Genomic DNA, 63376 nt, shown 5'->3' on the forward strand with positions numbered 1-63376 from the left:
ACAGTAACCTCCCTAATCAGAGAACTCAACACATTTGCAATGGTGTCGGGCCTACAGGTAAATTTTACAAAGTCAGAAGCTATGTGCTTCAACACCCCTCCTCACACCCAAAAAGAACTCACGAAGGTCACCAAAATAAAACTTTGCCACACCAAGTTCAGATACCTAGGGGTACAAATAACCAGAAACCTCAATAAATTGTACCTCCACAACTACAAGCCCCTGTGGCGACAAATTAACAAAGACCTAAAGAGATGGAACAACATGAACTTCACTCTCTCAGACAAAATAGCCATGATCAAAATGATCACACTCCCAAAACTAACCTACCTATTCCAAACCCTCCCAATCTGGATCCCCTCAACCCAACTTCGCAGTTGGCAGAGAAAACTACACTCTTTCATCTTCTCACATAAAAAACCAAGAATAAGCCCCAAATATCTGCACCTCCCCACCTCAGAAGGAGGATGGGGAATCCCCAACATAGAAACATATTACAATGCCAACCAAATACGCCATATAATCCCATATATACTAGAAGATGAGACAAAACAATGGGTACACCTAGAGAGGGACACAATTGAAAACACCTGCACCACAACATACCCACTCCTCCCAAACAAACTAAAGAAAATTCCCACAACACTTAACAGGTACACACAGACCATGCTCAAAGTATGGAAAACACAAATAGACAAACTATCCCCAACCCCATCCCCACTAATCCCCCTGGCGTACCACCCATTATTCCACCATGCAGCACAAAACCTCAAGATAAAAACCTGGCGAACCAAAGGCTTATATCGCCTAATAGACTTTTATAAAAATAACAAACCCTTGTCAACACAAGAAATACAAGACAAACTAGAAGACACCCAAATGCCCTGGTTAACACAACACCAACTACATGCCCTCTTAAACAACCCAACAGTAAAATCAGCAGCAACTAGGCCCCTGACAACCTTCGAAAACCTCCTCCTAACAACAAAGGGAAACGGTAAAGGGATGGTATCCGCAATATACAAAATACTACTCCAAAATCCCGCAAATCCCCGAGACGCAATCAAAAAACAATGGGAGAATGACATAGGCTATGAGATTAACCCCACTCAATGGACCAGAATGTGGTCTAAACCCCCCTTTAAATCCATATCAACGAAAAGAAAAGAACTCACACTGAAACTCACCTACAGGTGGTACCTAACACCAAGGAAACTAGCGCTAATACACCCAGGAACCTCACCAAAATGCTGGAGAGGGTGCACCTCCACAGGCACATACATCCACATGTGGTGGGAGTGTCCCAAAATCCAACTATTCTGGACAACAGCCATACAAGAAATATGTAAAATAACTATGCAAGTAATAGACATCACCCCAGAATTGGCCCTACTAAACATCTTCCAAGACAACAATGCCCATTTACACCACAAAGAACTCATAACCCACCTGCTCTCAGCAGCCAGAAACACCATAACCAGACACTGGAGAGACCTGTCAGGAGTAAGCATGGACCAATGGTACCAAATAGTATGGGAAACAGCCCTACTAGAAAAATTAACTAACAAACTGAAAATGACACGGGGACAAACAGAAGAAGACGCCTTCACCCCGGTATGGCTCCCCTTTATCACATACACAGCCCAACAGGACAGTGACAATAATCCACCAACAGCATACAAATCAATATGGCTAACCTGATCCAAAACACCCACCCACCTCACCCACACACGAAAACAAAGATCACCACAGCCAATCACAAGCAAACAATCACACCCTAGGCCAACCCCAACCTCTCTCACCACCAAAGGAACACAAGTGAACAACACAAGCAACGCTGACACCAAACTCTACATACATTAAACATAATAGAAACACCGCCACCCAACCCCACCCCTATCCATCCTCCCTCTCTCCACCCCTCTCTCTTTTTTCTTTTTTCTTTTCTTCTCCCCCTAATGCCTCAACAAATGAGACGGATTTGTAAAAATGTTACATGGGAAAAAAAATACGAGGCACTACACTTCTGTAAAACAAGCAAATCCTGAATAAAATATATATTAAAAAAAAAATAAGTAGGGTGTGAGCGCTACAGAACTCTCCTCACTTATATTCCTAAACAAAGTTGGTGGCCATTACTAAAACTCATGGTAGCAAATTCTATCATTTTAGTGTGGGTTGCCAAATTAAGCATGACACTATATTGCATTAATGTGATTAATGTGTCTAGGTTTTGAGCCTTTGGGAAGCCTAACCCTTTCCTCACATGTTTAAATCCCAATGAAGATCATCCCTCATCCCATCCTTTCCAGTGAAGTGGCTATTATTCATTGGAGGGAAATGCAATGCTATTGCCAATTCAGTGTAGCAAATAGCATTCTTCAGTCCCTATAGAACAAACTAGATATTACACAGGAGATGCACAAATAGTTTCCCAACACTGGTGATTGCCAGCAGTAACAACCAGTGGCTTCGATTTAGAACAAATGGCCTTCCAAATGGTATTGGACTACTGTTCCCATGACCCTGACCGTTGGAATGCTGGCTGGGGCTAATGGGAATTGTGGTGTGACAACAGCTGGTGGGTCCCTGGCTTAGACAGAGATCATATATATTCATGTCAGATAGATTTTTTCAAGAGCTTTTAGCCATGATAGCTAAATGGAACTTCTGTGTTCAAAGGCAATGTGTTTCTTAATATTAGGGGTTCCCCCCCACACAAGCAAGGCGCTCACCCACCACTTGTCCCCCCCCCATTTCTGAACTCTTGTCATGAATATATGCTGTTCTTCTTCACCCACCTAGAAAGATACTTTGCCCCTCTGTTCCCCACCACACCGCCCAAATTTCCCCGTTATGCCACTGATTATTTCCCATGCTCTGTGATGCTGTAAAATAAGAGGAAATCCAAATATACCAGAGATGTGGCAATCCCATGCACAGGGAAATTTCTGAGCTTCACGGAACTGCAAAACCATTCATCACTTGACAGTGAGAAAAAATAATGAGAACCACAGCAGTTAACTAGCTCTTAGCCAACACCCAGCTTTCCGAGTTGTCACATCTGAGTTCCTCCATGGCTTGTGATTGTGGTTTCCTTCTTAATTGTGTGATTGGCTGAACCTCCTTGCAAGTGGGTAAAGGAGGGGGGAGTCGTAAGTGGTGAAAGCCTAGTGTGACAGTGAATGGCTTTGAAAAAAAATATACTTTGCAAGGGTCTAGTCTGAAGGAGAGAGTGAGGCTGGTCATGTGTCATGGAACTCCATCATAGTTTTACTTCGTAAATTCTGCAAGGACGAGATCTAGTAAAGAGGAGCAAGTCACCTCTTTTTTCCAGCCCAATCTGCTACCAGAGGTATGTGGTTAATGCTTGATTATGATTAATGAACATTAGGCAGAATGGGTAAGACCTGCAATAAAGGGCTGCAATACACTGTGATCCTGCTGAGTGCTCTAGCCAGTGGGAATGGGGGAGAGATTCAAAATAGTTAGCATAACCTATATAATTCACACTTTCCAAAATAATACGTGGACCAAAACATCCTTAAAAATTTGCACTTTTCTGAATTTTGCACTGCTGTTCTGCAGTCAAGCAACAGGTACAAAATGCATATACTAGGGAAAATTGCATACAAATGCGTAAGTTAGGCTACATTCATGTTAAAATGCTGGTGAATTTTCATGCAGTCTTAAAAAAAAATACAGACTGATGTGGAAATGTGGAGAATTGAACTTAAGATTGGACAAATGAGAAACCGCTAGATATTGAAATTGACAGATTTGTCCATCTCTACTAGCCAGCCATGTTTTATTTCAGGATATTCCATTCCATTCTGCCTCTCCCACCAAAGTTTTCTATTTCTTTCTCCCCCACCCCCTGCATTCCCTGGGTGCTGAACATGCTCAGTCTTCACTGGGATGGTTTTTGGGGGGAGGGGGGTCCCCCTGGGTTTACATTTCCAAACAATTCCTGCCCCCACTTCTGCAAACCTTGGGGTTTGCATGTTGATAGCTGCCTGTTGTGTCCATTTTGGCAACATTCCTGTCATAATTCCACATCTGAGCGCACTGTTAGGGTCGAAGCAGATGTGATACTTGTCACATAGCTTACCGCTGCAAAGTTAGCTTTTATTTAACAAATAGCTGGTCTTAGGACAGGGTGAGGTTTGTTTGTGTGTGTTTGTGTGTGCACCATGACCCAGACCAGGACTATGAGTTGAGAGATGGGGGGGTGTAACTCTTTGCCGCTTCCACAGTGGTAATCAGAATCCTCCCCCCACCCCCCAGCAGCTGCTATGCTGCAAATGAGAGCTTCCACTTGTTGCAGATGACAGGTGCAATGGCTCCTGATTCAGAGTGAGACTATGGTGGCACAAGGGTTAAAACCCTACTCCCCGCACAGTCTCAATCTGACACCCACCACTACTGCCAGCTGAACCTAAAAGCTAAGCCAGCAGCTTGTCCTTGTGCTGCAGTTTTGTTAAATAAAATAAAGCGAGACAGCAGCACAAGGACAAGCTACTGGTTCAGCCCTTAGGGTATAGGCAGGAAAATACATAGAAGAAAGTTAGGCAATGTAGAAGAGAATCCAGCTTCAAACCAGCACAAAGTAGCCTTAACCCTGGAAAGCTTTTCAGCTGTACATGTGGGGATAGTTTGGTCTGGGTCATAAATTGACCAAATGACTTTGTATTTGCAGTTAGGGCAAAGGGAAGAGAAATAGGCTGTTGAGACTTGGTCCCCAAACAAACATAATCAGTTCTTTGAAAGTCATTCTTATGAGTCTTCTCAAATTTCAAAGGACATTATACCTAAGGGAGGCAACTGCACCAGGATGTGGCATGGTGTGAAAGTAGGTCAGGGGTGGCTCACCTGTGGCTCTCCAGGTGTTGTTGAACCCCAGTTCCCATCAGATCCAGCCAACATAGCCAATGGTCAGGGGTGACGGGGTGTGTGGTGTAGTTCAGCGATATCTGGAAGGCACAGGTTAGCCACTGCTGTAGCAGAGTATCTGCCGTGCAGAAACTTCATTCTAACCCCCCCCGCCTCGCCACCCTGCTGTATTCTGCTGGTTTTGCACAGTATGAGAAGTTGGTTGGGTTCTTTTTTTATCTCCCCTTGCACAACAAACTGTTGCTCTTTCAATGGGAGAGCTATTCAAAGCAGATGAGGGGATCACTGTTATGTTTATAGTTCATCCCTTCTTCTTGTTGTACTTTGAACGGCTTTTTTCAACTTGTTGAATTGTCTGGAATGATTCCTGCATTGCAGGGGGTTGGACTAGATTCCCCTTGGGGTACCTTCCTTTTCTATGATCCTAAGTGAGATGAAAGATGCCGCACATACAATGTCATTTTTACACTAGTGTGATATTCCCAATATTATGCATTATTGGAGTGGAAATAACAGTTTGTGTTGGATTAGAGCTCCTTCAAATGGCCCACCTTCCTGCCTACATTCTCTTCACTCTTTATTTTTTAAAAAAGAAAAAAAATTGGGGGAGTGTGATTTTATTTTCCTGTGTATTTTTTATTTTTGCTGCTCTTCTAATTTAACTTCTTGACTCACCGGGTGGATCACTCTGTTACTTGTGTTCCATCTCTCCCCCCCAATCTCCATTATCTCCAATTGGTTCAATTTACAGTTCTGGGTTATTACTATTTTTTGACAGAGTAAATTTAATCCTCTCCCATTCAGACCATTTTCTCCTTGTGGCAATGGGGCCATCCTAGAAATTAGCTAGCTGACTTAAGAGGCAGCAGAGTGCCATCAAACACAGGAAGCTGTAGCCAAAGCCCCATGATCCACCTGGAACAAAAAGGTCTGACGCAGTGTCAACTGCATGAGATTCCCATTCAGGCATTAATTTTCTCTTACTACCTTCAAAAATGCAATTTCTGGTGTAGGTAATTGCTGAAAGATGGCCTCGGTAATGCCAAGGGCTTTGGCTGTTCACTATTATTAGCTCCCATCAAATCTGCAGGGCACTAAGTTGTTACACCTGTTGTGATTATTGCTACTTCTCACCTTCCCCCTTCTGGGCTTCCTTTCAGTTTAAAATGCCGCCCCCCTTGTAGTAACCCAACTTTGACTGTCAATGCAGGTCATTGTCTGTCAATTCACCTGACTAGATGCCAACAAATGAGCTCACAGATGGCTTAAAGTCAGGAGTCCCCCAGCCTTTTGGGGCCTGCCAGGCACATTTGGAAATTGGTTGAGGGAATCGTGAAATACAGTGGTACTTCGGGTTACATACGCTTCAGGTTACAGACTCCGCTAACCCAGAAATAGTACCTCGGGTTAAGAACTTTGCTTCAGGATGAGAACAGAAATCATGCTCTGGCAGCGCAGCAGCAGCAGGAGGCCCCATTAGCTAAAGTGGTGTTTCAGGTTAAGAACAGTTTCAGGTTAAGTACAGACCTCCGGAACGAATTAAGTACTTAACCCGAGGTACCACTGTACCTTTTTTGCAGAAGAAAATCAAGCAATACTCAGAACACACACACACACCCAAAGAAACAGACAAAACAACTATTGGCCCCAACAATTAAAACACAGACAAAAGCAGACAGCATCCCCCCCCCCCAAATAACAAAAAAAACACCTATTTGATTTTAAAAATGGGATGGCAGGTGCTAAGTGGGGGGGTGCTTAAGGGCACTGTTGTTGTTGTTTGAATTTATATACTGCCCTCTACCTGAAGGTTCACAGCACAAAATCAAAATATAAAACCACAAAATAAATAATGCACACAGGTGCCACATTGGGGACCCCAACCTTAAATGCCTGCCTCTTCCAGTCACTCAACAACACACACACTTTTATTTAGCATTTTTTCAAAGCCATTTAGAATTTAAATTACTTTTAAAAATGATACAAAATCAGAACAATAAAGGAAGACTTTTAAAAACATTCCTTGTGATTTGGTGTATTTTTCAGGATCACCCTTGCTTGGTCTTCTCTTCCCTAGTAATAGTTCACATAATTCCATCAAAGGGAAGAAGGAAGCCTTTATTACTTCTGCTTTAATTGCCCATGAGTCCTGTAAACTTGCATTCTCATTATCATGATCCATTAGCCTGGGTGGATTAGAATGAATAAATAAGATGAATGTTGTTATTCTTAAGATGCGCATGTTGAGGCATTATTAAGAAGTGATATGACAGAGTCGTACAGCAGTGGTTCTCAAACGTTTTTCTCTGAGCCACACTTCCAAAATAAAAATTTCCTCCCTCAACACCCAATTTTTTATTGATAAATACATCGGAAAACAAAAAGAAACAACTCCTAGCAATGCTTGATTTATAACATAGAACACAACTACTTTATAATATGATCAGGGGACAGCCAGAAAGTATAAAACAATGCAGCTACATAAGTACATGAATCATTTCCAAAATATAATTATAAACAAGCCTTTTACATACTATGTGTGCTTTAAGTATTATACAAACTCAGTGAGAGGTGTGAGCTTGCTTTGCTGGGTAATCTCATTTATATTAGGTCTAATTTGAGAAAAAATTCATCTCCTCAATAACACAAAGAAGCCTTTCTCTTTTCTGATCTTGAAAATCCCTGCTCACAAGAATATGTCATTAAGAAATGTAGAAGTAGCCAGTACTCTTGAAAAGAGGCATGGATACTGTTTCTGCTTGTATATCCAAAATGAGTTTCATCACTAGGGCAGGCTTCCTCAAACTCGGCCCTCCAGATGTTTTTGGCCTACAACTCCCATGATTGCTAGCTAGCAGGACCAGTGTTCAGGGATGATGGGAATTGTAGTCTCAAAACATCTGGAGGGCTGAGGCTGAGGAAGCCTGCACTAGAGGCTTAAACTGGGCTGCAATTGACTTCTAGCTGTTGTGGCCATTGGTTGATGAAGATCAGCTATTATTCCATATTCTGCAAATAAAATAAAAAAATATTATACTATACTATACTAAAGTGAAATGTTTAAATATTTCTTTGGTTGTCCTTGAATCTTCCTGTCACGCTTGTCATCCTCTCCTGCCACACCCTTTGAGAACCAGTGTCGTTCAGCAAAAAGGCTTGAGCATAAATTTCAGTCGATTTCAATCTGCCAGATAGTGCTGCTGTTGCTGTTTATGCACGTGCTACATATGTTGGCATCTTTCAAAACCAATCTGATATTATATGACCTTCTGACTTGACGAAGGATGGGGAAACTTTGGCCTCTTGAATGAGGTCGTTGGGGGAGTGGTGCTGCCCAGAAGACTTGCAATCTGCTCCCAGCCTCGTTTGTGGCTTCTTCCCCCTGGGATCCTGCTCTCACTTAGCATGCCCTCAAAATAAATTTAATTTTTTTAAAAAAAATGTCCAGTAGCACCTTAGAGACCAACTAAGTTTGTTCTGGGTATAAGCTTTTGTGTGCATGCACACTTCTTCACAGAAGCTTATACCCAGAACTAACTTAGTTGGTCCCTAAAGTGCTACTGGACAATTTTTTATTTTTAAAATTAGTTTTATTTATTTATTTCGACTGCGTCAGACGAACATGGCTACCTACCTGAATCTTTGCACGCCCTGCCCTTTTAATCTGCTCTCCCATCTTCCACACCGTAGCCATGACTGGGTCCTCTGATAACAAGGAGGCGTTTTGCCCCTCCACGCCCATCAGATCTGATGGGACTCTTGCTAGTTTGAAATAAAAGCATACAAACATAGGAAACTCTCTTATACTGAGTCTGGCAACTAGTCCATATAGCTCAGTATCATCCATGCTGACATGCAGTGGCTCACCAGGACTTCAGGCAAGGGATTCCTCATCCTTCCTGGAGATGCAGCAGATTGGATCTGGGATCTTCTGTACGCAAGACAGTTTCTCTACCTCTGAGCTACATCCCTTCCCCAAACTGTACAGTGAAGTACAGTACAACACTGGTTGAAACTAGATAATAAAATAGCTGCAGTGGTTAATGGCTTTCAGCCTTCAGGATATTATCCCTGCAGTATAGGAAAGGACGTTATAGTGACTGTGTGGCCTTATTCAAATTCTTCCAGCATTGACTTCTGGCTAGATGAGCTACATGGAGCCTGCTAATTAAAGCAGCCATGGTTTTGTCCTTGTCATGGGAAAATGATCATTATCATCAAAGCTAGAGTCAGTGGAATACTGTTCTCCTGCAAAAAAAAAAGTCAAACCTCTAAAGAAGCGATTGCCTTTGCATTTGAGCTCTCTTTGAAAATGTAATTGTTATCATCAGATTAGGCAGGCCTTTTCAGAACCATTTAAATATAGCAGCAGAAGAGATTAACTTCAGAGGCTTGTTGAGAAATATACATTATTACGCCTCTGAGATCACAGGTCAGCTATGCAGAAATAAGAAAACAGAGAGTATGTTAGCAGCCTGCCTCAATTCCAAAGCTAGCATTGGTGGTGTGAACAGGGAAACACCATTTATTCTCTTAGTGGCAAGCACACATTATTTGCAAATAACCTTTAACCTTTAACATTGCAGAAATGCTAACACCTAATAGTAAGACTAATAGCTGGATGCCACCTATTTCCCCACCTTTCCTGCTCTTGTTTCACAGTTGTCTAAATGTATTTACCGCCACAGTTTCATTTAAAATAAGACACAAGCAACTTGTCTTTGTTTTCAAATATACTTTGAATTCATTACCATTGTAGCAAAGTGTTCTTCCCGTAATTGTCAAACAGAAAAAGCAGAAGTTTAACAAGTGCAGCAGGAGACAAATTTGTTAATGCTGCCTGTATAAATCCTAACATACTTTGAGCAAATTGCTCATTGGGGGAATCCAATGGTTTTATACTTGTAAACACATTTTTCCTTGGAAGCATGTGCATGGTGTCTTCCAAAAGCAGTATGTAATTGTTTTCCTGTGGAACTATCAACTGGTATTAGGCTTCAAGAAAAGAAAAGAAAAGAAAAGCTAAATGTCAAAACAGAACTCACAAATACCCTCTAGCTATTCAAAATTATATCTGTAAACAGCATAGGTGTCTATCTTGGTATTAAGCAGTATATAGAATTATTATTACTATTAGTAGTAGTGTTGGTAGTAGTATCTTAAATTACCTGCCACAAAAAGTGTCACTATGCTACTTACTCCTACTGTGGTAAGTACCCTTGATATTAACAAATGTGTCCTTTGTGCTTGAATTTCTGTGTTTTGGGTTTCCCTCGTACTTTGGTGCTGCTGCTCTTATGGTGTGCTTTGTTGCATTTTTATTAAGGCCAGCATGAGCACTTGGCATTCTAGCGCAGCTGCCAGGTCTATGGCACAGTCTAGCACTAATACTTTCCCTGAGATCACCTTTAAAACAACATTTCCAGCTCCCACCCACTATTTTGATTTTCCTAAATGCCCTGAAATGGCCCTAGTGGAGGCTAGACTTGGCTGATTTGCACTGCCTTTCCTTCCTAGCACTTCCTGCCAATGTAATAATAATAATAATAATAATAATAATAATTATTATTATTATTATTATTATTTATTTGTACCCCGCCCATCTGGCTGGGTTTCCCCAGCCACTCTGGGCGGCTTCCATAGAAACCAAAAATACAGTAAAATATCACAGATTAAAAACTTCCCTGAACAGGGCTGCCTTAAGATGTCTTCTAAATGTCAGGTAGTTATTTATCGCTTTGACATCTGATGGGAGGGTGTTCCACAGGGCGGGCGCCACTACCGAGAAGGCTCTCTGCCTGGTTCCCTGTAGCTTTGCTTCTCGCAATGAGGGAACAGCCAGAAGGCCCTCGGCACTGGACCTCAGCGTCCGGGCAGAAGGATGGGGGTGGAGACGCTCCTTCAGGTATACTGGGCCGAGGCCGTTTAGGGCTTTAAAGGTCAACACCAGCACTTTGAATTGTGCTCGGAAACGTACTGGGAGCCAATGTAGGTCTTTCAAGACCGGTGTTATGTGGTCTCGGCGGCCGCCCCCGGTCACCAGTCTAGCTGCCGCATTCTGGATTAGTTGTAGTTTCCGAGTCACCTTCAAAGGTAGCCCCACGTAGAGCGCATTGCAGTAGTCCAAGCGGGAGATAACTAGAGCATGCACCACTCTGGCGAGACAGTCCGCGGGCAGGTAGGGTCTCAGCCTGCGTACCAGGTGGAGTTGGTAGACAGCTGCCCTGGATACAGAATTGACCTGCTCCTCCATGGACAGCTGTGAGTCCAAAATGACTCCCAGGCTGCGCACCTGGTCCTTCAGGGGCACAGTTACCCTATTCAGGACCAATGAGTCCTCCACACCAGCCCGCCCCCTGTCCCCCAAAAACAGTACTTCTGTTTTGTCAGGATTCAACTTCAATCCATTAGCCGCCATCCATCCTCCAACCGCCTCCAGGCACTCACACAGGACCTTCACCGCCTTCACTGGTTCTGATTTGAAAGAGAGGTAGAGCTGGGTATCATCTGCATATTGATGGACACCCAGTCCAAACCCCCTGATGATCTCTCCCAGCGGCTTCATATAGATGTTAAATAGCATGGGGGAGAGGACGGAACCCTGAGGCACCCCACAAGTGAGTGCCCAGGGGTCTGAACACTCATCCCCCACCACCACTTTCTGAACACGGCTCAGGAGGAAGGAGCGAAACCACTGTATAACAGTGCCCCCAGCTCCCAGCCCCTCTAGACGGTCCAGAAGGATGTTATGGTCGATTGTATCAAAGGCCGCTGAGAGATCCAGGAAACACCTCTCACCTTTGTCCCTAGCTCGCCGGAGATCATCAACCAGCGCGACCAAGGCAGTTTCAGTCCCATGGTGAGGCCTGAATCCCGATTGGAAGGGATCCAAATGGTCCGCATCCTCCAGGCGTGCCTGGAGTTGTTCAGCAACCACCCGCTCAATCACCTTGCCCAAGAATGGAAGATTTGAGACTGGGCAATAGTTGGCCATACTGGCCGGGTCTAAAGATGCTTTTTTAAGAAGCGGTTTAATGACCGCCTCTTTCAGCGGATCTGGGAATGTTCCCTCACAGAGGGAAGCATTCACCACCCCGCAGAGCCCATCGCCCAGCCCTTCCCGGCTTGCTTTTATTAGCCAGGATGGGCAAGGATCAAGGAGATAGGTGGTTGGTTTCACGCGTCCAAGCAGCCTATCCACATCCTCGGGGGTAACAGATTGAAATTGATTCCATGCAACTTGACCAGACAGAGCTCTAGCACTCTCCCGCCCCGGCCCTGCTCCCACGGTGGTGTCTAGCTCCTTCCGAATATGAGTGATTTTATCTGCAAAAAACTTAGCAAAATCATTGCAGGAGATCTTGGGGTCTTTACAAGGCCCCAGTGGTAAAGGTGGTTCCGTTAAATTGTGAACCACCTGAAAGAGTCTCCTGCTACTATTTTCTGCAGATGCAATAGAGGCGGTGAAGAAAGTCTTCTTCGCCGTCGCTATCGCCACTTGGTAGGCTCGACGTTGAGCTCTAACCTGTGTCCAGTCAGATTCGGAGTGAGTTTTCTGCCACCGACGCTCTAGCCGTCTCAGCGATTGTTTCAGCACCCTCAGCTCCAAAGAAAACCACGGGGCTGTCCGGGCTCCATGCAATCGGAGAGGGCGCTTCGGAGCCAGACAGTCGATAGCCCTGGTTAACTCCGCATTCCTGCGGGCCACCAGGGAATCAGCTGAAAGGCCATCAACATGGGCTAAAGCATCCCCTACCACTCTCTGGAAACCATTTGGATCCATTAAGTGGCGGGGGCGGACCATCCGAATTGGTCCCACCTCCCTCCCTTCCTGGGAAGGACAATGGTTGCTGATACCTTGTCTAGGATGTACCAATCTGTTAAGTGAAGTATTGATATGTATTTTGCCTGAATCCTCAGCTGGAAGGGTGCCAAGGTAAGGAAGGGTGTGGCAAGGTATCTTGCTTTATCCTTCTCTATGTCAGCTCCGATACCTTTGTATCATCACTTTACAGGTAACCAGCCAATGGCTTGTGAGGCAGTTCTCTGGAGGGTTGCCAGCATCCCCAGCTGAATGCCACTGTGTGGTGGAGGGTACCTAGCACTCCACCACACTGCAAAGCGCCGTTTGAAGCACTATTGAATGTGTTCATCTTTCAAAGGATTAAATATGCCCATGCAAAACTTTGGGCGTTGTAATTGTTTAACTTTTCCCCAAGACTGAATAACAGGGGGGGGCATGGGGGGAGCTGCAGCCCTGCCAGCTGCTGAAGCTCAGGAGGGAACAATATTCCCACCAATATTCTCTGCACCAACTTCAGGCTTGTGCAGTTCAGGGGTTCACATTGGGCCCCTTTCTGGGAAAGGAGCAAGCTTTGGATTCAAAGTCTGCATCATCAACCCCCCTCTTCCCTTGTGACACCTCATTTTGGGGTCTTATAATTGTTCATTAGCACCAGTAGTGTGCCCCCCATTGCACTTTCAGCAGGCAGAGTAGGGATTACTTCAGAGCGTGGCCAAGCATGGCAGAAGGAGCAGCAGCAGCATTGATCTGAGGTTGCAATTGTTCTGCTGTTTATTATACTGCTGTTTGGCATGAAGGGTTGATTGGATACTTACAAGGTGTTTATTTTGCAATGTTGTCCAGTTTCATTTTATATTTGCTTTTCTTTAGTATAGTGAGATTTTTCTACTATCCCCCCCCCACACACACACCTTTTCAAAATGAATTCAGTACCCAGGCACTTTCTATACCTTATTATGGTTGCACATTATGTGAGCATGGAGGTTTTATATATTGGTGACATCATTACATGAAGTAATTTTAAGGATTCATTAATTTATTGGCCCGGATGAAGAGCACGTTGTTTAATGTTTTGCAGCGGCACCTGCAGCTTTCACGTTCCTCTGTCAAATATGGCTAATGCATAAATTACCTTAGAAATTAGCGCTTGTTTTGATTACAACTTAGAAAGTTACTGTGGTGTGTGTGTGTGTGTGTGTGTGTGTGTGTGTGGTGGTCCTTTTGAAAGCTTGGCCCACTTTTGTATCATAAAAAGGCTGCCTTCCCAAAAATATCTCAGCTGGCAAAGAAAGTCAGAAGGGATTCATCTCTTCCCCAAAGTACAAGAGAAACAGAATGATAAAGGCTTGAAAAAATGACAGTGGGTTGAGAATAGCTAGGAGACCAATGAAGCAGCTACACCTTATTAGATGAAGCTTGTAGGTAATAATATAAAATATTTCAGAATGTTGAGGAGAAGGCAAAGTTCATCCAGGTTATTAGTTCCTGAGAGGGCAAGTCGCTCCCTAATTGGATGTGGAAAATGACTTGCATTTTAGATACTGGACTTCCAAGTCAGCCAAAAGGAAGGACAGCAGAAGTCCCCCAATTTTTCCATTTTCTGATATGAAAAGCCTGAAGAAAGAGATGCCATCAGATGGAAACTGAATCTGAACCTTGTCCATTTCAGTGCCTAATCTTCTGTATCATTATTCTCTCTGTGTCCTATTAAGGACTATACTTTTCCAGGAAGCATAATTATTCTGCAGAATAGAAGCCCGGGCTGACATTATAGCCTTTTGTATTGCATAAGGCAGCACATTCCTCATAAGCTTTTATTGCACACACCTATACGAAAATCTAGCTTCTTCATTCAGTGCACGGGGGTTATGAAATCCATCATGTATTGGACCCTTTCAGAAAACCAGATCACCCTTGATTCCATTCACCCAATGACTGGGAATGCCAACATACAGAAAGGAAATTGTTGTCTTCCAGGCAAAGAATGAAAAGTGCTGGTGGAAAGCTTGGTTCCACTCCAGCAGTTTATTCTGGAATTGGCATTCCTTCCCGCCCCCCTCAGTTTTAGCAGAAAATCTAGATGACGTGCAGTCGCAGCACTAGCCTTACAGTGTCGACTGGCAAGGTGCTAATGAGACTTTCCTGGACAGAAAGTGTTTGTAGGATGTTGTACCTACCTGTTGTAAGATACTGTCCTCGTGGTTTTAAAAAATAATTGGCCCTCTGCTGCTGCTGAATATGGGCCACTGTTGGTCTCACAATAAATTATCTCAGCCTGGAAATGGCTGCCAGACCAAGTCAGATGTTAGCCCAGCCTTTGCCAGTTTGGCTCCTTCCAGATATTTTAGACAACTTCGCTGACTGGGGCTGATGGGAGTTGAAGCCCAAAACCTCTGGAGGGTGCCAGGTTGCCAATGACTCTGTTAGTCCTTCAGTGGGCAGGGCTTCCTCGCCAGGACTGATGTCCCCTGCAGCTCCTGGCTCCCGGGCGCAGACATAAGAAGCGCTGAGGGCAAAGGTACTTACTTTATACTGATCTCAGTTGTTTCATTGTCCCCCCTGGTGTAAATACAGGGACAAATCATGCACATCCACCCACCACCATTTCCTTAAAGAGTCCTGCTTTCTTATTACTGCTGACCAAGAAGCTGTTTTACATTATGCTGCATCTGAAAATAGTAAATGGTCGTCTGTTTTAAAATGATTTTGATGTAGTTAAGCTTTTACCTATTATTCCAAAGCATTTCATATTGCATTAATAAAAGTAATTTTCATGGTAAGCCACACAGCTGCATCCTTTCTAATTAGTACTAGCTATGTAGCAAAGCAGAAAATGTACCTGGTGTGTGTGTGTGTGCGTGTGTGTGTGTGCGCGCGCGCGCGCGCGCGCTCTCTCCAAGATTCTGTATTGGGACTGCCATTATTTAATGCGTTGATGAGCAATGTGAGCAGGAAGGTGAACTGCAAGCCAGTAACACTTGTAGGGTTTGCAAAATTAATGAAATAGTCAAGTCAGAAGCAGAGTATCATGAATTACTAGAGGGTTTTGCAAAACTAGGTGAGTGGGCAATAAAATGATGAAATTCAGTGTTGATGAGTGTAAAGTAATTTACATTAGGAAAAAGTAACTATACATATAAAATGCTGAGTCCTCAGTTTGCTGTTACCATCAAGCAAGAAACTGTAGGCCTCATTATAAATTGTTCACTGAAAATGTCAGCTCAGTGCACAGAGACATTAATGAAATAAGAGCAGGGAATGAACAGTATTAGGGAGTACTACAAAGTTGGCTGGAAAATATTACAACAAAAAATAACAGTGCTAATGCATCCACTCACCATGTACACATATTTGTAATACAATTCAGAATTCAACATTTTAACTTAGGATTTTGCCATTCAGATTTCCACATGAATGGTTTAATTTGGGAACAATGTCCAAGTGTCATCCATAGTGTGTGTAAAAATATATATAATTCCTCAAGCCTACGCCTTGTTCTTATCTTTTTATATGTCACGATGGTTCCCTGGTGTGTGTTCACTTTCATGACACCATTCATGATCTTATTTTACTTCTTTTTCTCCAAGGACATCCCAACCACCATATTAAGGCAGACTGAGAGACAGTAATCTGACCATAGACACCTAGTGGCCTTCATAGCTGTGATAGGATCTGAAGCCTGGCTTCTCATGTGCAAACCCCTAATAATCCAGCCAATGCATGGTAATTAGTCCCTTATATGTTCTAGCAAGTTCAGCAAGGGCACGTGTCAGGTGTTCCATATGAAATCTGTAAAAGAGGGATCTGTCTATTCTCAGCCAAAACAATTAGGGCCATCTAAAGATGTTCTGCCATCCTATGTGGGATGCAGAAGCACAAAGACATCCTTATGCAAACTGACACTGCAATGCTATGCGCACTTATTGAGAGTAAATCCAGTTGAACTAAGTAGACGTGGATAGGCTTGCATTGTGAATGTGTCTGGTAACCATTGTGAATGCCTTAGGCACACCTACCCCGTACTGCATTTGTGTACACTCCCACAAATTACAAAAATGGCAGGAAATTAACTGGTATATGGCTATGTTCATATACTATGTTTGCAACCTGGTGCCCTCATAAGCTTTGGGTTACATCTCCCAGCATTCCCAGCAGCACAGCTATGCTGGCTGGGGTTTATGGGAGTTGTAATCCAAACTCATGCTGGCTGGAGATGATGGGAGTTGTAGTCCAAAACATCTGAAAGCCACCAGGTTGGCAAAGGTTGTCATAGGCAACATGAAGCCAGTGTGGCATAGTGGTTAGGGTGCTGGAGTCAAATCCTACTCCAGGGTTCAAATCCCTGCTCAGCCATGAAGCTAAGTCACTGCCTCTCAGCCTAACATACCTCACAGGGTTGTTGTTGTGTGGATAATAGGGAGAGCAGGAGAGCCATGGGCACTACCTTGAGTTCCTTGGAGGAAAAGTGGGATGTAAAAGCAAATAAATGAATGAATAGGGCCAAGTATCTGTATGCTCATTCTTACTGCTGCAGAGAAATGACCTGGTTAATTTTGACACCCTCACTCAAAATACATGCATGCAGGGCTGGCCCACACATTGAACAAACTGAGCATCTGTCCTTGGTATCAGCCATGGAGGGGACGCTTTAGGTTGTGCTTCACATGCTTCTTAGCAATCTATTATAACTCTGCGGTGGCACTTGAAAGCTAGCTGCGTAAAATTCTGCTTCTTATACCTTTGTGCTACTACTACTACTACTACTACTCCTAACATCTATGTAACTAGTAACATATGAAGAGGAGGGTTGCTACTTATCCCTCCCCTTCTTTGGTCCTGGGGCTGAAGTGACAGCAGCTGGTCTAAGGTGGGATAGTGAGACAATAGGAGGGGCACAGAGTCACAGGGGAGGAAAGGAAGGGAAGATATGTAGAGACAAATCCTCATCCAGACCAGTTCAAGGTCTAGAGCTTGTCCTTTATGCTTGTAAGCACTTGCTCCCACATGTGCATAGCATCATGCTTTAACTAGCATCTCCTTGAATTTTTGCATCTATGCAGCAGGCAGAATAATTTCTTCCTACCGGCTGAAGGTATAAGCGTGGATAGTGTATTGAGATTAGAATTAAAGGTAACCACTGTCTCCAGTCAAGCTGAAAATGTCAGATGACTCATCATGCACTTTGCACAAAGTTCCAATTTTTGCCACACACATTCTAACAAAGAGGCTTGAAGACCTTGTGGTTCCCTGCTGCAGATCCTCATCAGATAAGATCGCAGAGAAGTGGTAGATTGCTGATTACTTTTGCAACGTGTGCCTCGGCTGCACAGTGAGGCTGCAGCTAACCTAAGCTGGTGAACAGGCTGCAACATCATTGTCTTCACTGTTGTCATGGGAATGAAAAACATGCCATGAATACTAAGAAAAGGGCATTTATGCTTATCTTCTTGGCTAACAAGAAACTGGGTAATTCATTGATTTTGTGGTTATGGCCACAACCTGTCATAAGCTAGTGGGTAGGGCTGCCATACATCCGGATTTCCCAGACATTACTGGGATTTCAAAGGCAGAAAGGGGAATTTCTGGAAGGCAGCAGTTTGCCCTGGATCTTCAGCAAGTAAACCAAAAAATTGCACTGCGCTTTTGCTCTCATTCACCTTTCTGCGACTAGAAGCTGCTCTGAGAAACCTAACTGGGATTATCATGCAGAATTACAGGCTTTTAGGCACCAGTTACACCAAAAAAAGTCATGGGGGTTTTGGCATTATTGGGGTCTTCTTTTAAAAAAGCTCAACAGTTTTCAGGGTGTCCTCATTTTTACTTTTTGAAACAAGGCAACCCTACTAGTGGGTGACCTGGAGAGGAGCCCACTGCTGTTCATACCACTGGTCCATTACCTAGCTATAGATTAAAAGCCGTGGTGCAGTTAAAGGAAAAGGAAAGAAGATACTCTCAATGGCAGGTTAGGCTGGCCTCAACTAGAGCCAGGGCCTTTTCGGCTGCGGCTCCAAACTGGTGGAATGCTCTGTCACAAGAGACTAGGGCCCTGCGGGACCTGACATCTTTCCGCAGGGCCTGCAAGACAGAGTTGTTCTGCCAGGCTTTTGGTCAGGGCGCAGCCTGACTCCCTCCTCTGGCAACCTGCTCAGAATTTTGCTTAATTGGTTGCCATCAATTTGATTTAATTAATTTTTATAATGAAATATTTTTAGATTGTGTGATTATTTGACTGATTATTTGATTGTTGTTAGTCGCCCTGAGCCTGGCTTCGGCTGGGGAGGGCGGGATATAAATAAAATTTATTATTATTATTATTATTATAAGAAACAGAAGTAGCAAACCAGATGACTGGATGTCTTTCTGAACAGAGTCAGTTGGAATCTAAGAGCATAGCAACAAGACTTCATGAGATGAAACCAAACAATGAAGCTAAACTCCTGCAAAGCCTGTTTTCGTCCTGTATCACTGGATAGCTTTTGCAGTTCCTATACTTACCGTACTTCCCTGCTTTGTTCATCTGGATTTAAGGCCCAGAAACCATTACTCTTGCTCCAGAAACAATTAATTTAATATTGATAAAATTGCTTAGTCAGTAGATATTAAATCTCAGTGCATCTCCTCTGCCCAGAAGCTACTTTCACTAAGCTAGTTTAATTTGTTTTGGCACTAGAGTTCATTTAGGAAAAGAAAAAGTCCCCAAAGAGGGTCAAGTTGTAGGCTTTCTATGATAACTGAAACAGCTACCCTACTTCCCTTTCCCCCCACCCACTCCCCCATCCTGCTAGCCACTCAAGGCTCACCCAACGCCACTGCCGGCTGCAATCTGCACCGCTGCCCTGTTAAGCCTATGCACACACCCTCTGCTTCTGACTCCCAGCAGTGCCCTGGCAAATGACATCATCAAGCTGTGCCACCAAGTTTGGAGTTGGCCACCATGTTGCACAAAGCAGAGAGGCAGGATCCACAGCCAAGGTGGCGCTGGGGGGCGGAGACAAAACCTCAAAATCAGAACACCCCACTTTCAGATCAGCAACTGCGGTGGCTTTATCAATTCAGGGACTGTCCTGGCAGAATCAAGGCAGTTGAGGGGTAGTTTAGAGGAAGAAAAGAAAGACATTTTAAGCACATTTCTTATTTCAAATTATGCATTTTTCAGTTGCTGACTTTTAAGTAGCGAGTGTGAAGCAGAGTGGGGTCCACTACATAACAAATAGTTAATGGGAGGGAGCATATTAACTCTGCACTCCACATAATAGATAAAAGGTTAATCTCAGTAATGCCAGAACCCAGATCATGGTAGATTAGTGGTGTATTGTTTGTCTTATGAAGAACATTAGAATAGATTTATCATGATTAAAGCCACACGAGAGACAGAGATCAGCAGGTGGGGAGGGAAAAGGAATATCATCCTTTTCTGGTGCAAAGATGAAGGCTTAGCAGACACCACAGTCACAGACCACTCATCAGAGGGATAATTTACATTCTGGAAAAGAATGTTTGGTTGAGTGAATCAGGCTAGAATTGCAGAGCAGTAGCGAAAAGTCTCTCTATCTCCCTCCCTCTCCTGCCGACTAGCAGAAAAGAAAATCAGCCACCCATGCAGCACATTTTAATTTTGTTCTGGTGACTATGCTACCCCTGCTCAGTTTAACAACAGCTCAAACTGTTATCAGGGAATACTGAGAAGGCAGGATCGACCATTATCATTGTTGCTCAGGTCTATGGACCTGCCAGTGATAGGAATATCATGATTATTTTCATCTGCAAGCATTGATTTCCCCCTCACCTTGCAGCTGAATTTTCCTGTTTGTGAACATTTTCCTCCACCCTGTCCTGCAAAGAGAGTGATGCATGACTGACGGGTGTCCAGTTGTGTTACATTCCTTCTCTACTATCCATCCACTACTGGAATTTGGAATTTTATGTGCAATCCTTACTAAAGTCATCATACCATCCATATATAAATTCATGAAAGATCATTCTGTCAACAGCTATAAGCCACAATAGTTAAATGATACCTCCTTGCTCAGAGGCGATATAACTCTTATTACCACTAGTGATGGCCACCAACTTGGATGAGATGAATTCATGGAGATGGCTACTAGCCATGATGGCTGTGCTTTGACTCCACAGTGGGAGGCAGTAGTGCTTCAGAATACCAGTTGCTGGAAACAACAGGAGGAGAGAATATTCTTGTGCCCAGGTTCTGCTTGAGGGTTTCCCACAGGGGAAACAGACTAAAGGGGCCACTGGCTTGATCCAGAAGATGCTTCTTATGTATTTATGTTCTTACCAGTTGCTGGAGTGCAGGAGTGGGAAAATGGAAGAAAAGGCCTTTGTCTTCATGCCCTGCCTGTGGGCTTCCCTGAAGTACATGAAAACCAGCATACAGGCCATAGTTCCAAATAAACCCTTAATAAAGACTTGCATTGGTGACTTTCTAAACCCCATAATAACCATAGCAATATTATCAACGGAGAAAGCACACAGTGCAAATAGATAAATAGGTACCACTCCAGCGGGAAGGTAAATGGCATTTCCATGCGCTGCTCTGGTTCACCAGAAGTGGCTTAGTCATGCTGGCCACATGACCCGGAAGCTGTACGCTGGCTCCCTTGGCCAGTAAAGCGGGATGAGCACCGCAACCCCAGAGTCGTCCACAACTGGACCTAATGGTCAGGGGTCCCTTTACCCTTTACCTTTAATCCCATTTAATGATTTTAATACATAGTCACTCAGGGAGAAAGCTAAGTGTTCCTCTTGAGTAACAATCACCTAAGATCTGTAGCAGCAGCAGCAGCAACAACAACAATTTTATTATTTATATGCTGCCCATCTGACTAGGTTGCCTCAGCCACTCTGGGTGGCTTCCAACAAAATATAAAAACACAACAAAATATCAAACATTAAAAACTTCCTTATACAGGGAAAATAATAAGAATAAGAATAAGAATAAGAATAAGAATAAGAATAAGAATAAGAATAAGAATAAGAATTCCATTCTTTATATACGAGAGGACTCCCCCACCACCTCCCTAAACGATTCCAATATTTCTATGGGGCTAAGGTCATTATTCTTTGAATTTTACAGAGGAGAAATTGAAGTGCATGAGCCAGCAATTAAATTAGTCTGTATTTGGAGTGGGGTGGGCTAGGGTTAATAAGAAGCAGCCCATGGTGGAATCTGCTTACAGGTTTGCAATGAAGTGACTGGCACAAATGAATCCATTAGACCAGATGGGAGTAGGGCAGCCGAAGCATCACATTCCAAGATTTGAGGGCAGAATCCAGAAAGCAGGCGTTGCAGCCGGCCTTGACAAAGATATATTGGTAACGCTCTGCACAGACACACATGCCTGCCCTGTGTACTTGATCCTTCTCTGAAGCAATAACTGCCCATTAATGACTTGCCATTACACACGTCCTAAACCAGCTGTCCTTAGTCAGAGATGCTACAAGGAAGAGGATGAATTGCTGTATGTGGGACATATCTGAGTGTGGGACAGGAATAGATGGAAGATGAAGAAAAGCTGGACAGCTCCCATTCATAACCCTCCACTAGTTGTGAATTTGCAGTCCAACACTCTTTAATCCGTTGGCTGATGAATTGTTGCTCGCTACAAAACATGACAACTGAAAATCCTCCCAGTTCCAAGATCGCACCTTCTCAGGCTTTGCCTCCTCACTTCTTGACAGTATTACTTTCCTGAGCCAAACTAATTAAGAAATGGCTGGGCCAGTTTAGATGTTAAAAAGAGAGCCTGAGGGCCAAATTCCAATTAACCTCAAATGTTAACTAAAGCAACCTGAGCTGAGGGAAACTTACACTCTTGTTCCTCTCAAAATTTACTTTATTTTTTTTATAGCTATTTTACATTTCAAGACAGAAAACCAAAAGGGTTAAAAAAGATACACAAACAAACAAATGACTTTACCTTCTGACACAAAGAATTTGTCAAGAAATCAAAGACGGTAGAATCGTTACTCAGAAAGTGCTGCCTTAGTGAGATATTTCTATTCCTGTTTTGTATATAATATTATTTTCTTAAAAAAAGAAACCCAGTTGTGTAACAGGAGTCTCAACCATTTCAAAATGACATGTGTGTGTGTGTGATGAACTGACAGGATGGCAGGAAGGAGGAAGAGAAATCCTGCTAAAGGGTATAGCTGGGACTGGGACAACTGGGGCAAGCTGGGGATGGGGGAGGAGAGATTGGTGTAGGAAGTGCTCATAGGGTGACAGAGGGTGGTGAGGGGATGGGGGTCAATGCACAGGAACCAGAGCAGCTGGACCCAGAGCCAGAGGGGCCCCTGTCTCCACAAACATGATGGGTTCTGAGGCATAGAGAGGGGCGTTCTTGAGGCAGGCAAGGGCCTGGAGCCCAGTTCCCTAGCTAGCCAGGTGGGGCTTGTTAGCTTTGGGTGGAGGTATGCGATTCCTCAGCTGAAGTAGGCTCGGAACAGGTGAGGGTCACATACCTCGTCAAGCCCAGGTGTTGCAATCAGCAGGCAAAGTACAAAAGGGAAGCCCAGCTGAGGGGCTGTGCTTGCTCAACTGCCCAGGTTGATTGGACCATGGCTTGGATGTTCCAGAGAGCTGTTTGGGGCTGTGTGTGTGTGCAGAACTGACCTCCAGGTGCCTAACCCTTGGATCATAGTTGTAGAGATGGGAATTTACCTGCTGGGGCTTTGGACTTGCTCGCCTGCCGGACTGTATGCTACCATCTGCTATAGAATTGTGCACTCCAGCGGGACTTGCTGCCAGGTACCCTGTGGTTCAGGATGGTGTGCGTGTTGGAGTTTTGATTTCTGGGGATCTGAGCCAGCATTTTGCTGTATTGGTAACAATCATCTGTGCAAGTCCTCTTTATCAGACTCAAGTCTGGATCTCATCTCCAAGCATCTTTGGGTCTGTTTGTTTTTTAAAGTATAATCATGAAATGAAAGGCCTTGTAAATACTCATACATGTCTACTGGTTTAATTGTTTAATTTTGTTTGTTGAAATTAATCTGAGTAAGCCACTCTTAAATTCAAAAGTGTATGGCCATCCCTTGTTCTCAGTCGCATAAGTGTAAATTTGCTCCCCTTGTTAAACGAAAGTAGCTCAAGCACTAATTGGATGTGATGGTGGCAGATCCAGTGTTAGGAGGCAGGTTGCTGGTGAATTTCTATAAAATCGGAAGGGTGTTAATACTTAATGCTGGAAGAAAGAGGGTACAGAATTCTTTCTCTGCCCTCACTTTCCCTTTGAAATCTCTTCCTCCATATGTTTTTTCTCCAGTGGGTTTCTGAGACTAGTAATCTAAGAGAAAGTAGACTTGGGGGGAGGTAGTTTGGGAGGAAAAGTACGGGTGCCTGTTGCATATTTGCTTTCAAACCCTCCCACCCTTAGGTTATAGAATTTCAACACAACCTAGATACTGACACATTGTGCCACCATAAAGTGTAGCGAGTAATATAGTTGCAGGTGTGGTATAAAACTAATTTCTTACAACTGCACAAACCAATATGAAAGGTGAACTTAAAAATAATTTTAAAAATAGTGGGGGTTTGCCCACAATGCATTACTAGTTGTTTTCATTTGTATATATGAAACAGAAATCAATTTTGCTTCATGGATTGAATAAAGGGGGCTTTGTCATGAGATGGTGCTTGCAGCTGTATAGGAAATTATCCAGCTTATTACATTGCCAGATGGCTGGGCTAATGGGCAGTTCACAGTACCTCTCTCATTGAAATGCTCAGTAGGCAATAGATCCAATCACTGGAACCATACAGTAAAGAGCTCGTTTGGGTCTGGTAGGAGGTGCTCTATTCCAGATAATTCCCAGGTCATGAAAATTAATGTAGCTTCAGACTGATAATACATTGAGAACATGTATCAAACTGACCTGGCAAAACGATGGTGCTTTTAATGATGTATAGAACAGCCCCTGACATGGCCTTTTGCTCTGTGCAATAGACTGGCTGGCATGGATGTCAGTTAACCAGATATGCAAGTATTTGGTGGTGCTATCTCTCAATTGACCTTTAAGACTCTGCTCCTTTTAATAAAACTTGGAATTTGTTTGGTTGCAACATATAGAATTTTGGGAAAGGTTGGACTCAGCCATGCAAAACATGGTTGCTCCCTCAGCTGGTGTAAAGCTACTGCTTTGTGGGAGGGGGGCAACAATTGCTTCATCAGTAGACCTTTACCTTGATATTGGACATTAGTATCACATCCTCCCATACCTTTATGCCATAGCTGCCTTGCCAATACGCTTGTCCAGCTCAGTGTTGATGGAGAGGTTTGCCGGTTATGGTGGAGCCCAGGTAGACAAAATTGCCTACTACCTCAGGAGTGTGGGTCACCAGTGCTGATGCATGGAGTACTGGTGATGTCCTGACCAAGGATGTTGGTCTTCATCAGGCTGATGGTAAGAACCAACTCCTTGGAATGTGGTGTCAAGGCTTCATCATCTGCAAGCAACATCTCTCAGATAAGGACCCACCACGCTTTTGTCAGTGGTGTAGCGTGGGTTGTCAGCACCCGGGGCAAGGCAAGTAATTTGCGCCCCATAACCCGTGGATTTGCGCCCCCTAACTCTAACCCCCAGATGTTGCGCCTGGTGCGGCCGGCCCCCCTGCACCCCCACGCTACGCCACTGGCTTTTGTACAGGTATGGAGATGGCTAGATTGAACAGACCCCCATCACTTCTTGGAAGACACTCTCTTCAGTTGAGCTGAAGGCATAGAAGAGCAACAGGGAGGAGACTATGCCAAGGGGAATTGGGGTGAGAACATAGCCCTGTTTCACACCACTCTTTATAGGGAAGCCATCCAAGGATGACCTGTCATACTGGACAGCGCTAGGCATGTCCTCATGGAAGGACACTATCTTGTGGAGCTGAGGTGGGCATCCTATTTTATTGAGAATAATCCTTTTTGGCTGACAAGGTCAAAGGCCTTTGTCAGGTCTGTGAAGGGAATGTACAAGGGGCATATCAGCATTTCTCCTGCAGCTGACACAGTGAGAAAATCATGTCAACTGTTGATCTCTGAGCTATAAAGCCTCATTGTGACTCGGGATACACTGTCAGCGAGTGACTGTAATCTGTTGAGAACTACACAGGCAAAGGCTTTCCCCACAGTACTCAGCAGGGAGATAGGTAATTGACTATTGTAAATTATGGCTGGGTGTGTATAATAATAATAACAGCTTCCTTTACAGAGCTATATATTGCATAGAATTAAACAGTTAACTTTGATAGGTTGCAGAAATGTATGTGAGACTTAGCATAGGAAAAGGCAGGATTTCATTCACAGTGTGAAAGGGTCTTTGATATCGCCTTGGATAAAAGGTCCTTGAGGAACATAAGTAAAGACAAAAGCAAGCGGAAAGGAAACCTCACAAATGTCAGGGTGGAACTTTGTTGCATATGCAAAGAGAAGAACAAACCATTAGCGGGGGGGGGGGTGTCAAAAAGAATCCAGTACTTCTCTTTGAGATCCACAAGGAAATATTTAGGGGTTGCTTTAAGTTCATTTGATGAAAAGTGTTATGCAGGTTTCAAAGGCAAAATTACTAGTCAGGAGCAGTGAAGTAAGCTGAAGAAGAGCTTTAGGTGCTGGTATTAGCACATTTTTTTCAGGCCAAGCTGAATAGCATATATGATATTTCAGCCACTTGTAAATCCAGCCCCTGGCAATAAAAAATAACAGCAACCACATTTAATCCATCTGTTCGGTTGTTTCAAGAGGGCTCTGTCTCAGTCTCTCACTGAAGCTGGAATTGGTGAAAATGAAAACAAGCAAGAATCGTCCTTTTACGCTTCCTAAATGCTGCTCCTTTTAAGGGATCCTGCCTCAGCTATCATTAATATCTTTTGGGAGGTTGGAGTTTTAAACCATCTTTCCAAAATGCATCTTTAAAACCTGTAATCCCAATTGGGAGTTATTTTTCAAACTTATATTTATTCAAGAAGGGTTAGTTACTGCCACTAGGCTCTGCAAATAAAAGATTCTGCTTATGCTAAGGCTGTGTTTTCATAGAATTGTAGAGTTGGAAGGGACCAACAAGGGTCATCTAGTCCAACCCCCCTGCAATGCAAAGTGGGGCTGGAACCCAAGGCCCTGAGATTAAGAGTCTCATGCTGTTCACATTAAGAACAGCTAGGTCATTCTTGTTCTCAATACCGGTTGAAGGTGGTTTGGAAGAAAGCACATAAAAACACATTATTTTGCAAGAAATTGCAGGAAAGATGTGGATTGTGGCTAATGTTGCATGTAATGGCTTAAAATGCAGGAGGATGACTGCTCTTCCCCACTGTTTCAAGTCTCATCTGCAGTTGCTACACACCAGAGAGTGAGTGGGGATGTCTTCACCCAATGCACATTATCTGTTTGGTTTCTCTGCACCTGCAAACCCCCTCCCCGCAAACCCGTATTCATGAAGCTGTCATCTGTGCATGTGCAATGGCTATCTCAAATGTACACACCTCAGCTTAACAGCAGCATATGTTTTCAAATCAAATGGAAATTGCTTTGAAGAAAGATCCATTGGCTAATATCATATGAGCAGGGCTTCAACCAACTTAGTGGGAGCACACACTGGAACGGGAAGGATTGTTAATGCATACATAGTTTTAGTTAAAGCCAGTCATCAGTACTTTTGCAATGTTACTGTCTCTGTCACAATGACCACCTTTCAAGCAAACAACTCATCCATGGGTATATATGCTCCTCATCTTCCCCTTGATCACTCGGAGAACGCTGCACATGATTTCATACACTCACATACACGCATGCATACAGAGTGTCCCAGTGCACCTGAAGAGCCAGTCATGATCAAAGAAATCACTAGACCAGGCATAGACAAACTCCGGCCCTCCAGATGTTTGGAACAACAGGGATGATGGGAATTGTAGTCCCAAATATCTGGAAGGCTGGAGTTTGCCTATGCCTGCACTAGACAATGGTGTTCTTGACTCATTCATCAGCCAGCAAGCCAACACACGCCTATCCTGAGAACTGCCTTTTCAACAAGTTTGATAGCTCTTTTAGCCTGCAAATGGTTTTTGAATATATAGCCAGCTCCTCAAGATGTAATAAAAATCCTTTCTTTCTGACTGTGTAATTGTCTTAAACTCTAAGCCGTTGCACCGTTTTACAGGCAAGAGATGAAGAGGAAGGATAAATTACCAGAGAATTATTACTGACTCATATCTTCATGGGAGTTTCCCATGTGCCTGTTTTGATGCCTTAGCACAACTTTCCTCCACCAGGCACCTTCCAGATGATTTGGACTATAACTCCCATCAGGTGTTGCAGTCCAATGCAACGGGAGACCCCCAGGATAGGGAAGGCTATCTTGGTATATCTTCTTGATAGATAATGATTGATGTGACATGAGAAAGCCAGACAAGGGTGTTGCTTCTTCAAGCATATAGGTCTGTGGCCCATACATGCCCCCATCATCTCCTGTACCTGTGGTGCAAATATAGCCTCCAAGTGTCCCTATTTTCCTGGGACGTTCCTGATTTAGATAAGCCATCCCGGTTTCTGATTTGATCCTGAAATGTCCCGCTTTTCCTTAGGAGGTCCGTATTTTCATCTGAGAAATGTTGGAGGGTATGTAAATAGGAGGGCAGAGGCTGTAACCGTGCAGGGATAAACTTGTCTGCAGTGCAGTTTGCAGGGACCAATAACATAACCATATATACAAGCACATGTGCATGAGCTACTGGTTTATAATTAGGCACAGAAAATAAGTATTGTACACAAAAAGTGCAGTTGTAGCAAGAAGGGGGGAGGAATGTAGATTTATATTCATACATTATTCGTTTCATTTAAGATACATCCATGCAAAGAGATTTCTCATAAAGCTGTAAATTTCCAATATGCTTTCTCTCTCATTAGGAATGTTACGAGCTTAAGTGAAGATTCTCTAGCATTTTATTTATTCACCCCAGCAGGGAATTTAATTTAAGACCAGGATTTTGGGGCTATCAGAAACCAGGATAGCCCATACCTATAAGAGATGCAGCATAAGGACAGTTAGCTATTTAGGGAGCCATCCAGCTCCCAAGGGGGACGAGAGTGGCACTGTGGTCTAAACCACAGAGCCCAGGGCTTGCCAATCAGAAGGTCGGCGGTTCGAATCCCCACGACGGGTTGAACTCCCGTTGCTCGGTCCGTGCTCCTGCCAACCTAGCAGTTCGAAAGCACATCAAAATGCAAGTAGATAAATAGATACCACTCCAGCAGGAAGGTAAACGGCGTTTCCGTGCACTGCTCTGGTTCGCCAGAAGCAGCTTAGTCATGCTGGCCACACGACCAGGAAGCTGTCTGTGGCCAAACGCCATCTCCCTCGGCCAGTAAAGTGAGATGAGCGGCGCAGCCCCAGAGTCTGCTGGGCACAGTGGCTGGGGTGGAAGATTAGGGGGGCGGGCAAATTGATGCCAAACTGGAGTTGGCACAATGATTGAGCTTGGATTGTTCCTGATGCTGTCATGTGATCACATCAGGGTTAGCTTGGGGTCCAGTGTATCCCAGGCCAGCTCAGACTTCTGCCTGATGTACGTGTGGTGGGCAGAAGGGAACTCTGTACCAATGCAGTGAACTGCCCCCCTCTGAGGGAGACCAGCAGGGTCTTAGAGAGGCTAGAAGGGGCTGGGTGAAGGATGCAAAAGCAGGTTGAATTGCTCCATTAATACTGTAGTGTCCACAGGGCCGTCTTTAGCATATGCACTGCCAGGGTGCAAAGATCAGTCCAGTGCCTCCAAATTTAGTTTAGCCGCCCTCAGATTTTTTAGGGGAGGCAAACTCAAAGTTGTTGACATTTGGGGGAGGAGAATTGCTCACCTGTAACAACGACGCAGCGGAAATAACTGCTTTTGTTTCCTGACTCGGCGGGAATATTTCACGCTACAGAGTAACAGAATGACAGAAGAGGGGGGTGGGGACTCTCGCTCCATTGCTTTTCACTGCCGCCGATCAAGAGGGACCAGTTTACAGTAGGTATACATTTGGTGCCCCCCAGAATTTGGCACCCAGGTGCACCACAGCCCTTGCACCCCCGGGAAAAGAAAGCCCTGAGTGTCCAACATGAAATTGCGGGATTACCGTATAATTTATCAGGAAGTTCAACTATGCAGCTATATACAGGGTGAGTCTTTTAAAAGAGGCCCTGTAGAACATGTGTACTCTGTATCTTCACCCTGTATTACTGTTTTCATGGTGCTGCAAGGCATTTTTGCCACACCAGATTAACACAGCTACTCTTCTGGAAATTGTTATTTAATGGAGAAAACTCTTAATGGTGGATTGTGGTAAGATACATCATTGCCAATTGCAAGCTATGTTTACATTTTCTGTACAAAATGAGTAAGTGTACTGGCATCCATGATGATATAAAAGTTTCCAGAATGATATAAAAACAGGTCCTATGCGTGGTATGATTCTAATCATTGACAGAATTTAATAAATCTCCATTTTGCAGATATAAAGTTTTAAAACTCCCAACCCTCCAAGCTTGTTGCCGCTTCTGTGTACAGTACTTCTTTTATTTGACTGATCGTAAATCAACATCTGTAACTACTTTATTCTGCAAAGCTCTTAGCTTTCGAAGGCTCTCTCCAGTCTGCACTCTTTGCTGGCATCGTTGGATATCATGGGCTAATCGGGGAGGTAGCGAGGAAACTGGCAGTGACAGATGAAGCACTGGATTGAGCTAAATGGCCTCCCAACTCTCTGGATCTGCCTTACTGGCAAATTCTTAAGAGGCTGCAGGAGCTACTGCCACTCAAGGCAGACCAAGCTGTAAGGCTGTACAGTAACACGGCATGTACTTCCCAGGAACTGCAGCCTAAACAGAATGCTGGACAACAAGGTCACATTGTGCCAGCTAATCTGGGTGTCGGCTGCCAGACGCCCGGCCTCCATTCTGCCTGTCTCGTGTTCAGTCACATGAATTCAAATTCATCTAAAATAAGCAACAAGGAAACAGAAAGTGCCGAAAGACACCCAGGAGGAAGTGTGCGAAGAAGATCCTTTTTCTATTTAGGAATGACAGGTGATAACTCTCAGTGATGCGTCTCCAGTGGACCATTACCTTAAAAGTGATGAGGTCACCCCCCCCTTCACATAACACTTGTGCCTTCCTCACTAGCATATTTTACTTCTGCTGTGAGAGGAACTTGTTGCCATGGGAGTAGCCAGCATTTATTTGCGGGGGGGGGGGGCAGGACACCTACCTGTCTTGTTCCAGAACCTGCGACGTGATAGGTCAGTTTGCGGAAGCCATGCCTGTCACTCAGTTGGGTTGTGTCACTAGAATGCACCACAACATCATCCAAGAGACCTCAGCAAGCATTTCAGTTTCAAATATTCTGATTGTTTCTACTTTTAGTTAAGTCTATTTATTTATTTACTTAGGGGGGTGCAGCTGCCCCCCTGGCTACGCCCTCACTTCTTGATAAGGGACTTTGGGCTGGTTCATAAATGGCTTTGACACGTAGCTTCTACAGGAGTATGCCTCTGACTCATGCATGGGGATGTGTCAGTGCACACACACAAATGCACACAAAGCAACTTTAATATGCTTTGAGGCTACGAGTCCCACCCACTGACACCCTTTCTTCTCCGCAGATAGATCTCGTGAGTTGGGTTTATGGTGTTCATGTAATTTAGCAGCAGTTGGAGGGGGGCACTCCTTGAGGTTTCTTTACTGTAAAAACAAAACTTCAAGGCAGCTTATACAATCAAATAAGTAAAAAGCAAACAACCAGCAAGATGGGAGCAGAGCAGGAAGATAAAACAATGTAAGCCGAAGACAGAAAGATAAAAACAGCAGCTAATCCTAATGCAGTTTTCGCCATGTGTACTCAGAAGTAAGACCCATTGAGTTCAATGGGACTCACTCCAGGTACGCATATATAGGACTGGAGACTTAAAGGTGTTTTTGTTTTTGCAAATGTCATTTTATTGAAGTTTCCAGTAAATTGCATAATAAATATTCATCAACCTACAACAGAACAAATAGTGAGGTCCCTGTATGGTGCTCTCATCCTAGGTGAGTGTTCTGTTTTAATTCTAGTAAATCTCTCCAGAATGGATGTCTTGGAGGCCCAGTATTTTCCATTCTTCTATTATGAATCACAAAAATGGGCACCAAACTTCTTCAAAATTGTCATGCCTCATCACACATGCACCTCACCTCACAAGCCTGCTATGGTGTTTTGTCTCATGCATGTTGGTTCTTATAATTTACAGCACATTATAAATGGCTGTCGACCCCTTCCAGTGTTCCCATTTTTAGGTATGAGTCATGTATCCTAAGGCAAGCTGGTTCATCTGTATGTAAATTTCCCATGCTCTATCATGTTTAGAACCTACACAAGGGGGGGTTGCACAGAGGAGTCAGATGGCAGAAAATGAACAAATGAATCCATGAATGATTTCCAGACTCTAATTATTCTCCTTCTGTAGATGATGTACAGGACTGGAAGTTGGGTGTAAAATTGTCAAGTTTGTGGCATATCAGTTACAATTTTATGCATTTGATAAGACTGTTTTAGAGCAGGGAGGGCTAACATTTGTTCCTGTTCTTCTAATTATTTTATTTATTAATTGCTTTGCAAGAGGCATCCCAAAGCAATTTACAATATTTTTGGAATATTCTAACTTTATGGAAATGCTGTGTTTTTGGAATATGGTTTTTGGAAAATTTATATTACCCGGATCACTGGCCATTCTGACTCAGGCTGTTCAGAGTTGTAATCCAACATTTGGAGAATGAACACAATGCGCCAGTCATGTGTTCTTTCATTTCTTCTGACGGTACTCGTATATCTGTAGCATCATAAATATCTGGAAAACCAGCTTTATTATTTCTTCTTGTGAATGTAACATACCACGCCAACCTTGGCTTGGTTTGTTTTAGTTTTTATGTGTTTGTTTCATGAAGTTCTATTTTTTAAAAAGAAAAAGTATGAGCACAATGCAATAACAAAGAATTATGGGTAATGAAGCATATTCTGTAGATTTTTGCAAGGGCTGTGTTACCTATTTCTCTGCTGCTGTTCATGGTACAGCCTCTTGCATGCACTATAAAGTGAGCCACTTCCTGCCTTGCTCTTGGCAGCTTGAGCAGGGAAGAGCAGCAGATTGAGGTAAAGGGACTGTTACATCGATAGTCCTTTCAGATCATATCACAACCCTGCTAGCAGGAAATGGTAAGAGGAGCTTTCCTGTCCTTTATCCTAGCATCATCACTTGCAAACGTAAAAACAAGCCTTTTTGTCTGCAGCACAATCAGACCCCAGTGCATTCATCTGAGGTACGTTCAAGTTCTGTATATCTGATCCATCTGAACACATTATTAGAAGACAGAAACACAATGGTGTACAGTGATACCTTGGTTCTCAAATGCCTTGGTACTCAAACAACTTGGAACCCAAACACTGCAAACCCAGAAGTAAGTGTTCTGGTTTGCGAACTTTTTTCGGAAGCAGAATGTTCTCCATTTTGAGTGTTACGCTGGCGATTTGAGTGTTAAGCTGGCGATTTGAGTGCCACGCTTCCGTTTTGAGTGTTATGCTGAGGTCTGTCTGTTTTTGCTATTTATTTAGCATTTTTGTTTTTGAGGCTCTTTTTTTTGTGACTGTGTGGAACCCAGTTCAGCTACTGATGGATTGATTGTGTAACTGCAGTACATTGTTTATTGCTTTCATCTTATGGATTCAATGGTCTTGTTAGGCAGTAAAATTCATGTTAGATTGCTGATTTAGGGGTTGTTTTTAAAAGTCTGGAATGGATTAATCCATTTTGCATTACTTTCTATGGGAAAGCGCACCTTGGTTTTGGAACGCTTTGGTTTTGGAACAGACTTACAGAACGGATTAAGTTTGAGAACCAAGGTGCCACTGTATTCATAATGGTGTCTTCTTCCACAGTGGAAACTCTGGGGAACTTCTGACCAGCCAGATATTGTTAGACACCAATTTCCATCTTTCCCAGTCAGCATTGTCAATGATCAGAGCTGATGGGAGATGGAGTCCAGCAACATCTGGAGGTCCACAAGTTCAACACCATTGCACTATGTAAATATCTCTATTTGGTGCCAAAATGGAGTTCTTGTAGAGCTCATGTGCACCTGCAGGAATTTTGACATCACTGCAGCAGGGATGGGAAACCTGTGATTCTCCAGACGTCACTGAACTATCATTCCTGACCATTGGCCATGCTGGCTGTGGAGGGTGGGAGTTGTAGTACAACATCATCTGCAGGGTAATAGGCTTTTCCATCTCTGATTCTGACATTTGTGAGAATTGATAACCTGCCCCTTGTCTTTATTTATATTTCTCAACAATTTTTTTAATCCCAGAGGATATCGAAGCCATTTTCACACTTTGGTCTGGGCTGCCTCTTTCTGGTTCAGCTGAAACCCCAGCTGATCCTTCTCTTGGAGACATGTGTTTTAAGCATGTACAGGCAACTTCACAACTAACCTATTGTAATGCATGGTTCAGAAAGCTGCTGCCCTTGAAGGCCATTTGTAAACTGCATCCTGCGCATTCTTATGGAAATTCTCGTGTGGAGGCACTGCTCCTTCAGCAAGCCTTAAACCCTCCTTTTGAGAAGCATATGGTTTCTCCATATGCAACACTATGTACATAAGGAAGCACTGGTGTCTCTTTCTGGCCACTTGTTTGTGCATTTTGCAGAGGGTGTGTGTATTTGTATACTAGGCTGGAAGACGTAAATGGAATTATCTAGCCATTGGTGCATGTTGACTGATAGTGCCTTTCTTGCAGGGATGATGATGCCGCCCAAGATAATGATTGATTTGATGATGGGGAAGGCTGTGGGAATGTATTTCGGTGTGATGATGCTTAGCTTTTCTGACTTTGGCCAATTGTACTATTGACCCTGTTGCAGGTTGAGTTGAATTTAGGATTGTAACTCGATTATGCTGGTGTCTGTAGTGGCATAACAGTCTAGTGAGACCTGTCCAAGTGGGGAAATACTTATAGAACAAGCTCGTCCAAAGATCCCCTGAGTAAAAGGGCCATAATAAGCTTTCCTGTGTTCAGTACAGTTCCACAAAACAGATATTAATACTATACTAAGCTTTACCATCGATCCCTTCACAGGAGACAGTATGGAAGCTACTGCAAAATTTGACTTCAATGCAACAGGAGAGGATGAACTGAGTTTCCGGGCTGGGGATGTTCTGAAGGTAAGTGCAAACCAAGGTTTCACCCAAGTATTTTCTCTTTTAACACTGTAAGTTCTGCTCAATACTTATGTGCTTGTATTAACCATCCATCCCATAAGCCAGCAAACCCACAACTGGCACCGGTAGATTAGTGGTTCACTGATAATTCCCAGGGTGCATAGTAAAAAGAAAATCCTTCTTAGTCCAAAATTTAAATCTGCATTTCAAAGAAGAACAAAGACTCAAAGTAGCACCTTCTACAAGGACATTAAGCAATCACAAACAATGGAAGAGTTATGCACAAGGAAATCATTTGGGACAATGTGGGTAGGGGGGGGTCTTGTTTACCAATGTTCTTCAAATCCTATGACTGCCTCCCTCAACCTGATGCCCCCCAAATGTTTTGTACTACAATTCCCATCCCCTCTGACCATTGCCAATGCTGGTTGGGGCTAATGGGATATATAATCCAACCAGGTTGTGGGAAGGCTGTCCTCCGGAACAGTAACCTAACTGTGAAGTATCTCTATTTCACACATGTGCATACCAAGTATCAGGCTGTTTTTGAAAAGTGATATGGGTCATAGCCCTGATGTGGAGAAGATGAAAGAGGCAGGAAGTGTGAGGCCCACTGACAGGAGGAAACCTATCTCCTTACTTCAACCCCTTCTTTAGAAAATGATCAGAAGCCAGCCCTCCAAGCACCAGGGAAATTGATTGCTCCAGATACCTCTTTCCAGGAAAGTAAGCATTAGACAGAGGTCGCCTTTAGTATTTTTACCGTTTGAGCATTGGCCCATGGGAAGATAAACAGCTGCATTTATTTTAAGTGATATTTAGTTCAGCCACTGGCATAGCTAATCTAGCTGGTTCCTAGCCACACATATTTTTGGTAGCTTGGCATGAGGTGCCATCACCAAGGTTCACCAGATGATTAAGTTGTGGTTATTTCTGTGAAGAGAAAAAATAAAGCGAGATTTTCTACAATGAATGCAGATATATTCATTTACTTATTTACAAAAAAATCTAGCCTACTAAAGTCTTTATGTGGTGTACACTATGTACAGTGCAGCACAACATAACAGGAATTATCCTCTGTTGTGTTCTACTGTCTAGGCATTTATACCTGTGTGTGTAAGGAAGTCAAAGTGCTATCAAATTCAGAAAAGGATTGATGCATGAAGAGGTAGAGCCAAAACACAATGGCCACAATTCAATACAGACATTTAGACATTGAAATCAATGGACTTTAGTGCATTTCTCTACATTGACTTGAGCTTGGTAAATCCATGGGCAGTGGAAAACATTAAGGACATGTTTCTATTGCCTATAGTGGGCACAAGTTTACAATTCTTTGAATTCTTGTTGGTCTAACCAGCCTTTGGGACTTTTTTGCTTCCATGCCTCAGCTGCTTTAGTGCAAGGTCAGCACAAGTAAAGCTGCAATCTTGCACACACTTAACTTGGGGAGTAAGTCTCATTTAAGTGGGACGTCCTTCCATATAAACATCTATAGGATCTAATGCAAGCATTGCTCTATGGATCAGGGGGCTTTTTGGGGCCGCTCTCCACCCTGTTAGTTAAATGGAAGGATTTGTATTTTCCTCGTGCAGACCACTAAAAGCAAAGCAACCCATTAAAAAAAACTCTCACACAGTTCCTTAAGCCCCCCTGTAAGATCTTCAAAGCAGAACTCTTTCATCACAGACATATTAGAAATACACATCCAGATCCCTCCACCATCTGAACAAGGCTGCAGGAATTTGGGCAAAACTAACGAGCACTTCCTCTAATACCTCTGTGTCCTCCTCCTAGTTTTACTTCTTCCAAATGCATGTTTTGCTCCCACAGTGGCTGCTTTTCTGCAAGAGCCCTTGATACCTATCCGGTCTATGATTGTCCTTTCAAATTACTTGCTTTGTTTCCTTTTTTCTTGCGACTGCATTGCCTACCTTTGAAGTCTGGTTCATTTGCTACAGGGATGGATTAATTATTATGCTAACTACATTGCAGAGCAGGATACTACTTGCCAAGTGAGCGCCTTTGCAAAGTGGTTTTGCAGTGTGAGAAATGAACCTATGCTGCTGCGCTCTCTCTCCTTTATGCTTCCCTGCAGGCAGCAGGCAGTGACTAGGGAGTAGCTGTCCCCGCCCATCCACCCACCTTCGTGGCAGCCTTAAAAACCCTGGGCCTGCACCACTTGCGGATCAGAAAATTCTGTCTGCTGTACTTTAGTGTGAAATTACCACTTCAGAACAGAGGAGGGTCGCTTGTCTCTGTGGCTGAGTGACCATATCTATGTGCAGGCTGAAAAAGCTGTGTTATCAGGCAAGACTGAAGTAGCACTGTAATTAGTCACTAACAAACAGCAGCAACTGTTAAACAAGGAAACCAATTTACTGAGATAGCAAAGTCCAGAGCAGCTGATGAGTCTTGCAGAAGTCTTCCACACTGGCCAAGTATCTGTTTGTGTTTGTGTGTTTGACTCCTGAAGATGTCTGTATTCTCCCAAGGCAAAGCATCGTTAAAGCATCAAATGAAGCATAAACTGAAAGTCCTACAAGTCTAAGACCCTATACATACCACTTTAAGGAGAGGGGTTATCGCCCCTTGAACCATTTTTTCAGCAATTAACCAATCAGTGTCTGGGAAAGGTTTCACAGCCTGTTTCCTAATTTGGATAGGTTCCAGCTAGGACATGTTTTGAGGCCATGTCCTCAACAACCCTACTCTGCCTTTATTTTGGGCACCTTGCTTCTATTACTGGAGTTGCATCCTTGTATCTTGTGAGCACTTCAGCACCCTTCATACATTTTATTGTGTTGTACAAGGGGCAGCAGGGTTACACCATTGCTGCCACCACCATCCATGGACATCTGCAAGAGCAGATCCTGAGCATTTATACCTCTACATGGGTAGGTTCCTGCAGGAGCCGGAATCCTGTGCAGTCAGGGTTCCATCTCCTAGGGAAGCCCAGGCATGTAGAGATCCAAGTGCATGGGCTTTCCACCTGCAGACATTCACACCGAATGTGTAAACACTGAGGATGGGAGATGTCATGCATCCTCTGCAGCAGGGACAATAGTGCATCTCCACTGTCCCTTGACTGCGTAGAGCACCCTTCACATGCAAACTGCATGAACCTAGCTCTCAGTTAGGCACAGTGGCTTTGCCATATAATTTCTATAAGGCAGGTATGGGGAACCTTTTGGTCCTTGGGTGCTGCTGAACTACAACTTCCATCAGCCTCAGCAAGCATAGCCATGAATGGTGTGAGTCGTAGTTCAGCAACACCTGGAGGGCCAGTTTTCCCACACTTGCTCTAAGGAGAGAAAATTGAGGTTTTTCCCATAAAACTGCTGAAGCTTGGTTCAGAACCTTGCAGACAAGTTGACAAATGCCTAACAGTGGGGAGTGTGCCAGGAGTGGGGTCATGGGACATTTAAAACCTGGGTAGAATAAGACCTATATGTCCTTTAAAGTAATACTGACTCTCCTTTTGGTGCACAGATTTTAAGCTCTAAGGAAGAGTGGTACAAGGCTGAGCTGAATGGTTATGAAGGATATGTCCCAAAGAATTTCATAGATTTTCACAGTCCCAGGTAAGTATGTCAACTCTTCTAGGTGTTTAACTGGAGCGTGTACTTGTACACTGCGGTCCTGATGAAAGTCAGGGGTGAGTGTGTTCCTAGAATTAACGTTTTGAAATATCCTGCTAGACACGCAATTAAAGCGATGTTTATTTTGATCTTCAGCCCTGTGCACCTGCTCTACTGTAAAAAGATGATTTATTGTGTGCATGAGGCAGAGAGGGACATCTCAGTCATTTGTTAAGAGCAGGATCCTGCTTTAGCAGTCCTTAAGTAAATCATGGTTTGCACCAAAGCTGCTAATTAAACCACGTTCACAGTGCCCAGGCATAAACTTCTCAGCCTCTTGTGCTCATATGCTGTGGTACCATATGCAAGTTTATTATCCTTCTCTGCAGATTTAAAGACAACGGCGACAATCAAACTACCGTATTTTTTGCACCATAACACTCACTTTTTTCCTCCTGAAAAGTAAGGGGAAATGTCTGTGCGTGTTATGGAGGGAATGCCTACAGGTGGCATGCCTACGGATTTTCCTCCTATAAAAACTATGTGCGTGTTATGGTCGGGTGCGTGTTATAGAGCGAAAAATACGGTACTTTGCATCCTTTTTATATAAAAAAGCTTTTCCCCCCTAAAGTACTGTGTTGTAGCAGAGAGTACACCTGGTGGCTTGACTTCAGTAGACTACATGCGTGGCAGTGCAGACTTCTAAATAATTATTGGCATATTATTAACCTGGAGCAGGTGTGCGAGGAACAATGTTTGTAGGCTCTGGGGGATTGTCATTGGCTTGTATGTGCTGCACCACTGGCCCCTGCTGGATGGAACCAAAAGGACCTTTTTGTATAGAGCAGTTTCATCAGCTGGCAGCTGCAGGGTGAGAACTCAAAAAACAAAATGCAGGCCTATATTTTATTTCATTTTTAGACAAAATTCATCCATTTTTCTCTTGCAAGTACCTGTGCCTTGGGTTGTACATTAGGTGATAAAAGCTCAGTTCTATGAGCCTTCTGAACTGTGAGTTCAGGTTCTGATACAGAGGGACATACTACATATAGTCATGACATTTAACAATAGGAATGGCATACTTCCATTTTCTGAGCTTTGAAACACTGTGAATGTTGAAACCCTTGAATTAATGCCCCCCCTTCCCCCTCTTTGGATGGTCATGTGTATAGCATATGCCAGCCCCACAACATGCAGGGGCCCACCTGCTCATTCTGGTGAGTGGGGCCCTGGACGTCTGCCCCCATGTCCTGGCCTGGTGTCATCACCACTTGAAAGAGGCTTTCTTGATCTTTGTGAAAGCAGCACATGCTGGAGTTTGGGAAAAGAGGGGTGCATTTACTTATTTTTACTCCGTTTTTCCTTTAGCAAATAGCTGGGTTGTTCTATTTCAGAATGAGTCATGTGGCATTTTCTACCATTGTACCCTCTTTTCTTTACCTGGCTCACTGTAAATTTTCTCTCCATTTTTTTCCCTTTATCACTTCTTTCTTTCTCTCTCTCTTTTTCACCACCTACATTCATCTCCATGAATGCAATCTGTTGTACTTTTCAGCTGGTTCCATGAAGACGTATCCCGCCACAAGGCAGAGAATATGCTCAGGGGCAACAAAGTGGGCTCCTTCATCGTCCGAGGTACTCAGAACCGTCCAGGCGACTTCTCCATCTCCGTCAGGTACTTGTGCTTTGTAGCCTTCTTACCTACCTTTAAGGAAAGACTGGTGTTTGGGACTGAGGAGTTCTCCCTCCGGCTGACATTTTTAAACAGGCATGCTTTCGGTTTCTCTGTATGAAGAAGATCTGTTTAATTACAAATCTGTTATCCTGCTATCTGCTTCCAACAAGGCCTGACAGAATAGCTTACAATATAAAAACACCAGCCAATAAAATATATAAACGATGCAATCCTATACTTTAGTATGTATTACATATTCAGAAAGCCAACCAGGGAGTCAGGCGACTGGTCTGGAGACCTCCAGTCCTGTGACTGAAATGTCTAGGTCCGAAGGTGTATCGGGGTCACTGGCAGTATGGTCTTCTGTTGGGGGTCCTGCTTCTTCTCCTCCTCTTCCTCCAAGGTAGCCCTGTTTCCAGACCTGAGAAGGACTGAACCCCGACGTGCAGCTGCCCACTGTAGCTCTAGTGCTCAAGCAGAGCTCAACCTATACCAGACCCACACCTTATTTCCCCTCCTATTTTTGTAGCTGTTCTTACTTTTATGTTCACACAATGGCATCGGCATCAAAACAGCGGCTTGTATTCCCCACCCCCTTTAATACAGATTTACGCTTTGCAGGGGAAATCCAGCAAATTAAAACTCCCGCTGCTAATGTTTGCGGAAATGAACCATTTGCAATATTACGACTTGATGGGGAAGTATCCTATATTTCTGAGAGAACTTAGTTGGATGGAGAAGGAGGCTCTCATGCTGGCTGCAAGTCATCTGTAGTTTGCTTAGGATGGTAGTAATTGCAGCTCAGTGAGGGGTAAACTTTCCTTATTTTTACTATTGTTTAGTAAACTTGTATACTACCCTTCACCTGAAGATCACAGGGCAGTTCGCAAAATAAAATTACAAAATGAGAGCGCAGAATACACAATAAAGCAAAAAACAAACAAACCACCACTGCAAGGCCATCTTGCCCTGAGAGGGAGAGAAGCTACAACAGCCTGGAGAGCTCTCCACCATCTAGCTCTCAGTAGTTTACCTGAGGTGGCCTCCCCCCCCCCCCCCAGGATTACCACAAAGCTGTCCAAGGAACCATCTTGCCCTGGGAGAAAGAGAGATTTTGTGTTGGTTTGTTTTTCAAAAAAAAAGCTCACCACAGCTCCCCAAGACACCTTGCCTTGGCTGTTTATATAGCTTTGAGTGATGCTTACTGTTTTACCTGTTCTACATAAACTGCTTTGTGAGATTTGCCTGCAAAGCAATATATAAATAAATGATAAATCAAAAAAGATCAGCAGCCTTCTTGCCCAGTATGGACCTTATAGTCCTGGCTTGCATGCTGAAATGTTTTTTTCTCTCAGCCTCCCTCCCTCCTTCCCCACTCCACCACAGCCATCCTTTTGTAATTGAAAACAGAGCACAGCATCTCTCAAAAGTGGCTGTGTGATGCTTCCTCTTTCCCAGGTAGACCATTATCCCATCTTTTCAAATGTTTATGAGTTGCCTCTTTGCCAAAGCACACAACATGACTTCCAACAATAAAACCAAAACGAAATGAAACATAAAACAATAACAGGTAAATAGCAACCATCTCTACAGTAGCAGCACGAAGCCCTCTTTGAAATAACAGCCAATCAATCAAGCTAACGACATACAGGCTGAAATAAACGTAATGTTATTTCAGCCTGTACAACATACAAATATATAACAAGCTGGGACATGGAGCAGAACCACCCCATTAAATCAGAGGTGGGAACCTTGAGTCCCTCCAGACATTGTTGGGGTATGTACACATTACCATTTATTTTGGCTCCAGTGGGCTCCCACTGCCAGTGTGTGAAGCTGAGGCATGTGACACTAGCCCCAAGCCATCTGAAGATTTTTGAGAAATACTGTTCATAGTATCAAATGATCACTCTGAAAAAGAAGACTCCCACAGCCATTGCCTTTGGACAAATTATTTTAGTTATTGTTTTACTACATTTATTCATTTGTTCAAGGAGCTTAAGGCATCATGCTCCTCCATATGATCTTCACAGCAGCCTGTACGAAGTAGAGCCTGGATAGCTCAGTTGGTTAGAGCGTGGTGCTGATAACGCCAAGGTTGCAGGTTTGATCCCTGGATGGGACAGCTGCATATTCTTGCATTGCAGCTGGTTGGACTAGATGGTCCTCAGAATCCCTTCTATGATATTTCTATGATTAGGTTGAGAGATGGTGACTGACCCAAGGTCACCCACAAAGCTTCATGGCTTAGAGGAGATTTACCGTATTTTTTGCACCATAACACACACTTTTCCCCTCCTAGAAAGTAAGGGGAAATGTCTGTGCATGTTATGGAGTGAATGCCTACGGATGGTGGGGGGATCTGCTGCAGTCGTGAGCAGAGGATCCATGGTTTCCCTTCCTTCTCTCCTCCGTGGCTCACTTTGAAACAGCAAAGCGGGAGAAGAGCCGCTGAGTGGGGGGGGGGAGAGGGACAGAGAGCCTGATTGCTTTAAAGGAGCAAAGCGGGAGAGGAGAGGAGCCGCTTACACGAGTGTAAGCGGCTCCTGTCTGGTTGGCTCCTTTAAAGCAAGCCACTTAAAACGTGGTTACAAAGCACAGATCCACATGGATCCTCAGGATTTTTGCACTGGGTCACCCCAAATTCACCATCAGATCACATAGCATGTCCATGGCTACAGCTTGCACCAAAAAAATCACACACCCACTGTTGCCTGGGGCCGCAGTGGTGCAAAAACGTGGTTACAAAGCATGGATCCACATGGATCCTCAGGATTTTTGCATTGGGCTACCCCAAACTCACCGTCAAATCACATGTCTGTGGCCACAGCATGAACCACAAAAATCATACATCCACTGTTTCGTTTAGAATATTTTTTTTCTTGTTTTCCTCCTCTAAAAACTATGTGCGTGTTATGGTCGGGTGCGTGTTATAGAGCGAAAAATACGGTAAACCCTGGTCTCCCGGATCCTAGTCCAGCACTCTTAACCATACTGGCTCAGACACTGTCAGGCAGCAACTTACAAGAGAAAGAAAGCGATGTGGGTGGGAACCTGACTTTGCCTGCTGACTGCAGGTAAACAAGCACAAGACAAAACTGGCAGCAATTCAAATGATAGGGAGCAGTTCAGTTGCTCCACTCATTCTTAGGCTACTCCTTCAGCTGCTTTAGCAACAGGCATTGAGAGAAGCTTAAAACAGGGAGGAGCCCAGAGTGGCGTCCCACTAACAGCAAAGTATGGGTAGCCGGTGGGTGGTCCTGCCCCGGGCACTTTCAATCTGGGTTTGGCCTAACCTGCATGTGCTCTGCCACTGAGCTATGGTTCCTCCAAGTGACCTACCTTATTCTCAAATATGACCTAACCAAGGTAAGAGCAGGGACTTTCCTTCCTGTATTTGGCAATGCAGAAACCATGAAGATAGTTTCCTTCTGCCCTGACCTTTTATAACAGGGGTGGGGAAGCTCCTCCCACTTCAAGGCCGCATTCGCTTCTGGACAACCTTCTGAGCGTCACATGCCAATGAGGAGGAGCACCAGAAGCATGAGTGGTTGAAGCAGCAAATGGAAAGTTTAGCTTTGTACAGTCAGCTAGTTTGTACATGCACACACTCTATCTCTATCCTCCATCCCAAACAAGCAAGAGGCATTATCAGAGTTCAAGGAGACATTCCAGGCAGGCAAAAGCACTCAAGGAGGGTATGAAGTAGAGGCCTGTAGAGAGGAGCGTGGCCTGGGGGGAGAGTCCTGAGGGCCAAACAAATAGGGTGCAAGGCTGCATTATCCACTGCGCCTGAAGTTCCCCATCCCTGTTTAGCGAGTACCCTTACACAAAAAGGCTGTGGTTTATCCTTCATCCTTCTCTGTTGGGCCAGGTATCATACATGCTATTCATGGGAGCACTGATGCTTGTGTTAGTGGGCTTCATATTGGCCATTGGTTTAGACTGATTTGTATTACATTGGTTTAGCTATATTAGAACAACAGATGCCTAGGAAGTTACTGCTCCGTCATGTCTCCTCTGGTGAGGGATGTTAATTCAAAATTGCCTTGATGATTTGTGTGATTAAATATTTAGTAAGAGGGCCTGACTGACCATTTTCATTAATACAGCACCGTTGCTCTTCATAAAGGCCTTTCACAGGACTCTAAATGCTAAGGATTTTAAGCATAGCTTTAGTGCTCTATCCCATGCTGGTTTCTGCCAGCGCTGGAAGCATTTTCACAACTGCTCCAAAAACTGCTTTTCATCCAAAATGTTTCCTTTCTGAATGTCATTAACGTAGGATACAAAGCAAAACAAAACCATTCAAAAATTAAATGAGTGGGAATCCCAGACTGTTGTCCAATGTTTTGTTTTCTCCCTTTGGTACCCAGACATGAAGAGAACGTACAACACTTTAAAGTGATGAGGGACCCAAAGGGCAACTACTTTTTGTGGAGCGAAAAGTTCCTGTCGCTAAATAAACTTGTGGAATTCTACAAGACTTCTTCCATCTCCAGACACGCACAGATCTTCCTGCGGGATGAGACCCAGAAAGAACAGCAGGTAAATCTCAAGGAGCTCTGTTTTTACCAAGCCAGGGTGAATGAGTACGTACATATGAAGCAGAAGCATGTACCGTAATTAGGACTTTTTCCATGAGACAAAATTGTGCCCAATCCCACCTTTTTTTCCCTTTGCTTTTTTTTGTTAGCTTTAATGTTATAAAAATCAATTGATTTTTATGGAGACATTTATAAGTGAACCAGGAAGCGACCTTTCCAGACCAAGCAATGTAGTAAAATTCATGACATTTGACAATGAGCATGACTGGGAATTGCCCCTCTGGGACGGCTTGCCTAAAAATAAAGGTTTTCGATGGAATAGAAGGTGGGGACTATGGTGGAACTATGGGAAGAGCATTCATGCTGGTTCATTGAAAGGATACACTTTTTGTTGAAGCTGAAAATCTCATTTCACTGTCGTCTTCTGTTTTGATTTATTTTACTCCTAACAGCAATCTACACAGAATGCAAAGGAGGCCTTGAGGTCGGAGACAAGAGGCATGGTTTAAGCATAGTGATAAAAAAACAAACCCAGAACGAATGGAGCACTGAAAGGAGGAGAGAAATGTCACATCCACACCACACATTGAATCACACTTATGCCACCTTAATAATCAAGGAGAATCCTAGAAACTAGTTTGCTAAGGGTGCTTAAAATGTATGGTGTGGGTGTGACCAGAGCACAAAAGGTAACCCTGGGATGTAGGTAGATCCCACGTTGCTGGCAGCTTGTTTCAGTCTGTGCCAGAAGAACAAAGAAACGACAGGTCGCAGGTTGTAAACCATTACTCACAGTGCAGTACTGAGAAGGAGGAGGTACGGTAACTACAGTAACCAGAGAGCCCTGCTTAACCAGGATGTGGACTCTGATATTAAATTACCAGGATGTGAATGCTGAGGCAAAGCAGAAAATAGATTGTGCCCACAATAGCAAGGAAGTTTTGTAACCCACATTGTGCAAGGAGGAGCACTTCCTTATCCGCTTCAAAGAGAAGCAATGACATACCTGGCAGAGAGGATCATGTTGCCGACCTCTTTCCAGCCAGTTATATCCATTTTTAAAACACTGTCTTGGAAAGTAAAGAAGTGTGTTTGTGTGAAAGGACGGGTAAATGGCATCAACTATTTGCATCAGGGATTATTCAATTAGAAAAGAAGCATGAAAGCATCTGACTGTCTAAGTCAAGGATCTTCTTTGGCGATCACTCGTCACTGAGTAAGATTGTCTTCCATAAACACGGTTTTAACAATGAGTCCGTAAGTGACTGTGGAGGCCATCTCTGGATCCACATATCCTTCCACAGTGGGAACATTGGTTTCCGGGTGGGAGTTGATCACAGTGTGGATTTGCCAAGCGTGCCTCTTAGCACGTTTCTCCCTTGCGTCCTGAGTTTGAATGTCGGGACTCATCCCAGACCACACCCTGCACCTGCCCTGCTTTGCAGTCTCCTCAAGTGTCTTTGCTTGGCTAGAATACATCCTTGAACTTTGAGAATGCTTCTTATTTGCCAGGATGGAGGACAGCAAGGGGTGTGTGAGCGGAAACAATCCTGGTGTACAATCCTAGCTCTACCTCTCTTTTAAATCAGAACCAGTGAAGGTGGTGAATGTCCTGTGTGAGTGTATGGAGGCAGTTGGAGGATGGATGGCAGCGAACAGAGTGAGGTTGAATCCTGACAAGACAGAAGTACTGTTTTTGCAGGACAGGGGGCGGGCAGGTGTGGAGGACTCCCTGGTCCTGAATGGGGTAACTGTGCCCCCTGAATGACTAGGTGCACAGCCTGGGAGTCATTTTGGACTCACAGCTGTCCATGGAGGCACAGGTCGATTCTTTGTCCAGGACAGCTGTCTACCAGCTCCACCTGGTACGCTGGCTGTGACCCTACCTGCCCGCAGACTGTCTCGCCAGAGTGGTGCATGCTGTGGTTAACTCCTGCTTGGACTACTGTAACACACTCTACGTGGGGCTACCTTTGAAGGTGACTCAGAAACTACAATTAATCCAGAATGCGGCAGCTAGACTGGTGACTGGGAATGTCCACCAAGACCATATAACACCATTTCTGAAAGACCTACATTGGCTCCCAGTACATTTCTGAGCACAATTCAAAATGTTGGTGCTGACCTTTAAAGCCCTAAACGGCCTCAGTCCAGTATACCTGAGGGAGTGTCTCCACCCCCATGATTTGGCCCGGACACTGAGGTCCTGCTCTGAGGGTCTTCTAGCGGTTCCCTCACTGCAAGAAGTGAGGTTACAGGAAACGAGGCAGAGGGCCTTCTCGGTAGTGGCGCCCGCCCTGTGGAACGCCCTCCCATCAGATTTCAAGGAAATAAACAACTATCTGAGGTTTAAAAGACATCTGAAGGCAATCCTGTTTAGATAAATTTTTAATGTTTGATGTTTTATCGTGTTGGGAGCAGCCCAGAGTGCCTGGGCAAGTCCAGCCAGATGAGCAGTGTATAAATAAATTGTTGTTGTTGTTGTTTTGTTTGTTTGTTTGTTTTTAAAGGTAAAACTAACATTCATTGCTCTTCCCAGCACTGGCATGTGGCCCTCAGAAGGCTGGCCAGAAAGGAATATGGCCCTTGCTTACCCAGCTCTACATATAGCCAGTAAGAGACAGTGTTGGGGCTGAGAGATTTTTTCATACCAAGAATACTCTAAAATGGAAAGGGTATGAAAAAATATTGATTGAGGGAGGGAAAATTGTAGGAAGACAGTGATTTGGGAGAGAATGTCATATGGACAACACAGGAAGCTTACTATCCACATTAGAACAGAGGATCTCTGTGCCTCCTTTTAGTATACCTGGCAACCCCTCCTCTGCATTTGCCTTAAACCATTTTTGCTTCCTTCATTTTGTATTGCAAATAAAAAGCCTATGTGAATCTGAACTGCCAATTTGCATTACAAAAGCATCTTTATCCACTATCTCTTCTGCATTGGCAAGGATCCCTGGCTAGCATAAGCAGAGCAAGAGAGGCTCAAAGGTGATTTAAACCTCAAGTGTGAAAACACCAGGAAGCAAAGCTGACAGCTGGCACAACCAACATATACATAAATTAAAGGATAGGGGTCTTTCTTTCTGACTCCACTGTTGTATATGCTTGTTAGGATTGCAGGAGCTGTAGAAATATTGGCAGATCCAGTTGCAAAGACAAATTAAGCCTAAAAAGCTTAATTTTAAAACACAGTCAAATCACTAATGATTAAGATTAGACATTCCTGAAGCTCTCTCTGTGTGATTAAACCCTATGAAAAATGCCGGAGTTTTCCAAAGAGTTAAATATGCCACAACTTGCAAAAAAAAAAAAAGTTGAGTGCAAAAACTATTATTAAAAAATTAAATCTAACAATTGACCATGGCTTTGTGGTGAATTTGTGCCATGTCTTTAGAGAAATGAGTCTCCTTCACACATGTTTATTACATAAACTGCCTGCCATGTAAAATATTAAGTTTTATATATACACACACATAAACATACATATACATATATGTTCATTGTATGTGTGTAGATTATTGGGGTTCTCCATCCAAGTTGCTGATCAGGTCTCCACCTCCTTAGCTTTAGTAAAGCAGTATTACCTATTGTTTCTAGTATCAAGGGGGCAGTAAAGGGTCTGAACATGTCAGATTTCTCAGCACAAGGTCTCAGATAAGCTGCAGCTATGAATGTTTTTGGACACTGTCTCATGCTCTAGACATGACTATAAATAAGGCGAGGGACAAAAACAACAGCAGCAGAATGAATACATTCCTTTGAGTGGTGCCCAGTGGTGTCAATAGTAACTGTCAGGTTAGCGATGAATATCCATGCCTTAAGAAAATGGAATGTGTAGAAGCTAAGGTGCCAATCATGCGCAAAGGGGATGGGAATGGTTCTGAGTTATCCCTTTGTGATATGAAGCCCTTGTCTGGAAGCACTCTGGGAAAGAATACATAGAAGGACAAACAAAACGTAACCCTCTTTCTTTCCAGGAAGCCGCTGTATGGAACCTGGCCAAAAAGACACAGGAAGTGCTTCACCTGAATGGCAAAGAAGCAGGAGCATCAGGGCATAACAAACATGTGGATCAATCAGCATCTTGGCAGCATAAGCAGGTAACAGAAAGAGATGGACCTGAGTTGCTCTGTCCTGCTTGCAGACTTCCCATAGACATCTGGCTAGGCACTCCAAGGCTGCATATGCACCGTAACTTTCAAACATTCAAAACATATCCCCACTTCACAAACCAACCTGAGAACTGCAGTTTACCTGTCAGGGAACTGCCATCAGAGCATCAGGTGGTGGAGGGACTCAGGCAGGATGAAAGAGACTCAACTGCTGAAGCAGGGACCAGCAGGGGGAGGAGTTGGTCTCTGAGGGAATGCGAGCAGGAGGGAGGGCTCAGGGAGGCTTCCAGCGAGAACAGTGGGGAGGTATCGGAGTCTCCCATAGGGAGACCCATACCTCGCAGGAAACTGTCACGCCGTGAGTCCAGGAGACGCGTTTCCGTTAAGGAACTTCTTTGCTGGAAACGCTTCCGCAGGCAGCCACTGTCGGACTCTACTAGTGACTAGAGCAGACATGTCTGAGGAGCTCCGTCACACACGGAGGTTTGTGGGGGCGCACAAACTCTGAGGGAGCACGTTTTCACGCACAAGCAGCTAATCAAACCCTCACAGCAGTCCGACAGTCTTTGTACGCTGCCTGTGCAAGAGAAGGCATCATGAGCGAACCAACCGGAACCGGAGGAGCAGGGGCTGGAGCTGGTCCAAGCTTGGAAGATAGATACCGAGCGTTGGAGGTTCAACTGGCCCTGCAGACGGCGAGGCTGGAGGAGAGAAGGGCTCAGGATGCAGACAAGAAGGGGAGAGCCACTCAATTCCCCAGAAAGGTACCAGGATTGGTGCAGAAATTTGGGGGGGACCCCAAGGACTACCATGCTTTTAGGACAGAGATGCAATATGCCCTTAATGTGCAGTTCGATGAGTTCCCTGATGAGGAATCGCGAGTTGCTTTTGTAATTGGGCATCTTGAGAAAGGGGCTAGAGACTGGGTTCGACCCCTAATGGCAACGCACAATGACATACTAAAGGACACAATGAAGTTCTTTCGTGCAATGGATATCATGTTTTCCAGCGATATTGAGGAAGGGGTGGTGCGCAGACAGCTAATGGCTTGTAAGCAGGGGAGTCGATCTGTCCGTGAATATTGGACTGAGTTTACCATGCTGATTCACAGACTGAGTTGGGATTTATCGGCGGCACCCGTTCAAATGCTATTTGAAGAAGGTCTTTCTTCGGGGGTGAAAGACGAGCTGGCACGGAGCCCCAGGGCGGAGTCTATGGATCAGCTGACCAAATCTGCGCTGACCATAGGAGCGCGGCAGGAGGCAAGAGCCTTGGAGAGGCGGGAAGGGAGAGGGGAACGTTGGAAGGAGTTCCGCATTCCAGACATTCCTGAGCCAGCTTTCCCGCCGGCAGAGCCGATGGAAATCGGAACAGCGCGCGCGCGCGCATTTTCAAAAACCAGCGAGGGAGCTAAGAAGGAGGGAAAGGGCCCCCGGAAATGCTATCTCTGCCAACAGCCAGGCCACTTTGCCAGAGTCTGCCCCCAGAGGAAGGAATGGCAAGGGATGGTGGGAGCTGTTGAGGGGGGAGAAGAAGGGGGAGCGGAGCAGGTAAAAGCCAACGCCTGGTTGCCACAATTGGGGCACTGCAGCCAGGCCAAAGAGCAGTGAAAGTGCCCGTGCCAGAAGCTCCTCGACCTGCTCTAGTGATTGAAGTGTCGCTAGAGCTGCAGAATGGGCACCCCCTAAAAATAAAGGCGCTATTGGACTCAGGCAGCTCCTGCAATTTTATGAGCAAGGAGTTTGCTGCTGAACACCAGATACAGACCATCCCTTTAAGCAACCCCCTGCAGGTGACCACGATTGATGGCAGGGAGTTGTTGGGAGGAGGAGTCCGCTTGCAGACTGTCCCAATGATAATGAGGGTGGCAAGGCACACAGAACTGATAGCGTTTAATGTGGCCACCCTGGGAGGCGCTCCCATTATTTTGGGAATGAGCTGGCTAGCTCTACATGATCCGCTGGTTGGCTGGCATCAAAGAGTGGTGTCCTTTGGTTCAGCACATTGCCTAGAACACTGCAAAGGGGAGAAGGGTTCAGTAGGGGCCCAAGCCACCCTAGCAGGGACTGAAGTAATGGGGAAGGTGAAGGTACCACCACAGTATGCAGATCTCAGCGACGTGTTCAGTGAGAAGGAAGCTGACCAACTACCACCTCATAGACCCTTTGATTGTCAGATCAATTTACTCCCTGGAGCACAGCTTCCCGTGGGCAAGTTGTATGCCATGTCAGACAGGGAAATGCAGGAGTTGCGAGGGTTCATTGACAAGAACCTGAAGAGAGGCTTCATCAGAGAGTCCAAAGCAGCAGGGGGGAGCCCAGTGTTCTTTGTGGACAAAAAAAATGCGGACAAGCCGAGACTTGTATGTGATTTTAGGCGGCTGAATGCAGTGACTGAACCGGTGGCGTTCCCTATGCCCAGAATTGATGATATTTTGACCATGGTGAGGAAGGGAAAGATTTTCACAAAGCTGGATCTAAGGGGGGCGTACAACCTGATACGCATAAGGAAAGGGGATGAATGGAAAACCACCATGTTTACCCCTTTGGGGGCGTTTGAATACCTCGTTATGCCATTTGGATTACAAGCAGGCTCCGCGTGTTTTCAATCTTTTATGAACCACGTGCTGGGCCCTTTGCTCTACAAGAATTGCGTTGCCTTTCTAGATGATGTGTTGGTGTATTCTGAGAATGAGGAGCAACATGTGAGAGACGTCAGAGAAGTGTTGAGCAGACTGCAAGCCAACAGGCTGTGGGTCAAACTGGAGAAGTGTCGGTTCCATACCAAGGAGGTGGAATTCCTGGGGTACCGCCTGTCAGACAAGGGATTGGCCATGGATCCCGGCAAGGTACAGGCAGTGCTGGAATGGAAAACACCCAAAACCAAGAAGGATGTGCAGAGGTTCCTAGGGTTTGGAAACTTTTATCGTAAGTTCATCCGCAACTTCGCCCATCTGACGGCGCCCATCACTGACTGTCTCAGCAGTAAGAAGAAGTTTGTATGGACGGCGGAGGCGGAGCGAGCGTTTGAGGAACTGAAAAGGGCCTTCGCCTCTGAAGAACAACTTCTGCATGTGGATTTACGAAAGAAGCTAAGGGTTGAAACAGACGCATCTGACAGAGCCATAGGGGCGGTGCTTCTTCTGCAGCCGGGGAAGGAGGAGTCGGAGTGGCGTCCGTGTGCCTTCTTCTCGCGGAAGCTGAACAAATCCGAGAGGAACTACACGGTGTACGACCGAGAACTGCTTGCTATTCATGAGGCGTTCCGGAGATGGAGGCATCTGCTAGTTGGTGCACAACATAAAGTGCAAGTGTGCACGGACCATAAAAATCTAGAGTACTGGAGAACGGCGCGAGTGCTCAACCAAAGGCAGTTGAGATGGGCCCAAGAGTTCTCCAAATTTAACTTTGAGATTTGTTATGTGCCAGGCCCAGAGAATGTTAGGGCGGACGCTCTCTCACGCAAACCTGAATATTTGGAGGGGGAGGGAGCACCCGAAGAAACCCATATCATTCCAGAGGACCGCTGGGTGTGTGGGGCGACTTTGGTGGGGCAAAGGGAATTGGTAGAGGGTACGGTGCAGGATGCATACGCCCAGGGGAAACTCAGGGATCTCAGAGGGGAGGAAGACAAACCCGGTGGTTTTGAGGAGAGAAATGGGGCATTGTATTATAAGGGAGCGTTATATATACCTGAAGGGGAATTGAGGGAGAAAGTACTCAAGCAGCTGCACGATAGCCCCACAGCAGGGCACTTTGGGCAACACAAAACCATGTGGCTGGTTACCAGGGAATTTTGGTGGCCCAAGGTCAGGGAAGATGTGCGGGAGTATGTGAGAGGGTGTGAACAATGCCAAAGAGCCAAGGGGGAGAGGCAGGCGCCGGCTGGTTTATTAGAACCACTGCCCACACCTGAGAGACCGTGGGAAGCAGTGGCAATAGATTTCATGACTGATCTGCCAAGGTCTAGAGGGAAAACAGCCATCATGGTTGTAGTAGACCTGTTAACTAAAATGGCCCACTTCATAGCCTGCTCACATGCGGTTACAGCAGAAGAAACCGCCAAATTGTTTGTAGAGAATGTGTTTAGGTTGCATGGCGCCCCCTTGAGGGTGGTTTCAGACCGAGGGAAACAATTTACTTCCAGGTTCTGGAGGAAGCTCATGAGCTTACTGCATGTAGAGGTTAATTTCTCGACGGCCCGTCATCCTGAAACCAACGGGCAGGCGGAAAGAGCAAATGGGGTTCTCCAACAATATTTGAGGTGTTATGTTAATGACAGAGAGAATGATTGGGTGGAGAAGCTGGCGTTGGCAGAATTTGCCTACAACAATGCAGAGAACGTGTCCACGGGGATGAGCCCCTTTTTGGCTAATCACGGGTGCCATCCCAGAGCCTTCCCAGGGGGGGAGGGGGAGAACTGGAGCGTTCCAGCTGCAGAACAGTTCGTGGAAGAAATGGAAGCGATCCATCGCCAGCTCCAACTCAACTTAAACAGGGCTAAGGAGGAATATAAGAGGCAAGCAGACAAAAACAGAAGGGAAGGTGAAAGCATCAGGGTGGGGGACCAGGTGTGGCTGTCAACCCAAGGGTTGCCATTCAAAGGAGGTTGTAAGAAATTAAGACCCAAAAGGCTGGGTCCGTTTGAAGTCATACAGCAGGTCAATCCAGTGGCTTTCAGGCTCCGGTTACCGAACCACATGAAGCTGCACCCAGTTTTTCACAGGTCGTTGCTGTCACCGTATAGAGGAGACAGTGAGGGGAGGGTCACTAGGGGACCAGCAATGGAGGAGAAGGAACACAGCTACCATGTAGCGGAGATCCTCGATTCCAGGTGGAAGGGAGATCAAGTAGAGTATTTGGTAATGTGGGAAGGGGAACCGGAGTCGGAAAACACCTGGGTTAGGGCAGAGGATGTCAATGACGAGGTTTTAATAGAGACTTTTCATCAGAGGTTCCCACGTAAACCTCAGCCTGTAGCGAGGTTCCGAAGGGAATACTTTGCCACCACCGACGAGGAAGAGGAGTTGGAGGGGTTTCCAGATTCTGAAGAGGAGGAGGATTCAGCTGGCCAGGACGACGATCGGTGGAGAGAATTGTTCGAGACGTCAGAAGATGAGGAAGATTCGTTTCGGGGTTTTAGCCCTTCACCTCCCAGGGGGGAGGAATTGGGAGGGGGTGAGGGGGGCCCTGGAGGGGAAGTGGATGTCAGGGAACTGCCATCAGAGCATCAGGTGGTGGAGGGACTCAGGCAGGATGAAAGAGACTCAACTGCTGAAGCAGGGACCAGCAGGGGGAGGAGTTGGTCTCTGAGGGAATGCGAGCAGGAGGGAGGGCTCAGGGAGGCTTCCAGCGAGAACAGTGGGGAGGTATCGGAGTCTCCCATAGGGAGACCCATACCTCGCAGGAAACTGTCACGCCGTGAGTCCAGGAGACGCGTTTCCGTTAAGGAACTTCTTTGCTGGAAACGCTTCCGCAGGCAGCCACTGTCGGACTCTACTAGTGACTAGAGCAGACATGTCTGAGGAGCTCCGTCACACACGGAGGTTTGTGGGGGCGCACAAACTCTGAGGGAGCACGTTTTCACGCACAAGCAGCTAATCAAACCCTCACATTACCCATCACAGAACTACAACTCCCAGCACCCTTTAACAAATGACAGCTCCCATTATTCTTTTCTGGAGGGGAAATGCGCTTCTTAAGTGCTTTAAAGCTATAGTGTTTACATAGCCTGAAAACAAGATGCTAGACTAAGCTAGACCTTTGGTCTGATCCAACAGGATTCTTCTTATTTTATTGCATGTCTTCCTGCATGATCTTGAGATTACACTCGGTCGTGCTGAGGTGCGGTGGGAATTGATACACCTAGCCTCAAAATAAATTCCTTGCCAATCTTTTAGGCATAACTGTGCAGCTCAGAACATATAAAATATATTAAATAGTGTGTTTCCCCCCGGCTCTTCTCCAGGTTGTCCATGTGGCAGCAATTAGAAGGATGCATGTAAAAGAAATATCTGAGAATCCTATCTGATCTGCGGGGAGGGGAGGAAAGTCACGTACTGGAGAAAGCTGGAAATACTGCAACTTAGAATGTTCCAAGGAAAGGGTGTCCTTATAACAGAGTAAACATGCCCTAAACTACGCTATGTGTACACAAGGCAAGAGTGGCCTCTATTAAAGGATGGAGGCTATATCTCATCAAAAACAACCATGCTAACTATATATGAGTCATATGTCTGACATCAAGCAGAAACGTGAACTACACACACACCTGGTTTAAAGTCAAACTGATTTTGACTCACTCTTAACATCTCTAGTGGGGAACAATTGACATACATATCTGCACTGAGTCGCACTGACCTTTTGTGCTGGCTGAAAGGCAGGTAAGACACCTTCAGGGGCAGTTTGAAATGTTACATTTAGTAAGAGGAAATTGGAAAATACTTCCAGTGCTACAAACAATAATCTTAGCAGTTCTAAAGGGCAGTAGTTATTTTATGGACAATAGAGCTTGCCTGCCTGCATGCATGCCTGCCTTCAGTACAGCTTTCATCAGCCTGGAGCCCCCAGTTGTTTTGGGCTACAACTCCCATCAGCCACAGCCCAGCATAGTTGTGCTGGCTAGGGCTGATGGGAGTTATAGTCAAAAACATGTGGAAGGTGCTGGGTTGGTAAAAGCTGTTTCGGTGGATAGGTGTAAACAACAAACCTTCCTGACAAAAGCTTTACTCCAAATTGGCCAATACATTTGACACAGTAATGGATTGTGCCACACCTCTGTTTGCCTCCCACACAGTGCAATAGTACAGGCATCTAATAAGTGGCATTTGATAAAGCTGATGTAAGACACTGCTCAGTGCTGGCCCATGACATTTTTCTGCCTAAGGCAAAAGCAAATTGCAGTGAACTGCAGTGTAGACAAGCATTTTGCACAGAGGTGGAAGTGTTTGCAGCCTCAAAGAAAAATAGGAACAGGATTTCCAGTTGTCCAGTTTAAAAATAAAATAAAATAACCAGGCACAAAAACTCAATGCCAGTCACTACATATATATTCCATTATGTGACAGAAATTGTAATAAATGCCTTGTACACATCACTGGTTACTCCAGTGCCCTCCCACTGCTGGTCCTTGAAGCTGAGTATGCATGACATTACGCATGACAGTGCGCATGACATTGGCCACAATTCATACGTACACTACAGTCTCTTGAGAAATTCTCCTGCTTCCATCCAATCTGAAAACACAAGACACATTCACTTTGAAATTAAGCTGAGGTGTGTACATTTGAGACAGCCATAGCACATGTGCAGATGACAGCTTCACAAAAGGAGTACATGGTGGGGGCAGGCAGTTGCAGATGCAGGGAAACCAAACAGGTAATGCACATTGGCTGAGGACTTCCTTTCCCTCTCTCTGGTGTGTGCAAAAAAGTGCTAATATGACTTGCAAAACAGCAGCAGGAAACAATCTCGCTGTGTTTTAAGCCACCAGTGTGTACATAGCCAAAGTGTTTCCTGTTCAGCAGGTAACTATGAAAGTATCAGATCCCCAATAGAACAGATTCATCATTATCTTATTCTCTTCACATTCTAGGACCGACGTGGCAGGAGTCTGGACATTAAAGATACGTCTCAGAGCCAAAGACACCATGGAGAAGGGAGTGGGCCATCTGTGTTCCGGAGACACACCGATCCAGCACAGCAACCACAGGTATGGCAGGTACCTGTCTTTCTTGAGAGGCAGAGTCTAGATCTAGGGGAATGTGAGGCACATTTCTATTCAAAGAGCAACACTACATGTATTATTCTGCATATGCCACTTCAAAATAAAAGTTATGCTAAACTTTTATGCAAGTTCAGGAACTTGGTTCTCTTGTTAGATCCTTGGTGGGAAAGGAGTAGTAACATCACTTTATTTTTAGATATAGCTGTGACATTTTAAATAGTTTACACTGTACAAAGTTCCTTACATTTTTTTTTATATTTTTTTTGTAAAAAGACAGTCTGAGTCCATGGTCAACCAAGAAAAAAGGGGGAAACCATAAGAAATACAAAGGTATCGGGGAACTGATGGCTATCTAGGACAAGTGTCTTATTTTCCCCAAAACAAAATATTTCATTTGCTGGGTATGTCTATGCAACAGATGTGCAACCTTGAAAGAAGATGTGCACTCTGTTCAACAAATGAGACTCAACCACTCCCATACTTATTGTGCAAATATAGCTAGTTAGAAAGGCCATCAGTGGCTTGGTGGGGCATGTTATTCTACAGCTGACACTTTCTTTTGTCTTCCTCTGTTATTAGCGAACACAATGGGTCCGTGCCTTGTATGACTTTGAGGCAGTGGAGCAAGATGAGCTAGGTTTCTACGCTGGAGATGTCATTGAAGTCCTGGACAACTCTGATGCCTTCTGGTGGAAAGGCTCTTTACATGGAAAATCGGGTCTCTTTCCTGCCAACTATGTAGGGCCAATGTCCTGGTAAATTTACATGGTTTGTGACTGTCTCTGTTTTAATGAGAATGCACCATCTTATCAATACCTTTCATGCGCAATCCTAGCACCAAATATTCAGCACTCAATATTAAAAGAGCTTATGCTCTTTTAATTTTTACTCTTAATGGTAGCAAGAGCCTTAGGTTGTCTAAAAGAGCTCACTTAACTTCCTATGAACTGTGTCTCATTTCACAGATCTAAGTTAACATGCATCTTTCTTTCAGTGGCTATTTCTTAGGCAATTCTTCAGAGAAAGTTTTGGTTTCACCTCAAGTACCCTCAGTGCCATCCCAACTTCATAGCTGTTTGACTGCCACAGCGGAAGTATGAAACTTTACATCAATTGGGTACAGTTCTATCTTCTAAGAATGCATACAGATGTGCACAATTTGAGCTTTCTGTGTCACCATCTTGAGTTCAGAGACCAGTCAAACTTGTGTGTTTCATATGGAAAGTGTATCATGTACAACTCGGATTGTATCCTCCTTCGAACAGCTCTTCAGCTATTTTATAATTTATTGTTTGCTTTTAATTTTTAAAAAGTGGATGAAGGTATGTTTAACTGTATAAGTGTACATACAGTGCTTGAATTTTATTTAATTTTTTAACTTCAGACTGCTCACCTGAAACACAGGGAGAGGCCAGGCAAAAGACTGAATTGGTGTTCAGTTCACAGATCAGTACACCTGTCATTTGCATTTCAAACTCAGGAAAAGGCATGCCCAGTGGGGGGAAATGCAGTGCAACTCCTGTTTTTGTTTTGTTCTGGGTATGTATTTACATACCCTGATTCCCCTTTATTGTAAGATTATAGAATTCCCAAGTAAGAAATTTTTGCATTATTGTTCTCTAGTTTGGTTGCCCTTTCAGACTGTTGCAAAGGTGTATATGCATGCTTACTTTGTTCAGCAATTCATCATCTGAGAACACTGCAGTTGTGTTGTCTTGGACTAGACTTGTGATTTGCTGTTGCTGTTTTGTGTTTAATTTAGATTGGGCTTGGGCAACCCTAGTACTAGCTAGAGAGCCAAAAAAAGCTCTTCTTCACAGAGCTCTTCTGCAGCAGTCAGCAGCAGGAGCCCCGTTTCTGTAGAGCAATTTGAATTGCGGCCATTTGGTTTAAGGCCATTTGATATACCACCATCATTGTGTGTGTCTAGTCTCAATAACCATGTGGAGCCACATAAAGACATAGGGCCATTCCATATGGCAAACATGTATCGGTTTTCTACCAAATGGTGGTGGCTTGATCCATTAGGGCTTCTCTTGGTTCATTTGTCATGCTAAGCCAAACCATGGTATGGTGCAAGCATGAGGGCTATGGGACGTGATACTGTGGTTGCTTTGCTCTTGCCCAGTCGTTCTACTGCTATGCTGAGATAAACCACAGCTTGGTTTTGCATGTTGTCCAAATCCATGTTTGTAGTTTAGTTCTCTCCAGACTAATCATGAGTTCTGACAAAGGTTTTTCTTTTCTGGGAAGACTCATGCCCATGGCTGTTTGGGTTAGAATGCTGTACAAGCAAGGCCATTGTCTTTAGCTGTTGCCTGTTAGGTGGGGTTGCCGTATTTTGAGGAGCAAAAAAGAGGATGCTATGATGTCCATTCAAAGCAAATAAATGCAATTCGTCTTGAATTTTACCCCTGAAAAAGAGGGTGTGTCCTGGAAAAAGAGGACACATGGCAACCCTACTTAGGTGACAATAATCCAACTACATCCCAGCATCCATAGCCCTGACTTTTTTTTGTGAAGACAAACTATGTACTTGCTGTCAAAAAAGATTTTACTGCTATATTATTTCTATCTGTTGGAGTGCTCCAGAAGGGGCTACTCCGTAATCCTGAGAATGTATAAAGTTATACTCATTAAAAATATATTGTTTCTATTACTTTGAATAAAGATGGTTATTTAGCAGTATTGAAACAATGAGGCAAATATACAACCAAAGGGCAACTTGGGTTGTCATAAGTACAATAAAAAAAGAAGTTTACAAATCCTAAAACCTGAAGTACAGTAATTGTGCATCTTAGCTGAAATTTAGCTAATTGTGTTCACCCAATCATATCATTCAGTTCAGGAAGTAATAATTAAGTGTTAAGCTATTATTTCATTTGAAATTAAAAAATCAGCTAGCAAAACCATGCCAGTTCCTAATGAAATTGACATACCCATTGTCAGTCTAAGCAAACAGAAGTAAAATCAGGTGATTCCCACCCCACGCCCAGCACTCACAACTAAAGCTTAAATACATACTGCTATGGTCAGATTTGTAATGTGGCTTATCCTTCAGCAGCAAACATGAAAGAAATGTTTTGTTTAGAGAACTTTCCTCCAACAGCAATGACAGTATGTGAGCTATATAAAGTAGATATCTTCAACCTCATCATCCACGAGACTGAAGACCCACTTTAAACCCAAACATGCATTTCTGGACCTATTTTTCCATCTTTTACTATATATTTACATGGTTGCAACCCACCTTGGCTCAGGCCAGACTCACTAGTGAGTCACAACCCACCAATTGAAGACCAGTGACACACAACATATAAGAGCTGAGGGAGTACATGGGAATGAAAGGGAAATTTCCTCACAGGAACAAGATGACAAAAGCTAGTAAGAAAGTGCTAATTCTTTTAATAGTAAGTGAAGGTTTGGTTAAAGCACAGGTTGTTAAGTATTGCTCTCAGCTGGGTTGTTCTTGAGACTACCTTTTTGCCCTTGGAATGATAGAAATCCATACTTTCATTTACAGGGTCCCTGTGGTTAATAAAAAGGAATTAAATGAAAGCTTTAATGTTAAAGGAGACTCCAACGCTATTGTGTGCTGCCAGTAGAGTAATACTTCTCTCACAGTCGGGCACAGGGGGGAAATGGAGTCCGTCTGCAGCTTGCTTGCGCTGCTACAGAGCCACAATGCAGGAATGCCAACTTAAATATAAAATATTGGGGGAGGGGAAGGTAGTGCTTTTGCTTTTTTCTTTAAAAAAATGTTTAGGGATTCTCTCATTTTGACTCAAGAAAATCACCATTTTATAGTTCAAATCGGGGGGGGGGGCGGATAAATACAGTAAATGGACAAAAGTACAAAGATTCACAAAATGTTTAGGGGTATGCGTACCCCTGCATACCCCTCAGAAAAAAAGCACTGGAGGTAGGTATTCCCTGTCCCATATAAACAATTACAAGACACAGTGCACACATACACCAGTTGAATGGTAATGCCCATTCAAATACTTTATGGGGGCGGTGAGGGGACCTCAGCCCCTAGGGTTGGCTCCCATGCCACAAACTTGGGTCCTGTGTGCACTATATATTTAAAGCAGTATCATTCCACTTTAAATAGTTATGGCTTCTCCCAAAGAATCCTGGTGCTGAGGGTTATTAGAAGGCCCCCATCACCCTTTACGGAGCTACAGTTCCCTGGGGAGAGGGATTGGTTGTAAAGAACTCTGAGAATGGAAGCTCTGTGAGGGGAAATAGGGGTCTCCTAACAACTCTTAGCACCCTTAACAAACTACAGTTCCCAAGATTCTTTGGGGGAAGTCATGACTGTTTAGAATGGGATAGTGCTGCTTTAAACGTGTAGTACAGATGGGGCCTAGGGCATGCCAGTTGTCTCTTTGTCCTGGGAGCTTTTTCAGTCTGAAGGACCTCATTACCTTGGGGGGGGGGCAGAGATTATGGTGGGCAGGGTTGGAGCTAAACATGGATGGTTGCACATCTTTCTCTTACAGCCCCCCCTTTCTTGTTCTGCTACCCCACCCCACCCCTCACACACACACCTGCTCACTTGGGGCTGAGGCTAAGGAGGAACATCTGGGCTAGTGAGAGGATCTTGTGTGCCACATGGGAATCCCTCCATGAGCCTCATCTGTCCTATAGTCCAGCAGTTCTCCTCCCACCTCTATGAAAGAACCTCTGGGCCCTTCCCGTTCCTCCTCAGTGCCACAGCTGCTTGCTTACTTGCTCTGAGTAACAGATAGGTAGCCGTGTTGGTCTGCCATAGTCAAAATAAAAAAAAAATCCTTCCAGTAGCACCTTAAAGACCAACTAAGTTAGTTCTTGGTATGAGCTTTCGTGTGCATGCACACTTCTTCAGATACACTGAAACAGAAGTTGCCAGATCCTTCTATATAGTGAGAAGGTGGGGAGGGGTATTACTCAGAAGGGTGGTGCTGCTGAATTGCAACTCATTACCAAACTTAAAACCATGGAGAGACCTGGTCTGAACAAAGACATTGGATTCTTATCTCATTATACATGACTAAGCCATTTCTCACCTTCTCACCCCTTGCCTTTTCCTGTAAGACCTATTACAGTCGTTAAGAGTCATCAACAGGCTCATCTCAGCTATCTGCCAATCTCCCATTCCCACCACCCTTCTGAGTAATACCCCTCCCCACCTTCTCACTATATAGAAGGATCTGGCAACTTCTGTTTCAGTGTATCTGAAGAAGTGTGCATGCACACGAAAGCTCATACCAAGAACTAACTTAGTTGGTCTTTAAGGTGCTACTGGAAGGAATTTTTTTTATTTTGACTATGGCAGACCAACACGGCTACCTATCTACTACTGAACCATGAGAGAAATTTACAGAAGGAGCAGTAACTGTAACATAACTTGTCCTATCTGTGTGGAAGCTGGTGCAGTTTTGTAGTTTTGCCCCAGAGGAAGAATTAAGTGAAAGGGCAATGGCAACAGTGTTGGTGAGATCTCACTCAGAGAAGGTGGTGACCATCTTAACCAAGCCAGCCCCCCCAATCCAACTTGGAACCAGCACACAATAGTGTGCTTGATTATTTATTACAAATACACATTTGTTATGCCAGAAACTGTGTGTTTGCTCTGTATTGCCTGAATCCTTCCACCTATAATTCATTTTGCACAGATGTTCTGTGTTTCACCTGTGACCCTCCATATTTTTGCAAAAGGAAACAGGTAGGGTATCACCATGTTATACAATATTTGTCAGAGTGGCAGAGCACTGCCAGCTACTTTCGCTTTCAGAGGAGTCTTTAATGTGACATTTTTTGTGAAGTGGGTTAATTTGCATGAAACATGAAAGATGCCATTTACAGAAATAGAACTGACAACCGGAAAGGGCTGTATATGTAGCTGTCAGCTACTAGTCTGTGGGAAATAGACAAGTGAAGCAATAACTCATGATGAACCCAGTGCAAAGGAAATGTTCAAAGCACATTGTATGTATTAGTGAGAAATCAAAGCCACAAATCTGACAAAGAATGTACTAGAAAAGACGCATAAAGTATTGCAAAAGACAAGTCATGACAACTCTCTGCCTAGTAAACCTTCTATGGTGCCCATCTAAAAGAAAGGTGGAATTTTGCCAGTATGAGACAAAAGAAGTGGAAGGAACAGGAGCTCTGATCCAGATATACCAGAGTTTTTTAAACACTGAGCAAACTCTTCTGAATTTATTCTACCTGTTGCTTCCTTCCAACCCAAGACCAACGGATGATTTTGAGAAGATTCTCATGAGCCGCTGTACACAGACAGACCTGCTATATGCAAGGATTTGTGGACTGAGGTACTACAAATCCAGTGTTTAAGGCCTAGTTGTTGGAGGGAGGTTGACACCATCTGCCCGAGGATCTTTGTTGTTGTTTAGTCGTTTAGTCGTGTTCGACTCTTCGTGACCACATGGACCAGAGCACGCCAGGCACTCCTGTCTTCCACTGCCTCCTGCAGTTTCGTCAAATTCATGTTGGTAGTTTCGAGAACACTGTCCAACCATCTCGTCCTCTGTCATCCCCTTCTCCTTGTGCCCTCAATCTTTCCCAACATCAGGGTCTTTTCCAGGGAGTCTTCTCTTCTCATGAGGTGGCCAAAGTATTGGAGCCTCAGCTTCACGATCTGTCCTTCCAATGAGCACTCAGGGCTGATTTCCTTAAGAATGGATAGGTTTGATCTTCTTGCAGTACATGGGACTCCCAAGAGTCTCCTCCAGCACCATAATTCAAAAGCATCAATTCTTCAGCAATCAGCCTTCTTTATGGTCCAGCCGAGGATCTTACCCTTCCCT

General features: G+C 44.3%; 1 protein-coding gene across 3 annotated transcripts; it reads left to right on the plus strand.

Annotated features, from left to right (window-relative positions):
- Nucleotides 1-3110: 3110 nt before the first annotated feature.
- GRAP2 (GRB2 related adaptor protein 2) lies at nt 3111-59334 on the plus strand. Of its 3 annotated transcripts, none has more exons than XM_081210880.1 (8): nt 3111-3355; nt 34836-34921; nt 38411-38502; nt 40055-40174; nt 44551-44722; nt 48702-48824; nt 56430-56546; nt 57141-59334. In XM_081210880.1, the coding sequence occupies exons 2-8, from the start codon at nt 34844-34846 to the stop codon at nt 57318-57320; spliced, it is 882 nt and encodes a 293-aa protein (XP_081067006.1). In that variant the 5' UTR covers nt 3111-3355; nt 34836-34843; the 3' UTR covers nt 57321-59334. The 3 variants fall into 3 exon arrangements, with proteins under 3 accessions (XP_081067006.1, XP_081067005.1, XP_081067007.1); XM_081210879.1 differs by lacking the exon at nt 3111-3355 and adding an exon at nt 31451-31606; XM_081210881.1 differs by lacking the exon at nt 3111-3355 and adding an exon at nt 32997-33019.
- The last annotated feature ends 4042 nt before the right edge of the window (nt 59335-63376 follow it).

Source organism: Podarcis bocagei (assembly GCF_964188305.1).
Source record: "Podarcis bocagei genome assembly, chromosome: 10".
In the NCBI taxonomy this organism is placed as follows: Eukaryota; Metazoa; Chordata; class Lepidosauria; order Squamata; family Lacertidae; genus Podarcis; species Podarcis bocagei.

What these genes read in the sequence shown, in the direction of transcription:
- GRAP2 (XM_081210879.1), top strand. An exon ending in ATAGATTTTCACAGTCCCAG is followed by an intron (nt 38,503 to 40,054) that starts GTAAGTATGTCA and finishes TGTACTTTTCAG; the next exon opens with CTGGTTCCATGAAGACGTAT. An exon ending in ATCCAGCACAGCAACCACAG is followed by an intron (nt 56,547 to 57,140) that starts GTATGGCAGGTA and finishes CTCTGTTATTAG; the next exon opens with CGAACACAATGGGTCCGTGC.